Raw genomic sequence first — 72089 nt, forward strand, 5'->3', positions numbered from 1 at the left:
GAGACACATACAGGATGATCCATGCAGGAGGCCCATACAGGATGACTCATGCAGGATGACCCATGCAGGAGACCCATACAGGATGACTCATGCAGGAGGCCCATACAGGATGACTCATGCAGGAGACCCATACAGGATGACTCATACAGGATGACCCATACAGGAGACACATACAGGATGACCCATACAGGAGACCCATACAGGATGACCCATACAGGAGACACATACAGGATGACCCATACAGGAGACACATACAGGATGACACATACAGGATGACCCATACAGGAGACACATACAGGATGACCCATACAGGAGACCCATACAGGATGACCCATACAGGAGACACATACAGGATGACACATACAAGATGACCCATACAGGAGACACATACAGGATGACCCATACAGGAGACCCATACAGGATGACCCATACAGGAGACACATACAGGATGACCCATACAGGAGACACATACAGGATGACTCATACAGGAGACCCATACAGGATGACTCATACAGAAGACCCATACAGGATGACCCATACAGAAGACCCATACAGGATGACCCATACAGAAGACCCATACAGGATGACCCATACAGAAGACCCATACAGGATGACTCATACAGGAGACACATACAGGATGATCCATGCAGGAGACCCATACAGGATGACTCATACAGGAGACACATGCAGGATGATCCATGCAGGAGACACATACAGGATGATCCATGCAGGAGACCCATACAGGATGACTCATACAGGAGACACATGCAGGATGATCCATACAGGAGACCCATACAGGATGACTCATGCAGGAGACACATACAGGATGACCCATACAGAAGACACATACAGGATGACTCATACAGAAGACACATACAGGATGACTCATGCAGGAGACCCATACAGGATGACCCATACAGGAGACACATACAGGATGACACATACAGGATGACTCATACAGAAGACACATACAGGATGACTCATACAGGAGACCCATACAGGATGACTCATGCAGGAGACACATACAGGATGACTCATACAGGAGGCACATGCAGGATGACTCATACAGGAGGCCCATGCAGGATGACCCATACAGGATGACCCATGCAGGATGACCCATGCAGGATGACTCATACAGGATGACTCATACAGGATGACCCATACAGGAGACCCATACAGGATGACTCATACAGGATGACCCATACAGGAGACCCATACAGGATGACTCATACAGGAGGCACATGCAGGATGACTCATACAGGATGACCCATACAGGAGACCCATACAGGATGACCCATACAGGAGGCCCATGCAGGATGACCCATACAGGAGACCCATACAGGATGACTCATACAGGAGACCCATGCAGGATGACTCATACAGGAGACCCATGCAGGATGACTCATACTGGAGAGGGCTGCAGGAGATTCACTCCACACCCATCAGACAGTGTTGTGAGTGAGAAATGGGATCTTTACCCATCGCAAGGCTGGGACTCCAGATTTATTTGCTGCTGCAGTGCAGCTTATTCTGTTCTAACTAGGGGGCATTGGCTAGCCTGAAGTGCGGTCCACATAGAGAGGTGAGTGAGGAGGGCACTGCACCTGGAACAAGTCGCAGGTGCCGGGGGCTATGCATGAGTAGGAAACAGCAAGCCGTGGAACACATCTAAGTCTCTCCTAGTCTCTCCTAGTCTCTCCTAGTCTCTCCCGTGGCATTTGGGAGTGTGCCCTCCCAGAATAGTCCTGCCAACATTCAGTCTTTAAAGCATTCATACAAGCTGTAAAGCATTTTTGCACAAACTTAGTCCTAATGACTTTTCAGTCCAATGTGACATATCTCTAGCATCTCCATCAAATGTCAGGCAATGAAATGTCAGATTCCGGGTCACTCTGCACACTTGATAGCAATGAAAGGACATCCTCAGCGAAGTCTACCAGCCCGGAAGGAGCACTGAGCTGGGAGTCAGGCTTTAGATTCCAATCCAGGGTCTGGCCCAAGCTCACTAACGCATTGCAATTGGGCCATTACTGTGAACAATCAAGTTGGAAAGATGACCTGAATGGTGTTCTCCAGTCTTGATATTGTGGATTACCTGGATTCTAACAAGGTTTCGTATCTTATCAGAATGTAAGCTGTGTAGCCTCGCTGGTGTGACTCAGTGGTTGAGCATCAACCCATGAACCAAGAGGTCCCAGGTTCAATTCTTGGTCACGGCACATGCATGGGTTGTGGGTCGATCCCCAGTCAGGTATGTGTAGGAGGCAGCTGATCAATGTTTCTCTCTCATCGTTGCTTCTATCTCTCTATTCCTCTATTCCTCTCCCTTCCTCTCTCTCTAAAATCAATAGAGACATTTTTTTTAAAAAAAGGAATGTAAGCTGTGTAGGTACAAATATTTGAACTTGATTCACTGACATATTCCCAGTGATTAGAACAGTATATGGCATAAAACTATTATAAATATATGTTGAATGAATGAATGAGACCCTTTAGCCACAATGTTTAGGAAGATAAAGACATAATTTCAAACCCTCCCCACCCGTCCCCACTTCCCCTCCCCACCCCCCGACACACACACACACACACACACACACACACACACTGGTCTGCTGTGTTCTATTCTTGAGACTGTAGATAGCGAGAATGCTGTTATCTACCAGGGGGAGAAAAACACAGTCACCTAGAGACCTCCCATCGCTTGAAAAAACAATGCAAACCACACTGGCGCCTGCCATGTAGCACCCGCTTTGCCTGCAAATCTGGCATCCAAGCCCTTCCTTCAGTAAGAACCCTAATAATTCGTAGCACTAAGAAATGTAATCCCCACAGGTTTGTTTTGGTTTTGATTTTTCTCCACAAATCCCACCTTTTGGAAATACTGCCTCCTCTACCCAAAACATAGAAGAAACGGGGGCTCCCCACACCGCCGAAGCTGTCCGGTGCCCGGGACCTGCACGCACTCCCTCTCCTGCTCATGGCTTCTATTTTTTATCACCGCCGTGCTGTGCACAGAATGAAGAGCAGCGCTGGGAGGAGTGCTTCGCAGAGCAGCTGGCCAGCTGGCTGCGTCCCTGGCTCCTCTGTGTGATGGAGCAACAGACACCCCGAAGCTGGGAAGGCAGGAAAACAACTGCATTCGGGTCACCCAGCAGCAACTTAAAACCAAAGCTAATGACCCTCCTCATCCTGGCGCCCTGGAGAAGCCTCCGCAGGAAGGTGGAGGAGGAAGCAGTCTTATAGCATTGCTACCGAGTGACAGCAAGGCTTTGGTGGGCAAACATTCAGTGAGCCAGTGACTCAGAGACCACACTGCCCTTGCCGCGTGGGTGCCCGGCTCTCCCTCCGCAGCTGAGATGAGCCCTTGTCCTGCTGGGGCAGGAGAATCTAATTGCCACGTTGATCCCCCAGCCCTCTCCAATTGCTCACCCACAGGCTCTGCTTTAATTACATGGCACTTGGAGGGAGAAACACAAAGAAGGCCCCAAGCTCGCCTTCAGCCTTGAGTGAAACGGAAATTGGCCGAAGTTCGGTCACATGCCTAGGGGCCTGGGGACCCTCTGTCCTAGCACCTGGGAAACTTATTACGATGCATATTCTCAGGGCTCACCCCACTCTCAATCACACTGAGTGGGCGCTCCGAGAGTCTGGTATTGGAATGAGCTCAGTGGTGCCAACGCATGCTGATGTCTGAACCCTGCCATCTGGAATCGGTCAGCGAGGTGGAATTGTGTGAAAGTGAACGTGAACCACAGGGGTGGGTGACTAAAAGGTCATGTTCCTTCCCTGTCCACTGCAAAGGGCTCTCTCCTCCGGAACCAGGCAGTTTCTGAGCCCCAGCCTGGCCCTGGCCACCATCCGACAGATCTGTCAACATGGCCCCGGCGGGCAACCAGCCTGAAACCCCCATTCCCAGACGCCCGATCCGACCAGCGCTCTCACCCTTCCCTCACGTGCTGGAAGCTGGAACACCTGCGAGGCCTCCTGTTCTCTCTCCTCGCATTTCTCGCCACGTCAGCGCTCACCACGCTGTTCTGCACATTCTACCTGCCGAGTGTACGCGGTACTGGTGCGTGTTCTAACTGAGGAACGTCCTTTCTTCTTTCAGACTCAGGAACTGCTGTTGGGAGGTTCCCTCTGAGGCTGTATGACGCCGGAATTCTGCATTCCGAATTCCGGGACGCTGCAGGCTCGCATCTATGCAGACAACATCTGTCAGAAACTCCTGGAGGGTGTTATTTGAGGAACACATCACAGCACTGAAGGAAATTCCCTCCAGGCTTTCCTGGAGATTAAAACTGCCTTTGAAAAAACAAACAAGGCCCAGAATTTTGTTTCCTAAGACCTTTGGGGGTGTAAGAGCTTGCATACGTTATCAGTTAGAGTTCTCCTTCTCAATAGCGCCCACATATTTCCACCTTGGTCTAACATGTTCACCTTTCAAAATACAATCCCCAGATGATTGCATCTCAGGCTTTGTGTATACTTAGTATATACAATTCCTTGAGCTTGAATTCACACCAGGTAAGGTGACTCACCTGGGCCTCTTGTCTCCGTCGTCTCATCCAAAGCCTAGGAGTCACCTTAGTCTTCTCACCACCCCTCACCTTCACACCCATGACCACCAGGGCTTGTCCTGTCCACACGCATGGATCTGGATCTACCTGCTGATCTCCATCCTCACCACTGGCTCCTGGGCAAGTCGCCATGCCCTCTCACCTGAAGAAAAACAAGAGGTCCTAAATGGCATTCCTTTGGATTCCATTTGGCAGGTAGCCCTCAGAGTGCTCCCCTTAAAGTGTTACTTGCATGTCACTTCCTGTTCAAAACTTACCATAGCTCATGTCACAAGTAGGATCGTCTACAGAGCCCTCCTGGACGTCCAGGCACCAGTATGATCCGGCTCCAGCTACCCCTTCCCCTGGCTCCTGGGCTCCTCTAGTCACACCAATGTGTGTGTGTGTGTGTGTGTGTGTGTGTGTATCATTTACATCTAGCCCACTTCTTCTCGCTCTGAAATCAATTTAAAATATATTAATTTTAAAAAGGAAAGGCTCCAATCAACACCGTTCAGGAATGGCCCAACCCAGGGACCTGCCTCTTGCTGCCACTGCGGATCCATCTCCAGCTTCTGGCAGGATCTGCTGACTTTCTCTGAAAGGTGGGGCGGCCTCACTTAAATGTGCTTGTTGGTGAGACGTGTTTTGAGTGTCAGGGTCCTGTGCAAGCCTCTGGGTGTCCATGCAGGACTCAGTGAGAAAAAGGGGGAGTGGGCCTCTCAGGCAGTAACAATGTATGGTCCCTTCTTAGACTTTCTACGTTTGAAACGAGAGGAACGTGCTTACTCTGGGGCCATCAAATGGAAAATGTTACCCCATCATGGACCCAAAGGAAGGCCTGGGTTGGAAGGAATGAGGTAGAGCAAGAACGCTGTAGGCTGCCCCTCGTCAAATAAAATGACGGCACTGTGCTGAGGCCCCAGCGGTCCAAGTGCAGGAGGGGCCATCGCCCAGCCCCCGGTTCCTGCAGGTGAAGCCCTGGGTCGGGTCGAGGCCTCTGTCACACCAGGGATGCCTGGAGGAAGCAGGATGGAGCCTTCCCTTTCCTGGAAGGCAGGAGGCAGAGACCTCAGTGGACAGGTTGACAAATGAGCCCGCACCTTGTGCAGGGCTGTCTGGACTTAGACCCTCAGTGCACACCTGTCCTTTCTTCCTGTCCATGTGTGTGTGTCCATGTGTGTGTGTGTGTGTGTCCGTGTGTGTGTCCATGTGTGTGTGTTGTCTATGTGTGTGTGTGTGTGCATGTGTGTGTGTGTTAATCCTCACCTGAGATAGTTTTTCCATTGGTATTTAGAGAGTGGAAGGGAGGGAGAGAGAAACTTCCATGTGAAAGAGACACATCGACTGCTTGCCTCCCCCATCCTCCCCTGACGACCAGGGCTGGGGATCCAACGTGCAACCAGGTGCCTGCCTTTGACTGGGAATCGAACCCAAAACGCTTAGGTGCAAGGATCGACCCTCTAACCACTGAGCACACCAGCCAGGGATACCTTTCATTTATTAACTCCCTAAACAGACCTATTTCTCTACTTCAAAATGAGCTGCACAGCATGCTGATTGGATGCATTCATATATGATGATACATTGTCTTTGCAGCACTAGCGAACAACTCTAACATCACAGAGTTATCATTTCTTTGTGTGGTGAGCATAGTCCAGATCTGGTCTCTTAGCCAGTTTAATGATTATAACACAACTAGAGGCCCACCCAGTGCACGAATTCGTGCATGAGTGGGGTCCAGCTGGCCCAGCACCAACTGGAGGATCAGGGTCGGGCCTGTCAGGAGGAGACGGCAGGAGGTTGCCCAGCAGGCCTGGTCCAATTGGGGCCCGAGGGCGATTGGCCAGCGGGCCCGGCCCCTGAATGGGGTTGGGGGGCCGATCGGGGGTGGGACAGCCAGGGAGAGGGGCCATAGGCAGTTGGGCAGCCACCCAGTCCCTGACCTCGGGGTGGGGCCAGGCAGGAGGTTGGCTAGCTGGCCCACCCCTTACTGGGGTAGGGGGGCGATCAGGGGTGGGGCGTGCCAGGGGAAGGGGCTGTAACTTTAAACAACATTTCTCCTCCTACTCCCTGCCCCATCCCCTCAGCCCTGGGGAACCAGCATTTTACTCCCTGTTTACGATTCCATGGAAAAATGAGATTGCGCGGTCTCTCTGAGGGCCAGCACTCGCCTCTGTTGGTTGCCTCTGCCTTTTCCCTCCACCTCACTGCCTCTTTTTCATTTATCTTTGCCACTTGCACCCCATTTCTCACTCCTTCGGTTCTTGATGGCTGCCGCTTTGGAGTTCCCTCCCACAGGGCCAGCCACGGGGCCAGCCACAGGGCCATTGTGATCTCGGAGGAGCTGGTCCAGCTAATTTCCTTCTCATGCTGGGCACAAGTGCCACACTTCCACCCTTGTTCCCCTTCCGACGAATCCATGCAAAACTGTTCTTGAGCTTCCTGTGGGGCAGGGGATCACATTCCCCCAGGTACCAGGGAGCTGGCACCACCTCCCAAGAACATGGACCCCCCAGCAGAGGGTCCTGGCTGGCTGGAGGGGGTCTATGTCCTTGGGTTGGTGTCGGCGTGGGTGAGCCTGGAAATATCACTCACTGGCTCTGTGTCTTTATTCAACATGCCTACCTTCCGCAAGCCTAGGTTTCCTCATCCAGAAAGCAGGGGTCTGTGAGAGGATCAGAACTGGAATGCACTGGAGGAGATAGTTTCTACAGAATATGATGGAGTGAGCTGCCTGCCACGAACCACCAACATGAGCCGAGACCTTGTCACCTCCCAATGCTGAACCAGCCCGGTGACGATGCTAACCACCTGCCCACTGTGGGACGAGGTTTCTGAACCTCCCTGCATTTAAAGGCCGCCAGTCCCCAAGGCTGCAACCACCCACTGCTCCAGCCTCCCTCCCGGCGAAGGAGGGCACCGTGGCTCATCCCGGCCACCAGCAAGGTGGTCTAGGACCCAGCCCCTAGTAGGTCTGCCTCTTAGAGCCTCAGGCCGGGGTACCCGTTCCCAGCTCTGGTTTGGGACTCGAAGCCTGAATGCAGTGGGGCAGGTCGCCTCGCTGGCTGGCTGTGATTTTTCCTGGTGTTTACGTTCACGGTGGCGTGGACACGCCCTCCCCAGCAGGCAGATGGGGATAATGTTCATGGACACATGTGGTTAGGTCTGAATTACAATTTTCATGAAAATCGTGTGTTTGGGCAGCAAGCACTTGGGGAGAGCTTGCTCTTTTTTTATTGTTTGCCTGTAAATGGGGAATTCTGCTCCTGGGGGATGCAAAGCAGTCTGGCTCTTCCCGCAGAGGCCCCATCTGCTCGGGGCCCAAGCCACTCCCAGGCCTCTCTGGGCGCGACTTGCAAAATGGATGAGTCACGAGGATTCCGGTTGTACCGAGACAGAGGTGATCATTTGAGCTATACTTCTAACTTTGCAAAACCTTTTCTTCCCAATTCTTATTTTGTTCCCAAATAAACTGGAGACGGGAGCCCTGGCCTCGGAGCTGTGTTCCTCCTCTGTCGGTAGCTGGTGGCCACAGATGCCATTGGCTGGCCTGAGGTTGGGAAAACGTTGAACCGGACCGGGACCCCGGTTTCCAGTCATGTGTGTCTGCCCTCCCCACCGCCTTCCCCCACAATGCTTCCCACTCGCTGCTCTCTCCCTGTTCTGTGAGTTACAGGTGAATCCAAGCTTCCACTAGAACAGTTCTCTCTTTTTTCTTTCCATTTTATTACTAGTCACCAGTTAAATCTGGGATTTAGACAAACAGCCAGGACTTTGCATTGTGGACCCCAAATACCCACGGCACAGACAGCTAAGAAGGTGCTGTTGTGAATGTAAATAATTTCGTCTCCAGGACACTGAGTTTCTTACAGACATAGGTAAAGGGCCAGGGAGGCTGAGAAGCTGGAGGAGGGACACAGCCCCTCCCCCCTGAAGCCCCTCCCAGGGACGCCTTTCAAAGGCATGCAGTGTGGCTCCCGATTTGTGCAGAGCTGTGCTTCAGAAGCGAGTCAGGAGTCTCTATGTCTAAAACCACTTTTAACGGAATGTTCTTTCCGGGAGCTGGTTGCTCTCCTGGGCCTGGCTGTGCTGACACACCCAGGGAGCTCCGTCAAAACCCAACAAAAGCAGCAGCAACCAAGGGAGCTCTCGGGACAGGCCTGGGTTCCTGCCTTGGGAACGAAGGTGGCGTGTCCTCCTCAGGGCATCACACGGGGGCCACCGTGTGTCTGTGCTTCACAGGTGCTCTTGACCTTGACCCCTTGGCTGGAGAGCCCCTCACCCTGGCCATCCTCTCCCGGTCGCGTTCTCCTCTCGTGCTGGACCCGGCGCCCTGTGCACAGACCCGGAGCGCCTGCTGCCACATCTGCCGTGGGCGTGTCTCCCCGGAGATGGTGGAGCAAAGCTCATCTCCATTATCCCTGAACCGCGTTTCCCCAAGACCCAGGCTTGCGGAAAGTTTCCTAAGCAAGACCCCTGGTCAAAGCCATGTCCGGCATCACCTCCCGGTCAGTGTGGTTCCCTGCACATCCCCTGGCACCTCTGACTGACAACCTGAAGAGGAAGGCAGCTCAGTTCCACCTTCGACTAGACCCCAACCATCCTAGAGCCTTCCCGAGCAGAGGGTCCCGGCTGGCCGGAGGGGTCTGGAGATTGCTGACTAAATCCTAAGCATTAAGAGCCAACATTTGCAGGCTCCTCCCTGATGCCCAGTGTTATATTAGCACCGTCTCGCCGAGCCCCGGCTGCAGCCTGCGAGTCAGTTATGATTCCCCTTTAGACGAAGACCCATGTCATCTCTCCTCCCAGATGTGCTGGTCAGCACCCACACTCAGCACTGGGGGCCACCCACCCTCTCCAGAGGTTTCTGCCCCGCCCTAAAGACCGTGTAGAAAGCATCACCCACAGAGGGAGGGCCTGGAGTTTGGGGGTCTTTTCTGTCCAGGATGCAGCGGGCCATGGGGTCCAAAGCCTGGCTCAGAGGTTAATCTTCAAGATCATCTCAAGAGGCACTGAGGCGTGGACAGTCGCCAAGGGAGCCCTCATGGTTAGGACAGTTACACCCTGAACGTCCAGCTTCTTTTAGCTCCGGACACAGCTGCATGGGGAATTCACAGTCACACAGACATCACCCTGCTTCCCAGAATCTTAGAACAGATCCGTAAGCAAAGCTCACAGACGACGGTTTCCAAAGGCTTACACGGAAGTGACTGCCAACCTCGATTCACGGGGTCCTTGGGGGAGGGTTCGCACTGGGGAGAGGACTTGAGAGACAGCAAGGACAGGGTTCAGATCAGAGGGAACAGGAGATGGTGAAGTCTCCCCCAGATGAAGAGCAGGAGGAGGTGCATGAGGCATCGGTTATTGTCCTGGACGGTTCCACGGGAGGGGCAAGGAGGGCCTCGCTCATTTGGAGGTGACATGAGGGAAGCCAGGAGGTGACATGTCCCACCCCGGCAGCCTGCTGGCCACCAGGGGGCGCTGAACGTCCATTGCCTTGAAGCCTCCATCCACACGAGGACTGGGTCCCCGCTTCTCATGCTGTTATTCCATGTGACTTACTCTCCGGTGAGATGGTCAGGTGACCAGGTCCAGGCTGCCCGTGATGCCACCATGAGGCACAGCTTTGAAGGGAGCAGGGAGCCCCCCAGTTGTGACCTCCGGGGCTCTCCTCCCCTGATCCCTCCCATTTCATCTGGCCCCTCTCCTGAGTCCCTGCTCCTGAATGTTTCCTCTGTTGTGAGGATAGAGCCTCAGGCCCTCTCAGGTTCTATCCACACCCCTCCCTGACCCCCAGCTCACCTGGCTCTGCCAGACACGCGACACACAGGACCTTCCCCCAGCCCCAGTCCCCACCCACACTGACCGCGGGTGGCCGAGGACACCCGTGAGGAAGCGTGAGGGAGCCCCCTGAAGGGGCCATCACCGTCGTCTGGGCCTCGTCACCCGGGCCTCGCTGAGACCTGGCCTGAGCTGACTCTGGGGTTCATGCAGAAGAGAACAAGAACTAATGAAGCCAGACCGTCCTCTGTGTGACTTCTCACAACAGCAGGCCTGTCCCTCCCTACTGCCCACTCAGCACAGGGCAGCCCCCCAACCTTACCTTCCCTCCTCCCACCCACCACCCCCACCCCAGGAAGTACGGCGTAGCCGGGGGAGGGAGCAGCCACTGCCAAGGAGCCGTTTCTTCCCAGGTGTTTAAAAGGGGCCCCCGCAGAGGAATTGAGCACAGCTAAGCAGGCCCTCAGGGGCTCCCCCAAGCCCTGCACACCCCAGAGTGCCCTCCTGGGTCCCTATTTCACAAGTCTCTTCCACCTGGTGACCTGCTCTCCGTGTCCAGAACTTGAGACCGGGCACCAGCATCGGAGCTGAGGCTGAGTCAGAGTGGGGAGGGTCTGAGTCGCTGCTGGCCTGCCGCACGTGAACTTGGAGCAGCTAACACAGGCCCCTGCCCTCAGCAGCTGCGTGCTCTCAGGGCACTCGGGTCCCTGGGTTCTGGACAGGTGAGCCTGTGTGGTGACCCCAGGCCCTTTAGGACCCTGAGATTTCTGGGGCTGACCTGTCCCTCGCTGCAGGGCCGTCTCTCCCTAGGAGTTGCTGAGTGGCGTGTGTACCCAGCAGAAAGCAGATGCTGTCCCTCAGAGGGAAGAGGACCTGAGCCACCACCCCAGAGAGCGCCAGTCCCAGCAGCTCAGCCCTCCCCACCGTGGAGGGAGGGTGGGCTTGTGGCGGATGCTGGAGTGTCTCTGATTTGCCCGCCTTCTCTCAGTACTAACCCTGAGTGGCAGGACAGCTGGGGCGGGGAGGCGGGGGAGAGGGGCAGGCATTAACATTCTCTAGCAGAGGCGTTTGCTCGTCATATAAACACTGAGGATGCAAACACAGCTGGGAAAATCATCTCCCAGATCATCATTAGGCTGAACAGCTCCTCCCCAGAGACAGAGCGGCACCTCCAGGAATGTGACAAACTGGTCATGTTCATCGAGAGTGGACAACACGGCCTTAGGAGAGTGTGGCCCACGTGAGTGCTGAGATGTGGGAGCAGGGACTTGCAGAGTGCCCCGGGGGCAGAGACCACAGTCCACGTGGATCTCCCACGGGCCAGCACGGGCAGGTCCGACGCAGAATGGGGGGACCTCGGGATTTTTCCATTTCAACTTTCAATTAAAAAATTGAGCGCAACGCTGGCTCATAGTGGTTATTTTCCAAATATTGACCAGTCATGAATTCGGAGGTTCCCCATGGATCCCTAGCGGTGTTTCTGTTCATCCTGCCTCATACGGGGGCTGCGTGCTACGCGCGCATCTGAGGAGTGAGTGGCTGTGCATGTGCATGCGTGGACTCCTCAGAATAATGCACACTATGACATTCAGGAAGGGTTTATCTCTGTAATTTTTCATTAATGTTTTCAGACTGCCATTGGCCATGGGTAACAAACGTGGAAGGCAAGCCTGCAGTCAGGGGCTCGACCGTATTACATGGTCTGGTGAGACGGCCTGAGAGGAACTTGTCCCCTCATGGTGTCCTTAGTAACAAGCTGCAGTCTCTATCTGCTCATGTAAAGCATCAGAAAACCTCGGCTTAGGCGTGTTCTGTAAAACCCCTCACCAGCATTCCTCAGAAGTGTCCTGGGCTCAGAGTCGGGAGACTGGCCTGTCCCAGGGGGAGGAGCCAGCCCTGCCTACTCAGATTCTGGCCCAGGAGGCCGGCGTGGGCCTCTGGGTGACAGAGCTAGGAGGTAACCATCTGTGTTGTTTTAGGACACAAGCCTCTGCTGACTTGTTGCAGTGATAACAGAAGATGATTACAGTATCTCTTCCCAAAAAGTTACTGAGAAGTGGCAGAGTGTGGAAGTCCCTGGGGAGCAGGTTGGAGACACATTTGATCACCCACAAGGTGATGTAAAATCGGGGCCCACTGGCCTTGACGTTCAGCTGTAAATCTCACCTGTGGTGCTTCCCCACCTCTTCTGACACTAAGGAGTCATGGTTCTCCTTTAGCAAATACAGCAGCCGTCCTATATCTGTGGGGTAACCCTCAAACATTTGTGTTCATTATTTACTGCTGTATGACCAATCACCCCAAAACTCAGACAAAATGTGTACTAGCTCACATGTGACAGCGGCCTGCACACAAGGACCATCTGTGTGGCTGTCCGAGGTCAGCTGGGCTGAATCCTGAAGGCGGGGCTGAGGTCAGCTGACAGATGACCCTCTCCAGGACGGTCCTCACACCGCTGGCCGGGGGTGCTGGCCGCTGGTGGAGGCCTCAGCTCCTCACCTGGTGGATTCTCCATGGGACTGTGTCAGTGTCCTCACAATATCGTGGCTGGTTTCCCCAAAAGGAACGATCCGTGAGAAAGCAAAGGAGAAGCCATGACGCTTGGAAACCCCATGTCATTCATCATTCCCACAACGTTCTCTGGGGTTCGCAGGCCATTCCTGCCAGGTGGGGAGGAGGATGGAAGCCAGGAGATGGGAACCACTGGGATCCGTGAGAAGCCAGGTGCCCTGACTTTAGAAAGAGAAAATCAGGAGAAAGCTAGACTTTAGTGGGTTATAAGATGCCCCACTTTCCCATCTTCATGTTGACTTGTCCGAAGGGTTTCATTATCAGCCCACAGTAAGCCAGTCCCACCAGGACTCCACTCTCCCACCTACACATCCACCAACCCCAACCCTCCTCTTTCACATGGGGCTCAGAGACTACAATCCATTGATTGACAGCTGAGCTTGATTGACAGGTGGGGAGGGGTGATGGATGACAGTGTTAGTGAAGAATCTGAGTTGTTGCTAAGTAAATTTCTCGGCCCTCCAAACTTCTTCAAATACTCAGAGTGACAGGACACCCATCAGACTTTCTGAGAGACAAAAGAATTGTATGTGATTCACACCAGGCCTACCGCAGTTTTGCGACAAGCGGAAGGCCTCATGCAAATCTGATTTGGTAAATTACTTCAACTCTACTGCTGAGTGCACACCTCTGTTGAACAAGAGTGGACTAGCTCAGTGGTTCTGTTTTTTCTTTTTCTCAATTTTTAAAAATACTTTTTTATTGATTTCAGAGAGGAAGGGAGAGGAAGAGAGAGATAGAAACATCAATGATGAGAGAAAATCAATTGGCTGCCTCATGCACGCCCTTACCAAGAATCAAGCCTGCAACCTAGGCATGGTCCCAGACCAGGAATCGAACTCGGACCTCCTTGTTCATAAGTTAACGCTCAACCACTGAGCCACGCCGGCCAGGCAATGGTTCTTGAATTTGAGTTACTATCTTGTTCTTCTGTGTTGAAATCAGACCCCCAAGCCCTCCCCATTCCCATTAGTGAGTATATGGTGAGGTCCCAGAATCTATATGTATATACATCATGGGATCACATGACTTAGGGATCATTAAACTAGTTCAGATTTTTTTCAACTGGAGATGGTAGACCCCTGACTCTGGGGAGGAGAAAATAGTGATATTTTCTTTTCTTTGAAAAGAGTCTCTGCATTATTGAGAATGGACTAAATGACCTGAAAGATGCTCTTCCAACAATACATATCTAAAGTGTTATGCTTCCAGGTAGGAAAAAGTTTGTCTACGGTGCTCAAAATCTTACAATAGATCTGGCCTAGTAGTGACTTGTCTAAAGTTTATAGTTGCTATTACTTGAACTCCAATGTCTAAAAGAACCACCTAGAACACGTGTTTACAATGTGTGATCCTGGCTCCTTGTCCAAGTATCATGGCGCCTTAGGTGGGACACATCAGCACTGTGCTCCCCAAGGTGACCACTGAAAGGAACAATACCCCCTTAAAGACAATACACCTCGCCCTGGCTGTGGGGCTCAGTGCACCAAAAGGTCAGTTCCATTCCCCTCAGGGCACAGGCCAGGTTTCAGGCTCACTTGCCAGTAGGGGGAGCCTGTCAATGTTTCTCTCTCTCTGCCCTTTCTCTCTTTCAAAAATCAATAAAAACATCCAAATATATAAAAACCCTGGGTCAAAACGACCAGTAAGGACAGAGGCTCCACCAACCGGAATTCAGTCCTGTAGTCAGCCTGGGTTGCCATGGCAACCCCGGCTGGCTGCTTCTGCTGCAGGCTGGTGACCAGCACTGACTGCTGAGGGGGCTGCAAATAAGAGCCAGAGAGAGGCCCGAAGAAAGAAGCAGGGACTGATCTATTGCCTCTGAGGCAGCTTTTGATCAGCACTTGCCTCTCTCTTTCTCTCCCAGTCTGGCCAGCAGCTGTGCCTCCATTTCTCTCTAGGACTCCACTGGGGCTGCTGATCAGCCAGGCCTTTCTGATCAGGCCTCGTTGATAGGCCCAGAGATGCTGACTGGCATAGGAACCGACCAATCAGAACCAAATGTGGGTGCTGTGGGGAGCCAATGGCTGCCTAGGAGGCGGGGATTTTGATGATAACTGACATAGAAACCGACCAATCAGAACCAAATTGACCAGCAGAGGCGAGCAGTTGGCAGAGAGATCAGGCCTGCAAGGGAGGGCTGTTGGGGGCAACCAGGCCGGGAGGGAAGGTCAGTTAGGGGCGATCAGGCAGGCAGGCAGAGGCAGTTAGGGGCGACCAGGCAGGCAGGCAGGTGAGCAGTTAGGAGCCAGCAGTCCCAGATTGCAAGAAGGATGTCTGACTGCCATAGGGATCGGGCCTAAACTGGCAGTCGGACATCCCCCAAGGGGTCCCCAGTTGAAGAGGGTGCAGGCTGGGCTGAGGGAACCCCCTCTCCATTCATGAATTTCGTGCACCAGGCCTCTAGTATTTTTATAAAAAATATACCTCAAACCAGAAGTCATGGTAACTCACCATCCCACCTGGGAGCTCCATGGCCTGGAGTCCTCTCTTAACCAGGGCTTCCTGATCCCCTGAGTGGGAGTCGCCTGAAGGCGCCTGTGAAGTGGGATGCAGAGAAGCTGGATCTCTTTGAGTTCCACTTCGTTCTGTAAACAGATATTCCAGCCACTTTGGGAAGACTCTGCTCTTAGACGCTGCAGGTGGAGGGAATCTAGAGGTAACTTCCCACCTGTCCTTGCGCACCTGGGCTGACAGAAGCCACACCTAGGGAGCTCCGCAGCTGGGTACCTCCATCCCACCCCACAGTCTTTAACGTTGTTTGAATACTGGGTCTTTAGAAGCAGCATGGGCTCCGGAATCATTGGGGACAGATCAGAGCGACAAGAGAATGGGAGTCAGGAAGAGAAAACTAATTAGCAAATTCATCTTACGTCCTGTCAACATTTTTTAAAAAGGATAAAGGAAAGCCAGCGAAGACTCTTAAACGCTGTCACTTAACTAATCCTGGGGTCCAGGCGCCACATCCAGGATGATTAGGGGAAGACAAATACTCTGCTCACATTGTAAACAGGAAGCAGGCTGCTAGCTCCGGCCACTTTCTCCAGGCGATTTCAAGGATGACCGGTCCCAGCAGTAATTGCAGCTATCCAATCCCAAACATATGGAAATGACGGTTTATTATGACAATAGAAACAGACACTCACTAGATGGCTCCTCCCAGACCATAACTACAGAATGAGAAGACATTGAAGAGTGTTTGTGATGAGCCACTGAGAAGTTAATCCTTTGATTTCAGAACCTGGTGGGGACCCATCTCTGGGGTTTGGTGTTGCTGCGGACACCCAACAGCCTTGTGTAAGGTTCCCGACAGGTATTTCCAATCTGGAATCTTCCTCTGCAGGCAAGGAGGGCCCCTCCCCGAAAGTCTGGACAACAGTCCACGCTGGGAGGAGAAAGTAGACGAACAGGCTGCCTGTAGTCTCGTCCTTGGTTTCGGCTGGAGACCAGGAGCTCCAGTCTGCTGCCATGTGAGCCTCTCAGAAGGAGGGATTCGGCTCCTCTCCCACGTTCCCACCTTCTCTCCATCCCCTTACTCTCACCTGCCCAGGGAGCAGGGAGCAAGGAGCAGCTGCTGTGATTGGCCAGCACTTAAGGTAGGTCAATGCCTGGGCCCAGAACACCGCCTCATGCCCAACCCCTCCTGTTCCGCTGTCTGCCTTCAGCACCAGGCACCCTCCGCTCTCTCCAGGGGCTGAGGAAGGAGGAATCTCTGCTTCCACAACCCCCGCCCTGTTCTATCTCCCTCTCTCCCTCTCTCTCTCTCTCTTCCTTTCTCTCTCTCTCTCCCTTTAATCCTCACCAGAGGATATTTTTCCCATTGATTTTTAGGGAAAATGGAAGGGAGGGAGGGAAGGGGGAGAGAGAGAGTGAGATCAATTGGTTGCCTCCAGAACAAGCTCTAACCAGGGCCAGGTATCAAACCTGCAACCCAGGTGCGTGCCTTTGACTGGGATTGGAACCAGCGACCCTTAGCTGCCCAGATGACGCTCTAACTACTGAGCACACCTTCCAGGGCCCGTTTTCCCTCTCCTCTCTCCTCTGCCCATCTTCAAATGAGCCAGAGTCCAACATCCTGTCCTTGGAGCTGGTTAGAAAAGGGACTTAAAGTCTGCTAACCTCGGTTCTCCATGACCAACTATTGGGGGCCTCCATTTGGGTAGTTACAAGGTTCTCAGTAGTTCCATTCTTGTGTAATCATAAAGTTTATGTCTGTCTTCCATCTCACAGAGCCCAGAAGGGCAGAAAGAGCAACACACACCTCGAGTCCTTAATAAACACCCCACGGGCTGTGGGCTCTGTAGACAAACTCCCTCAGGTTGGACCTTGACATTGTCTTTACTGGTTGGTTGACCTTGAACACACATTTGCCTCAGTTTCCTCATCTGTATATTAGGGGACAGAATGGTAACTAACTCAAAAGATGATTGTGAATATTAAATGAGTTCATGGGTATAAATAAAGCATATGTTTAATGTACCTGGAACACAGCAAAGAATAATTGTTGGGTTTTTATACTATTACTAGAGGCCCAGTGCGCAATTGAAATCGCGTGCAAGGAGGCACCCTGCGGGCCGCTGCAGGAGTCAGGCTGGACCGGCGCTGCAGACAGCTGGAACCCGTGCCCCCTTCCGGCCCCTCTGCCTGTGTCTGCTCCAGGCTGCCGGGGCTGCCACGCTGGCTTGGGCAGGCCCCCATCTCTGTCTCCTTCTCCACTCCAGGCCTCACCTGCACGCAACCTCCTCCTGTCTGGTCGTCCCATTATGGCATCCTGACCTAATTTGCATATTACCTCTTTATATATTAGGATTACCATTAACATCAAGATAAGAAGTTAGCACTTCAAGAATCAGTGTTGTAGTTGATGACGCACCACTGGGATTTTAAAGCATAAAGTGGACACGTGGGATTGGGTAGACGTTACACTCAATGTTGAGCATCAAGGGCAAAAGCTAATCGGTCTGTAGCTGTATCAGCAGAGGTACAGCATCCAGGTCAAAGGAGTACCTGTGTGCCCTCTCCTCAGGGAGCAGAGCAGCTAGCCACTGCCTCTCTGCGACGCCACAAATCAGGGAGAATTAGCAGGAGAGCCTACGGCCACAGGCAGTGACCAGGATGCTGACCATGGGAAACAAAGCCAATGCAATGGCTCTCGATCCCCCCAGTTTCACACTGGGATGCTGAAGGGGTCGCCGGATCCCAACCCTCCCAGGTGCCGGCCTCTCCTTCCTCCCTCAAGAGAGTTCTCACTGCTGAAAGGTAAGCATCCTCCACGGAGCCAAATGGGGAATGTGGTCAGTGCTCTGCTGACGGCAACGTCGTCTGGAGAACAGAGCTTGGCACCAACATGCAGTGGGCGTGCAGGGCAGTCTTTGGCCCCCCAAGTTGAAGCCGCGGTGACAGCTGGTGTGACCCACTGACCTGGTCGCAGGCTGACAACTCTGAACTGAGAGTGTCCACGTGTCGAACAAGGGCCCACAAGACAGCGTGGGAGACTTTGTAACCACGCCCCTGCTCCCTCCCCACCATGAACAGACCCTGCATTCTCGCAGGACAGAAAACCATCTTTTGTTCTGCGAGCATGAGGCTCTCATTCCTCGGAGTCCTTTTGCTGGGAAAGTGGGATGACGTGAGGGTATTTTGACTCATTTCTGAGACGCAGCACCGCACTTGCCACAGTCTCTGTCACAGCGTTATTAACGTCTTGGGTATTTCACGCACACAGCGGCATCTGTGAGAGCAGAGCCAGTTCGCGAATGACTCCAGTGCCATTCAGGGGTGCAAAGTCGTTTGGAGAGCCATCAGGGAGTGGTGGCTAGCCTGCCTTCTTCTCCAGGCGGAAAGAATCCAAGAACAGCCAGGTTATCAAGCCTTTCCATGGACTCTTTCCTCCTTCCCTTCTTTGCAGACCCCCAGCGCAGGCCCACGGTCACCACGCAGTGAGCGAGCAGATGCCTGGTGTGCGAAGTGGAGATTCGTCACTGCTCATGCTCTGTATTTCCACACACGTTCTCTCTCACCCCTGCCAGCCTCGGTGCAAACAGAAGCTGCCACTTTTACAAACGAGAGTGCCACCAAGTGAAACAGCTGCTTTGCAATATGGGTCTCTCTGAAACTGACACTCACATTCTCTTGCCCATAGTTTTCCTGATGCCTCAATATACATCTCACACTTGGCATAGACATCCATGAAAAGCTGCAACTCAGGATGAAAGTACCTGCGAGGCACCCCATCATCTCCAGACACACGTAAATAAGGCTGCTTTGAAAGAGCTCCTGGCCTGGCCGGTGTGGCTCAATTGGTTGGGCATCGGCCCAGGCACCAAGAGGTCAATTCCTGGTCAGGCCATCTGGCTGAGTTTCAGGCTCGATCCCCAGTAGGGGGCATGCAGGAGGCAGCCAATCAATGTTTCTCACATTGATGTTTCTGTTTCTCTCTTCCTTCCTCTCTAAAAAGAAAAAAGAAATCAATAATAAATTAAAAACAAACATAAAACCTCGCCTTCCCTCTGGGAGGCACGCCCCCAGGGCAGCCCAGTGGGAAGGAGAAAGCAGAAAGCATCTTGGCGTCCTGATGGCATGTCCACCATCCTGCAAGGGCATCTTAATGCTCTGGGCACCGGGCCCTCACTCATCTGTCTCTGGTGCATTCTGTCCCTTGACTTGTGCTAAGCACACACTCTATTGCTTTGCAGCTACAGGGCTTAATGGACCCTGCCCAGCCCACACATCATCCTTCACCCCTCCCACCCGAGGCGCTGGAACACCATCCAAATTTCCAAAGGACACCACACAGGCTAGTTCTGTCCACTCCTAGTAACAAAACACGCACAAACACACACACACACACACACACACGTGCAAGAATCCTAAAGCCATCGCATCTGCAAGCTACACACACACACACACACACACACACACACACACACACGTGCAAGAATCCTAAAGCCATCTCATCTGTAAGCTGCCCCCAGGGCAGAGTGTTTCCTTCAGGAGAGCCCTTCTTTCCCCTGAACATGCTGGCGTTGCAGGTCTCAAACCCCCACTCAGGCAGCTCGCAGGATGCCTGGGTGGAAACCAGCAGAGGGTGTTTTTAAAACTACAGAATTGCAGCCTGGCCAGGCCTCTGCTTCTCTCTATCATCCCCTTATCATCTAGCAGAAGAGTCATCCATAGTTGTTAATTTTACATCATAGCACGTGTGCTGCAGGATATCAAGGGAGAGGCGTGGACCTCACATCCTCTCGGGGGCGTTGGCGCCTTTGGGTTGCACACCGCACAGCTGTTGACTTTCTCGTCCTCAGTTAGAGGTACAAAGATGTGTGTTGGTGCCAAGTTCACAGGGGCGGACGGACCGTGATGGTCGCTGATGTCAGCGTAGCTACACTCCTCAGTTATTCAACCAGACACACGCCCGGGAGCTCCTGCCCGGCATTCTGACTGCCTGGTTTTAGCTGGAATCACAACCACCTTCTGCCACTGTAAGAACTTCCTAAAAATATTGTCCAAATTACTTTCACATTCACGATCACCATAATCCACAGCCTAGAGTTCTCCCCTCAAAGAAGAGGTGAGTGCCCAGGGAGGGGAAATGGAGCCCTCAGAAATGTACGAATCCAGACCTAACACAACACACACACCACGACTGTTCTGTTCCTTCTGCCCACCGGCAACAGCAGCGACACGCCGCTCATCCTCCCAAGTTCCCTCCTCCAGCTCTCGGTCCTGCCACAGTCGCCCTGACATTCGTTACCCTCGGGGCACATTTTTCATGTAATTAGTAACCTTCACTGCCTTCTGTTTGTACAAAACCAAACAAATGCCATTTGTGACATTTACCCTCGTCATGTCTGACATAGTGTGAGGATGTGATTTACACTGAGTGGCCAGATTATTATGATCTCTGAATGCATAATAATCTGGCCACTCAGTATATATGAAATTCGTGCATGGGGGGGGGGGGTGGGCAGGGGTTGTCCCTCAGCCCAGTCTGTACCCTCTCCAATCTGGGACCCCTCAAAGGATGTCCTACTGCCAGTTTACAGGGATCGGGCCTAAACTGACAGTCGGCCATCCCTCTCGCAATCCGGGACTGCTGGCTCCTAACCACTCACCTGCCTGCCTGCCTGATTGCCCCTAACCACTCTGCCTGCCGTCCTGCTCGCCCCCAACTGGCCCCCCTGCGGGTCTGCTCACCCCCAACTTCCCCTCCCCGCCTGCTGGAAACCAATCTTTGTCCCACTAATAGAAAGATGTGGACAGGAAACCAGGAAGGCTGGTCAACAACCTTAACTGTTTTAATCACTCACTATTTTGTAAAAACATTGTTAGCTGAAGCAGCCTCCACCTCTGTTTCTCCTATGTAAATTTCTGTTATTGGAATTTCCTGCCTGAAGGTTATGGGCGTATCCCATAGTCTCAATAAAAGGGATTGCAAGGCCAGAGCAAGGGCTAGTCCTCCCACTAGAGGTGGGCTCCCGCCTGGCCCCCAATATTCCCAAATTAATACTTTTCCAAGTCTCTTTTCACTTGTGTGCGGCCTTCTCCAGAACCCGAACCCTGAACCGGAACCCTGAACCATACGGGACGTGAAAGGGGTTCCCACATCTGGCGCCTGAACGCGGGACTTCTGGAGGAGATGATATTTTTCGCCTAAGAGTGAAGGAAAGGAAAAAATAGACCAAGAAAAGGTGTGGAAAAAATTCACCGAGAAAAAGGTGAGGGAGGTTCACCGCACGCAAAGCCCACGGACTAACTGCAGAGTCGCGAACTGTAAGTAGAGTGGGAACGTCTTTTTCAGCCAGGCTAATGGGGAAGAATTAGATTATAAAATAATGTGGTTTCTTATTCAAATTAAAATCTTAATTGGTATTTGGAATTTAAAATCTGTAATAAAAAATGAAACTTCACTGCTGAAACCGCCTCTGGTGTGGAGAAATTCAAAGGTGGCAGGAGAGGGCAGGGCTATCCGCTCTCCCGCAATGAGATTACTTAAGGTTTCGTTTAAAAAGTATAAAAGAACTCGCAGGGAAATGCAAATCTTGGCCAAATTGGGTGCTAGTTATTATTTCAGAAAGCGAAAAAGAAAGAAAAAATTTAAGATCTGTCTATCTTTTAAGCATGAAAAGAAATTCGCCAGATCTGTTGCTGAAACTTCCCCCGAAGTAAGCAGGATGTTGTTATTAATCTAGGAACTGTTAAATGTTTGACTTGCCAGCTTTAAAAGTACGAAGTGGAAATTAAATTGGGAGAAATTATATAGTTGTGGTAATTAAATCATATATGGATATATATATATTTGATCATTTTTTCCATGTTAAAATTTCAAGGCTTTAACAGAGATGATTCTTGAAAAGCTCCAAGGGCCCGGAGTAATACAGGAAATTTATTCTCTCTTCTTAAAGGAAATATTTTTGAAATTTAAACGATTGATACTTGAAATCGCATGGAAAGCTTTATCAAATATAAATTAATAAATATATTTTACTTTTAGATGTTATAAAGGTTTTGGCCTTTAAAGTAGGGGACTATTCACTACTTGCTCCTGGGAGAGATGCAAAAAATGTAACTAAGACCTTGTCTATACAAAAAGAAATTGACAGCCAGTTTGAAATTGAATTGCCATGGCCTAGAGCAAAGAATATCCTTACATGATATTATTCTACAATGTCATTATAATTTTTGATATTTTACAACAGCATATTGTACAATTATCCCAAACAAACTTACAAACTAATTCTTTGCATGTTTGGCAGCAATTTAAAAAAAAAAAAAACACACACACAAAAAAAGGACATGAATTCCAGAAAGGAATTAAGGCCTCCCTGGGAAGGCACTTGAGCATTCTATACTGACCTTTTTGCCAAGAGGGACCCTCCCACAGCTGTTGCCTGAACTTTCTGTTTATGCTGAGGTTGAAGCCTCATGATGGCTGGTACCATGGATCTGTCTCAGGCCCAATGGCATGAGCTGGGCTCTCTCTGGAGAAGAAACCTGGGTTCCCCAAGATATGTGATCAGTGCCGGGGCCCCGCCAGCAGGCGAGGGGATCCCAAGGCAGGTGCTGGGCGTGGAGGCCACGGGGGCATAGGCTACCAAGGAGACAGAACTGAACCTCACATCACCCTGCTTGGCCCCGGAGGATAGCTGGTTAGCCAGAGACAGGTAAGATTCCTTAAGGAAGGAACAACCTAAGACAGGCACAGTCGCAGAGGGGCCATCAGGAGAGAACTTGGGGATCAACAGAGGTGGGGCACAGTTCCTCAGACCCCCAACATTGCAGGGGCTTGAACCCTCGCCCCGTCTGAGGGAGGTCTCCTGCCCCCATGGCTGCTTCGCGCTTCCCACGCCCAGCTCAGATCGGGACCCAGGTAACAGAGCCCAGCTCAGATCAGGACCCAGACAGAGACTTGGCCAACAGCAGCTGCCCTATATCTAAATCCAGCCTAGCACCAGGAATGCTCAAAGCCTACCCAAGAATGCAAATAATCCTTTCCACTAATATTTACAGGGTAAAGTAAGATTGTTATTAGAGTATTAAATTTGACAGTAAAATAGTAGTCAAGTTTTCAGATTAATTTAAATTGGCTAATTGAAATAAGTGAATATTCAAGAAAATTTAATTGTACTGGACAAAAAGCTGTTCCTAAACTATTAACTAAAATTTCTATTGGTAGTTTCTCTCATGGTAAATTTGCTTAACATGCAAAGAACCTAAAGCAGTCATATTTTTGTGCAAAAAATTAAAATTTAAAGTTACCAGGACTGCATTATAAAATTTCCAAAAGCCTCCATTAATCAAAAAACGGGGGGATAGTGGAAAAATAGCATGTAAGGAAAATATTCTGTAAGTAAATTACATCTAGAAAACTTTTACTTTAAAAAATTTTAATTTTCATTTGTAATGCTAACAGCAAGACACCAATGAAAAACATACATGGTATCAAAATAGGCCAAAGGAAAATCGTCTGGGCAAAAATAAAAAGGATCCCAAGTAAAATTTATAGAAAAGATTCCTTTATTAACTTTTGGTCGAGAATATGTTTGTATATTTTCAGAAAACAACTCCAAGACCATGTGGATTCCTGCAACAGAGAGGAATTGACAGGTCTGCTCCAACCACGAAGACAAGAGGAGAAACAGTCTAGAGATGGAAGACGCTGACGACACCTTGCCATGCTAGCAGTCAGCAGCTGTGTGTCGCTGCAGGTTACCTAGGACCAAACCAGAGAGGGTCGGACCTGCATTGCCACCATCCAGATATCATTGCTGACGTATACACATAAGGAACTGTTTGACACTGAAACTGGGACTCACAACTGTTTGGACATTGAAATTGGGACTCAAACATTTTTTGTCCTTATGTGTTTATTTCTGGTCTGCAGATGCAAGATTTTTTTTAAGGAAAGAAACCAATCATTGTCCCACTAATAGAAAGATGTGGACAGGAAACCAGGAAGGCTGGTCAACAGCCTTAATTGCTCTAATCACTCACTATTTTGTAAAAACATTGTTAGCTGAAGCAGCCTCCACCTCTGTTTCTCCTATGTAAATTTCTGTTATTGGAATTTCCTGCCTAAAGGTTATGGGCGTATCCCATAGTCTCAATAAAAGGGGTAGCAAGGCCAGAGCAGTGTGTTGTCCTCCCACTAGAGGTGGGCTCCCGCCTGGCCCCCAATATTCCCAACTTAATACTTTTCCAAGTCTCTTTTCATTTGTGTACGGCCTTCTCCAGAACCCGAACCCTGAACCAGAACCCTGAACCATGCGGGACGTGAAAGGGGTTCACACACCCGCCGGCCTGATCACCCCCAATGGCCCCCCCCGCACCGGCCTAATCAACCACAGCTGCCCTCCCCTCTTAGCCTCTAACCGCCTCTACCTCTGGCTTTATCCAAAAGAACGTCCAGAAGGTCTCCTGGAAGGTCTCCCAGTCTAATTAGCATATTACCCTTTTATTAGTATAGATAGAGGCCTGGTGCACAGTTGAGGGCCGGCTGGTTTGCCCTGAAGGGTGTCCCGGATCAGGGTGGGGGTTCCCTTGGGGCATGGGGTGGCCTGGGCAAAGGGCCTGTGGTGGTTTGCAGGCCAGCCATGCCCGCATGGGGTGAGGTTCCCTGCTGCGGGGACGTGGCCAGCCTGGGTGAGAGGCTGAAGGCTGTTTTTAAGTTGGCCACACACCCTTCAGGGTGGGGGTTCCTGCTGGGGTGCCTGGCCAGCCTGGGTGAGGGGCTGATGGCTGTTTACAAGCTAGCCAAGCCCCCCAGCAGGGACTCTTACTCCATGGGGGTGTGGCCAGCCTGGGTAAGGGGCTGAGGGCTGTTTTCAGGATGGCCACACCCCCTGGCAACCCAGGCTCCCAACCTCTCCTTTTTTTTTCCATCCAGCCCCTCCATGAGCAGAGGCCAGGGCGGGCTGGAAGCTTGGCTTCCTCCATCACTGGGGGCAACCCACGCCTCCTGCTTGCTCCAGCTCTGTGGCTGCCGCCATCTTTGTTGGGTTAATTGGCATACTCGCTCCTGATTGACTGGTGGGTGTAGCAGAGGGACAGTCAATTTGCATGTTTCTCATTTATTAGTGTAGATTAGAGGCCCAGTGCATGAATTCGTGCATGGGTGGGGTCCGGCCAGCCTGGCCAGGCGGAGGGGACATGGGCAGTTGGCCAGCCTGCCTGCTGATCAAACTCCTGGTCCAGGGGACAATTTGCATAGTAGCCTTTTATTATATAGGATATACACTGAGTGGCCAGATTATTATGCATTCAGAGATCATAATAATCTGGCCACTCAGTGTATGTAAATGCCTGGTGACCTGGGGGATTGGGTGAGAACGCACAGCTGTGGAGCTGGAGTGTGTAGGAAGAGCCTACGGGTCAGAAAGTGGAGTTCAAAGGGAGCCAGCGCCCCACAGGATAATGGACTCGAAGACGGGAGAGAGCCCTCGAGGGCCACCAGGCGGTTCTGCGTGAAGGGAGATTGGGAGGTGACCGCAGGCCACGTAGGAAGGTAATGTTCACATACATACGGGCTCCTGTGAGGGGAGGAAACACAAAGTTTATGCCAGTGCTCTGCCCCTGAAGAGACAGAGCGGGGACCGCCGCCCCCTGTATGTGTGCCTGAGTTAGACCAGCGATGACCGCTGTCCGCATGCACACTGATGCCCCACTGGGGAGGCGGCAGCCCCGCGCCCAGCACACGTTGAAATGCACCTAACACTATGCTGTGCGGAGTCGGCCGTGGCGGGGGGCCGACAGGAGCGTTGCCAGAGTATCTTCAAAACCCAGACTTCGAAGTGCTGTTTCTCCTTAACGCATGTTGTTTTCACACGGTCGTAAAGTCAAAAAAATCTTCAGCTGAGTCATCCAAAGCCAGGACTGCCTGTCCTTGCACTTGCGGCCATGATGCGTGATGGTGCCTCATTCATCTCCCCAAGAAATGAACGAGGGAACTGGGCAGGACACAGAAATAATGATTTTCAGACACTGGACGCCGACAGCCCGCAAGAGGGATTCCTGAAGGAGAAAATCACACGCTGAGCCGGGGCTGTCCTGCAAGCCAGCTGGAGCACCAGGCCATGCCTCGGGAGGGGCGGCCAGAGCCCTTCATTTCACCACAGCGGGAGGGGACCTGGTGCTGGCGGCCAGGGAGGCACTGCGTGCGGGAGGTTCCGTAAGAGGACGGAGAATGTCTCAGATCCGTCTGACGGGGATCCCCCAAAAAAGACAACACAATCCAGATGGAGGTCACCTAGAAAACGGAGGGGATGAACAGGAATGTTGCTTCAGAGGTTGTGTTAGATTTCCAGAATTTGTGATGGATTCAAGCAGCATTGAATGGAAGGCTGTGTCTCCGTGGGATCTGGTCAGAGACGAAGGTGCATGCCCGTCTTTCAGTGGCTCCAAACACATCACCTCCGCTCAGAGCCCAGAATCGCTCCCAGAAAAACTCTGAACAAAAAACCTCAAAGTGGGGGCAGAGGGGTCAGCATCCAGCCCCCCCACCGGGCTCCCAAGTCCTCCTCCCTCCTCCCGCCGCCTCCTCCCACAGCTGCGGGGATGACTACGCTAACATCGAGCTCTGGCCTGCTCATTTGAGCATGAGAACTTTCAAGACAGAATCAGGCCCCTGCAAGGCTGGGGGAGGCACCTCTGAGAACATGTATTCGCCTGGCATCCCAGGAGTGGCTACACCTGCCAGATCTGAATTTGAAGTGATAGTGCCCCAAAAGCGGCTGTGGCCTGCCCCCTCCTGCCCTCCTTGCCACTCTCTCCCCTTCCTCCCCTCACCCCCATTCAATGTTCTCCCTCAGGCTGGGCAGCTCTGGGGGCAGCCCGATGGGTGCCCCGAGTGGGATAAAGTGAAGAGGAGTGAGGGCTCACACGGGAAACACTGACTGCAGGGGACAGGTGACCAGGAGATAGGACTGGCGCGGCCAGAGGAGGGGACGAGCTCGCGGACATGGCTTTCAAGCGGCCTCATAAACTCCCTTCTCGCCTCTTGAGCCCAGGCAGCCATCAGACTTACCTCCGAGATTCAGGCAGAGTCCTGCGGGAGGGCCTCGCTCTGCACTGGTGGGATAGGCATTCACATCCGAACTCGGGGAGCCGAACTCGACCTTGTGAAGGGCAAAGCACTGAGACAGGAAAGGCCCAGGCCTCTCTTTGTAAGCTGTAGGTTTAGAAGGGTAGCCACCTAATGGTGCCTGGAACGCCCCCCCCCTCACCCCCTCACCCCCGCTGCCCGAGTCAGGAAAGTGACAAGAGTTCCCGCAGGTTAGTCTTAGTACTGGCTCCTGGGCAGTGGACACCCGCTCCTGGCCCGCCCAGAGAGACAGGAGAGCTCCTGACACTCTCCAGGAGTAGCAGGACCTGGGGAAGTGCAGGCTGAGTTCAGGTGACCTATGGGTGACCTTGGCTTTCCTGGTGACCCCTCACCTCTACCCCTGCTCGGATTTCACCAAGAAGCGCTCTGCCAGCATGCGGGCTCTTCTCCAGTCCCAGAGGGTGTAGGCCATCCCAAGCAGAAAGACGTTCAGACTCGCCCCCCAAGTCTCATCACACATGCCAGCTTCTCTGTGAGGCCCCTCCTTTCCCATCCCCACCCCCACCCCCACCCCCTGGCACTTCCTACTTCCTCTCATCAGCTCCCGCGGGTTTGGGCGACTGGGAGAGATTGTCTTAGCTATCAGCAAAGTAGGGAAAGACTCTAAGGTTTAAGATTTCTCTGAAGTTGAGATGCTCCAATGTCAGATATATCCTGGGGTTTGTGGGGGTGGGGGGTTCTGATCTGAAATGGACAGATTGAGTGACTTTAAAGTGATGCCTTAAAGCTGGGGAAACAGGGCAGCGACTTACAATAACTAAGGAACAATAGGGTCCTAACTAACACCTTCAGGCCCTTTCCCTTTAAATCAGATTTTTCCCCAAAATAGTGACGTTGTATGGCCGACGCTCAGTTACTCAGATAGGTCCCTGCATCAGTGAGGCCGGCCTGGAACCGGACAGGTGCAGGGGTCCCAGGGAGAACTGGCTGTGGGCGTGGCAGAGCAGTGGGCAGGGGAGCGGGCCGCCTGGGGTCGGGCACCAGCACTCACAGCTCTGCCCGGAGGTTTGCCGTCCCCAAGGCCAAGGCCAAGAGACAGTGCGGGCTGGGGAGAGCCAGGGCTGTAGAAGGGGGCGCCCAGCAGAGCTGAATTGTACTGGACAAGCCACCCCTGAACCAGGAACTGAAGCAGGGGGAGCAGGAGAAAAAATCACCCCCGCTTCCCCAGCCATGCTGTGTCTGAACCAATTGGTATAGACTCAGGCAGCAAGAAGAGAGATATACACACATGCACACACATGCATGCATGCATGCACACACGCATACATGCACACACGCATATACATGCAGGCACACACACGCACGCATGCACACACAGAGAACACCAAAAAGGCAAAAAACTGTGGATGAGGCTGGCAGGGATGAAGAATAATCAGCACCAATATTCATTAGTTTTTAAGAAAGTATAATTGACAGGCAAGCTGAGTCTGCCTCCTGTTCTGTCTCCATCTGCCTCACTTATCAGAAACCTGAACCCAGATTAAAAGCCAAGTGCACCAGTTGTTCATTGGAGGTAACACTTGTACCAAGGACAGCCAGCACCAAAACATGGGAGCGGGGGAGGGAAGGAGGGGGAAGAGAGGGAGGAGTAAGGGAGGGAGGGGGGAGGCAGGAAGGGAGGGGAAGGGAGGGAGAGAGGGAAGGGGGAGGCAGGAAGGGAGGGGAAGGGAGGGAGGGGAGAGAGAGAGGGGGAGGCAGGAAGGGAGGGGAAGGGAGGGAGGGGAGAGAGAGAGGGGGAGGCAGGAAGGGAGGGGGGAGGGAGGGAAGGGAAAGTACGTAATGGCCAAGTAGAGTCTGACCAACAGTATTCTCACATCTCATTCTCTTTTTTTTTCTTTATTGATTAAGGTATTACATATGTGTCCTTATCCCCCCATTGCCCCTCCACCTCCCCACTCATCCTCTTGCCGCCTCTGCTTGTCAAACCCCTGAGCAACACTGGGTCTGTGGTGTAGCCCCCTCCTATGAAGAAAAGCTAAGTTGCATTTGGTTAAAGCTCTTTAAATGAGGCAGATGAACTTTTTCTAATCAATGCTTACTGGTAAATAAATGAAGCCGCTCTGCCGGTGCCCCTCCAAGATCGAAGTCCGGGAAGGCTTATGCTCAACCCTGCCCTGGAAAGGTAACGCACAACCCATTTCACACATCCGCGGTCAGCTTCCAGACAGTCTCCGAGTTCTTGCCCGTCCTCCCCCACTAGACTGTAAGCCCCACTGAGGCAGAAAGGCTTGTCTCTTTCATTCCCACTGTTCTACCTAAAAGAGCAGGACTTTGAAACCATTCCCTCAGTGAGGGAAGAAATGAACACAAGGTCCGTGCGGGCTCCAGGTCTGAGTAAGACGTGTTTATGACGTGTTACAGCAGATGTGTTGCATCCCGACCCTGCTGCTGACCTCCCAGGATCTGGTGGTTTAGTGGATGTCCCCGGGCAGCCACTGTCTGCACACAAGTTCCACCTTAGCTCTTCCTCAGCCCAGGAAAGCACCTGATGCACCAGCAGAGCCAGGCGGCACCAGTCCCTCTGAACAGACTTCCTGCGCCAGACCACGGACAGCGCGTGCCACCTCCCTATGTGCCCCTAGCTCAGCTTTAACAAGGATGGCGCTGCGGACGTTGTGGGACAGGTAGCATTTACTCAACAGGTAAGCCTCTGTGCCCCCTGCTGCACGGGCTATTGTCCCCCCACCCCCCGCCCCACCCCCCGCTTGGAGACAAGCAGGGTGAGTGTGAACATAACTGGAACACAGCCGCACTGCGAGACCATCAGAAGGATCGTCATAGATGAGCAAACGGGTCCGGGGGGCTCGCGTTTGTCTGATGTGTTCACTTCGATACATCAACAGGGAAATAACAAGACACACCAATATGTTCCTTTGCAAATGTGATTATTAAATCTTCTACCAAACTAACAAACTCCTGGAGAATGCAATACTTGTTTTCAACATGTTTTCTCCTTTTCTGCCTAGAGCAGGCTCACAAATAAATACTGAGTGTGCAGGGAGCTGCTCAATTACTCATGCGCTAAGCTTCGGAAGCACAGCTGGGAAGACAATCTCCTTGAATTTACCTACTTTCCCGAAAGCCACGTGTTACTCATCGGTAGCAAGTTCTCACATTCACTGTATCCACTGGTTGGTAGCCTGGCTCCAGGGGAGGCATCTCAACATGCACCTTCAACCACTTAATCCACCCCAGTTAGTGTCTGTCTTTGCTAAGCCCAAATTCAAAGGGTTCTGCCCCATCACTTGTTGGAAAGGGGGGTCAGAGACACACTGTATAAGCACCCGTGAGCCGACACCCATCCATCACTCGCTGCGCAAGTCACGGGAGGAGGCACAAGGAAAAATCGGCGTGGCAGCCAACACGGGAAACCCTATTTCTCGCCAAGCGCAGTCATGCATGCTTTAGCTATGTGACCTTGGCAACCACTCAACCCCTCAGAGGCTCAGTGTCCTCATTGTACAACTAAACCCTTGGAAAAGTAGCATTTGTCCCGCCTGCCTCACAAGGCGGAGGCTGCATCCATTAAAATGTGATGTGCATTGGAGAGATCATTTATGGAAACATGCTTATGGAAATACCTACTTTCCCCAAAGTGGGCATTTCCATGCATTTCCCAGCAAGCAGCTCAGGAAGCAGCCTGGCTAAGGGGGATTGGGTCTTCCTGAGTCTGGCAAGGAGGCCACAGGTCCAGTCTGCGCCTCAGCTGCAGAGCTGTGGGCCTCCTTTTACCTAATTCCTTCACCAGTGTTTCCGTGAATGCTCTCTGTGCTCAGCACCGTGGAAGACAAAGGTATTCCTGCCTTCCATGAGCGCCCAGAGCACTGGAGGCGCTAGGGACACATGAGGAGAGGAAGTTAGGAAGGAAGTTCCAGCATTCCAGACCACAAAGGGCAAATGAAGAGCGACACCATCACAGTGTGGAATGGACAATGAGCAGTGTGCGTGGCGCCGAGAGTGCCAGTGCGTTTGACCGTGTCTCTGGCATTGGGGGGACGACGAGATGGATGGTGGCTGACATAAGAAGTTGCCAAACGAGGAGAAAGAAAAATCCAGACCTAAGATTGCTGTTTGCAGCGCAAAGCCATGGGCCTTACTGAGTCTGGCAAGGAGGCCATGGACACACTCTGCAGAATCAAAGATGCAGGTGGACAGGCGATTGCAGAGGAAATGAGCAAGACCTATATCTCCTGGAGGAAACACAGTTCCTGCCCCGAGAACCCTGCGATCCAGCATCCGTGACCCCAGGGCTCGCGGGGCAATCGGGGAGGTTCAACTGGAAACCGGCCACACATATCCATGTCCTCAGGGCCACGAAGGCAGCTGTTCACAGCATGAACCAGGTGGACAGGCATCCTCAGTCAGGCAACAGCTGACTGGGTTTTGTTTGTTTTTAAATATGTTTTTTAATTGATTTCAGAGAGAGGAAAGGAGAGGGAGAGAGAGATAGAAACATCAATGATGAAAGAGAATCATTGATCGGCTACCTTCTGCACGCCCCACACTGGGGATCGAGCCCACGACCTGGGCATGTGCCCTGACCAGGAATGGAACTGTGACCTCCTAGTTCATGGGTCAAGGCTCAACCAGTGAGCCACGCTGGCCGGGCAATGACACCTGTTTTAACCCAGCCATGATCTAGGCAAACCCTGGAGGCTTCACCTATGAGACTTACTTTACCCTGTAAGGTCTAAAATAATGAGAGAAGAAACTTCATTTCTCACTCAGAACCACCTGCTTCCTTTAAAAAATGCACCTCCGTACCTATGGCTGGCATGCGGTAGAATTGGCGTTTACATAGGTGAGTGATGTGACTCACGGGAGCTGAGGCCCAGAGCGGAGTTCTATTTCTCAAGGACACACAGCCGAGGTTGCAGGGAGAGAGGAGAACCAGGGCCCAGGCCTCCGACGGGGGCGTCTCAGCAGGATCAGAGGCTTTGTTGCGTCATTCCTCGGATGCCCTGGCTGCTGTGGCTCAATTGCTTGGGCATCGTCCTGTACACCGAAAGGTTGCCTATATTCCTGGTCAGGGCACATGCCCGGTTGCAGGCTTGATCCCCAGTAGGGGGCGTGCAGGAGGCAGCCATTCAATGTTACCCTTTCACATCGATGTTTCTCTCTTCTCCCTTCCCCTCTCTCTAAAAATCAACAAACTATTCTTTTAAAAAATCATTCCTTGGACATGTTGAAAGTCAGATACCCTATGGAGGCCAAGAGGAAGTCAAAGGGCAGGACCCCCTTCTTCACGGGGCTCATTTGACGGAACCGTTGGCCATCAGGTGTCCTCTAGTGAACAGCCAACTCCCAGCGTCTGCAGGAGACCCCACCTGCCTGACTGCCTGACTGCCTGACTGACAGTGTGATCCCTGCTCACACGGGAGAGAGAGCCTGTTTCCACCCGTCAGGAGGCTTCAGGAAAGCCCTTTTGCCTCGTCTTTCTCTGTCCTCGCCTCCCACACTTCACCTACCTCTGACCTCAGATTCTGGCTCCCGGGCCTCATTCTTCCTCTATTTCAACAACAATCTCTAATCCCTGGCTGGTCCCCTGGACCATCTAACCTTGTCTGAGAAGAGGCAACACTGCCTCCTGGTGGTCAATTCTGGGACCTACAGAGGGGCACGGGTCAGAGCCACCCCCTCCCAAGGCAGCAGGAAAAGGAGGCATTTCCCTGGTTCTTTGGTAAATAAAGCGGTGGGGGAGGGGGGGCACTGAACACACCTCAGTTTACACCAGAACAACTCTGTCGCAGGTGTTTTTAAAACATTGTACAAACAGGAGGAAAATTAATTAAGGAAGAATTTATTTCTATCTACAGTGGCAACTCTCAAAGTTGTTAAAGGTAATCCAACTTCCAATGCCTAGCAATACTTAAGTCCCTTTATCACCTCCAACATTCTCCCCCATCCCTCCCCTTTCATACTATTCTCTGTCTTCCCACTCACTCCCCTGACCAAAGCAAAGGGACATGCCCTTGCCCTGCGGTTCCCTGATCCTCTGAGTCCTACCTGCCCACCCTTCCTCCCGCTCAGGTCTTCAGTGTGAACGCAGCCCACCCCTGGGTCCTGTCTGTCTTCTCCCAGCTCCTGTCTTGGCCATCTCTCTCTTCCTTCACCTGGGACTTCGAGGACTGGATGCACCTTCCTGGCCCAGTGGACGCTCTGCTGTGTGGGGAGGGGTGAGTCACCTGGAGCTCAGGCCCTTCCACGGCCAGTGAGAGGCAAAACTGGGCTAGTCCTCCCTGAGGCGTCAGACGGGAGCCACCCCACTGCAGGGTGACGTCTGCTCTCTCCGCGGCCTCTCCTGCCTCCTACGAGTGTCACAAGTTACACGGGGAAGAGCTCTGAGCCTCGCACGTGGGCCCTGAAATCCTTATGCAAACACGGCTACTGACTGGTCAAAAGGCAAGATCAGGACCCTCTGAAGGTTACAGGTTTGACTCTGGGCTGAAGCCAATGACAGATACACTGAAAAGGGAGTCAGTCAGGCAATCGGTGTTCTGGGCTCGACTGTATCGCGGAGAGCCCAGGGGGACAGTAGACAAGCTGTGTTCATTGCCAGCCCGGGGATGTGAGCGGGGGGTGCCTCCCAACCGGCAGGACCCCAGTGTTACCCCGCACTCATTCCCAATAGCTCTGGTCAGTGGGCACTGCCGGCAACCCCACAAAGACAGAAAGCCGGGGGTTCGGGAAATAAAGAAGTGAGGCCTGAAACAACCCCCAGGATTAAAGGGCCCCCATGCAGCAAAGGCCCCGGAAGAGCAAACACAGAGCATGAAATTTACATGGAAGCTGACAGCTATCCTGGCCATCTGGGGCAGCTGATGGCCTCCAGGCCCGGACGCAGGACGCACCGCTGTGTTTATGCTAATCACTCCCTTTCCCCATCCTCCGCCTCTGACTTCCTCGAGCAGCTGGTGGGGACTCCTATTCTAGTTTCCAAGTATCCTGATGTCAGGCTTTGATGACAGGGCAGCTCACGGGCTCTGTGGTCCTGTGTAGAGGACACATTTATTTTTCCTGGAAGACAGATAATAGAAGGCTCTGAGGGACCAACCAGTGAGCTGCCCTGGACACTGCAGTTAGACCATCCAATCCCCGCGCTGGGGGCCGAGCTCAGTGGCGGCACCTTCGGTTCCCCCTCCGCTGGCTTCTGCAGGTTTCCATGAGCGGGAAGTGGCAGGAGATGCCTTGGGGAGAGAGTGAAATCAGGGTGCTGAGCCCGGCTCCTCCAGGCAGCTGTAGGTGGAAGAAGTTTCTCCCAGACCACAGCCCCTGTCGGGGTCCTCAGCTACGCAGCCGGGGTCTCTGCACTCCGGGCCACTGGTCCTCTCCTGGCCCCCCTTGCCACAGGCTCAGGGCTCCAACTGCCCCCTTCATGGTCCTGAAACCCTGCCAACAGGTATCAATAGCCTCTTCATTAAACTCGCCTCAGTTTACCCACTTGAGTGTGGCTCTGCTGCCTGCTAGGGATATACGTGATACACACTCTGATCAGATTCTCAAAGCAACACTTCAAATAATTTAAAAATTATCAACAAAGGTAAACTTAAAATAATACAGACCCTCTAAAATAACTAATGAGCTAATCAGTTATTCACATAGGAAACCATGAAATATTCGGAATGAATGGCAAGAAGCGTACCATATCGCAGTCATCTGAAGGAGGACCGACTCAAAGGGCGCCTGGGGTGAGGGGTTGTGCACTAATGAAGAAACTAGAAATAAATCTCTAGAGAAGTTAAAAACTTGAGCTTTTAAAAATAAGGCAGACATAATTGATAATTATTAATAAAATGGGGAGGGGACAAAAGCTTCAACAAAACAAAAACTTGTTTTCTTAAAACCTCTAGGAATAAAGATCAAGAGGAGAGAAGAAATGGGCGAAAACATTCCTCACCCGGCATCAGACTTGTTATGAACTGCAGCAGCGAGCACTCTGCTGTCAGTGCCAAGTAGATAATGGAAAAGAATAAAGATTACAGACAGTTGCCTATTAATACATAGGACATTGATAAATTACATCACAAACCAGAGAAGAAGTGCTAAGCTAGCCAATGAATTGTGCTGGGAAAACCGGTTGTGGGATGTGAAAAGGCTGACACCTGTGTCGAACCGTAAATAAAAACAACTTCAATGAGTTAAGTATTAACAAGTGAAAATCAAAGCCCCCCAAAAAGGAATTATTAAGCAAGACACAAAAAATCACAACCAGTAGTAAAAAGATGGATACATTTATATATATATATATATATATATATATATATATATATATATATAGAGAGAGAGAGAGAGAGAGAGAGAGAGAGAGAGAGAATTTGCCCAACTGTACATATATTACATAAGCAACATAAAAATGTACTCTTTCATCAACAAATGGAACAATTATAATTATTGTCCAAACCATTGTGGATCGTACAACAAACAAAACTGACACAGTCTCTCCCCTGAACTGTGTATCTGCAGATAAGCAAACAAGTTGAACGATACTGCACTTAACAGCACAAGGAAAACATTGCTTATCATATCACCAACCCCAGCCAGTGTGGCTCAGTGGTTGGGTGTCATCCCATGCACCAGGGAGTCACCAGTTCAATTCCTGGTCAGCGCACATGCCCAGGTTGCAGGCTCAGTCCCCAGTATGAGGCGTGCAGGAGGCAACCAATCTGTGTTTTCTCTCTCATCGATGTTTCTATCTCTCCCTCCCTCTTCCGCTCTCTAAAATCAGTAAAACTATTTAAAAAATAATACCATCAACTCCGTCAAAAAGGACCTTTATTTCCAGGCAGGCCCTTAATCAATGTGTCTATGTAGTTGTGGTGAGATATGGCAGACCAGGGGGCAGGACTATTTCTCCGGAGGCATTTGCCCTCTAGGCTCCATCATTCAGGAAATATTGATTGACTGACCCTTGAGTGCCAGACCCTGGGATGCAAGATGAATAGGAAATCGTTTCTCCTCACAAGCAGGAGCGCTCTGGGACTAATGACAGAGGCGGACACAGGCAGGAAAGCCTGGTGCCGTGCAGGGGTTTTGACGGTGGGACGTCATGCTACTGGGGGCCTATTGAAGCACCTGCTCTAGTCGCTGGGGGTGGGGCAGGGTGGGGCGGGGTGGGGTGGGGTGGGTGCCAAAGCCCAAAAGCCCAGGAGAAGAAAATACTGTGTCAGATCGCCGGGCGAATCGGGCGTCAGGGTTCAGAACTGGCGTTGCTGCGGAGTTTCCTGACGTCATGGTAGTGCAGCAGCAACTGCTGTTTCTGGGAAAAGCAAACACTCGGAGGCAAAGCTCTGCGTTTTAGGCCTGAGTTTGCCGGGCACTAACTGTCTGAAGCCTGCGTGAGCCATTCATCCCGGGGAGTTCGTGAGAATTAAGTCAGAGCGTGGCTGTGGGCGTGCTCAGGATGGCAGAACCCCTGTTCCAGGGCGCCATGCTTTCAGACACCCACTAGCATTTCTTACCATTGAAACCGCCATCCTGTCACCGCCACTGCATTCCGTGCTTACTGCAGGGTGACTTTCACAGTGAGACGCACCTGTCCTGGGTGCCTCGCTCACTGGGTTTGGCAGCTGTATACATCCATGTAGCTACCAAGAAAATGAGAACATGGAGCCTCCCCATACCTAGAAAAGACCCTCTTTCCCAGCAAACCTCCCACTGTGTTTGTATCCGTGTTTATGAAGGATGGTCACCTGCTGTTTCCTTTCCCCGTCACGTCCTGTCAGATTTCTGCTCTGCTGGTTATGCCGGCCTCATGAAACTACCAAAGTGTTCCCTCCCTCCCTTTCCTGGGAGAAGTGTGCAATGCTGGTAATATTTCTCTTCCCACCTTTGGTGGAATTCACCGGGGAAGTCAACTAGACCTCAACCCATCTTTGTTAATCGGTCTCTTTAAAATTTGAATGTGTGTGTGTGTTTAGATTCTCTATTTCTCCTCATGTTGATTTTAGTTGAAGAAATTTATCCATTTCACTTATATTGTTGACTTTATGGACCTGTGTTGTTCGTTTTATTTCATTTTCATCTTTATATTGTCTATAAGATTTTTATTGGCATTTATTTATTATTAAAGGTCCTGAGGAAGAAGCAAATGTGTTGTGTTCAAGAAATAGAACCAAACTCAGAGACACAGACAACAGTGTGGTGGTTATCGGAGGGAAAGGGGGGAGCAGAAGAGGGTAAAGGGGGGTAAATGATGATGGAGGAGATGTGATTTGGGGTGGTGAACACACAACACAATATACAGGTGATGTGCTGTAGAATTCTGCACAATTTATTAACCAATGTCACCCCAATACATTCAATTAAAGAAAAGAAATAGAACCCATGGACTGCCGTCCAGTAAGAGGAACATGAGGGAGGCAGGCGACAGCAAGGCCACACAACGGGCCATGTTCTCCAAGTGGAACGGTGCCTGGGGGATCTAATGAGAGAGGAAACTTCTCACTGAGTCACAGGGCAATATTCACCAACCTTGTGCGCTGATGTTCTTGCATCCATCCAATCCTAGTCATAGACTAACCTGCCATTTCAAGAAATCTCAAGATCAAGATTTTTGCCCCTAAAGTGAATTCTTTTAGAATGTGCATAAGGCCTTACCTTTTGCCAGTGTTTTCATAAGTACGTTCTTGTTTCTTTTCTGAGCAGAAAGCATGTGCTGGACAAGTCTGAAGCTTTGGGAAGACTGTGTGAGTCTGTGTGGTTTCCAGGGCCAGTCCAAGTTCCAGAGACCGTGGTGTGAGTGACCAGAAGGGGGATGTGATTTCAAGTAAATGGAATCAAGATCAGCCAAGTTTCACAGGTCAGGAAGCTTGTTGCTTATTAATAGAAAGGCCTGCCTTAAGTTCATAAAGCAATTTGCAGGACACACTAGGTCAGTGGCTTGACAAGAGCTGGAGTCCATGAGCACCTCCCACTGCGTGGCAGTGAGTCCAGTGTGGGTGAGGCTGCCTGAGTGCGGGAGCCGTCCTCCGATGCGGCCCCACCTGTCGTTCCCACAGCGAGGAGGGCCACGACCCTCCCATGCTCGGACCACCTCTGGAGTAAAGACTCACTGGAAAACAGAGGCTGGGAATCGTGCCACGGGGGGAAATGGCTCTGTTTTGAACTTGGAAAGAGAAGGTGATCAGAAATTGGATTTCTGGCCTCATGTTCACCAAGGGCAGCCGCGGCAATTACATTTCTGTGAGTTGCACTAAGCCACTCTTGGCACGCTTCCCCCGAAGTGCCCTGGGGTCCTCGGCCTTATCATATGTCCTGCAATCTTATTTCAGGATAAACGACCAGAAATGTGATTCACAATACTGCTTCTCAAAAAGGAGTATCCAATGGGTGTTTGTACATTGATTTTGTATCCTGCAACTGGACTGTATTTTTTTACTGTTTCTAGTAGCATTTTGATGGAGTCTTTAGGTTTTTCTAATAAAGAATCATGTCATCTGCGAAAAGTGACACTTTTACTTCTTCATTCCCAGTTTGTATGTCTTTTATTTCTTTCTCTCGCCTAATTGCTCTGGTGAGGACTTCCAGGACCATGCTGAATAAAAGTGGGGAGAGAGGGCATCCTTGATCCTAATCTCAGGGGAAAAGTTTTCAGTTTTTCTCCATAGAGTATGATATTAGTTGAAGGTTTATCATAAATGGCCTTTATTATGTTGAGGTATTTTCCTTCTATACCCATTTTATTGAGTGTTTTAATTCTAAATGGATGTTGTCATGTGTCTGATTTTTTTCTGCATCTATTGATTTTATTGTATGATTTTCATCCTTATTTTCTTAATGTGGTGTATCACATTGATCAATTTGCATATGTTAAACTATCCTTGCACCCCTGGAATGAGCCCCACTTGATGGTGATGTATTATCTTTTTGATGCATTGTTATGTTCGATTTGCTAGTATTTGTTTGGGGGTTTCGCATCTGAATTCATCAAAGATATTGGTCTGTCATTTTCTTGTTTTGTGCCTCTCCCCCGAAACCATTTCAAGAATAAACCACTTCCTTGGGGTTGAGGAGACACTCACCTCAAGGACTTTCCCTGGGGTTTCCTTGGATCCGTTTCCCACTACGCAATCCCACCCAGCCTCTCTCCCTCCTGCCCGGCCTCTCTCCCGCTTCGTTGCTCCATCTCTCCCAACGCTTCAGCTCTTCTCCCCTCTCCCTCTCATTCCGCCTTTCTATCTGTGGCTGAGACTTCTAGTTGGGTTATGATGGGACATTTTAAACTTCCACCAAATCCCCCTAAAAACGGTTAAGGATGTTTTCCGTATGCTGTGCACCTTGAGCCTGTTCCCTTGGATCCGTGAATATTGTTCACTGACCTTGTTCACTGTTTGTGGTTACCATGCTCACGGCCAAGTCCAGGGGCATAACCGACTTGCACTCCAACTGCCCAGAGATTGTTGCTGGGCCGCAATGACAGCCCTTTCTGCTCCGGGCTGAGTGGTCGCCCAGGGCCGGCCTCCCCACCCAGCCTGTCCCAGCTGTCATGCATTTGATTCCCATATCCACTCTGTGACATCATTGTGTTCATCCAGAATGAGTCAGCTTTCTAGCATCTAGAATCTGACTGCCCAGGTTCACACAACCATAAGGGGCAGAATCTGGAACCAATTCCACATTCAAAAGGCTCACATGTTCTGCTGGAGTATTGCCTCACCTTTTCATGAATGGTGCCGACCAATCCCTGAGGAGCTGCGGGGCGTCTCACTGATGGGACAGAGTCACGACCAGCAGTAAATGGTGACCCTCGTCTCGGCATCTCCCTCCTTCTCTCACACACAGCTGAGGAGGCTGGACACAGCCCGAGCAGTGACGTCACCCCTGCCTGTCACCTAGGACTCTCAGCAATGAGATCAAGGTCATCTCTAAGAGAATCTTCCTCCTTCACTTTCTCTATCAAAGAGGAAAGAACTCTCCTGGCATGTGCGTGGAATGCCGCCTCAGTCCGTCCTTCGACAACCCTTTGAATAATTAACACTCCTTCAGGCCACAAGGAGTACAGAGAAAACTGTGTACTGCACACTGATATGCAGTTCAACCTTGACTCGATGTTGATGGCTGAGTGAAGATCCGTCTTTCCAATGGAGATAGTGGATCTCCTTTGGGATTTGTGATAAGGGCAACACCAAGGCTCCCTCTTACAGCGTGAAGCAAGGAGGCACGCCCACCACCCACCTGCCAGGGGAAGGAGTGCAGTGTGTGCACAGCCAGGAAACGGCGCTCAAAACTCCACAGCAGGCGGGAGGCTTCCACTCTCTCCTCCAGCACCATGATGAGGCGGAGCTGCCACGTTGCTCCAGAGGCAGTGTGGAAGCGGGGAGGCACCTGGAGGAGTTGGGACCAGCCTGAGGCAACTCGAGGGACTGAGGGTGGGCCTTGAAGCAGCCAGAGAAGGCTGGAGGGGTTGGGGTTGGGGCCAGGTGCGCTTGAGCTCTGGGTGGAGAGGTTAGGGTGTCAAGGTGGGGCGGCGGGCGGGTGGGCAGGGTGCGTGCGGGTGGGCGGGGCTGTGCGATTTCATGCACCGGGTCACTAGTAGGTAAATAATGGGGAAAACCCTCCTTCTACAAGCATCTAAAAAAACTGGCTAGCCTGGCTGGCATAGCTCAGTGGTTGAGCATCGACCTATGAACCAGGAGGTCACGGTACGATTCCTGGTCCTGACCAGGTTGTGGGCTCGATCCCAGTGTGTGGTGTGCAGGAGGCAGTGGATCCATTATTCTCTCTCATCATTGGTGTTTCTTTCTCCCTCTCCCTTCCTCTCTGAAATCAATAAAAATGTATATTTTTAAAAGCTGGCTAACCTTTAACAAATAGGCCACAATGTAGGGCTGAAAGAACAATTTTTAAAAAGGAAAAGCTGAATGCCTAGGGACCTAAACCAGAGATGGCAGCAGCAGAGGCCCTGAGCTGTGGCTCTAAGGCAGAGGAAGTGTCACCCCCATGGCAGGAATGGGGGGGGAGGGCCCACCCAGGGGGGTCAGCAAGGATGTCAGAGCATCAGATCGAGCAGGGTGGTCCCTCGGGCTGAAGGGAGCCGGTGGAGCTGATCCAGGAGATGAAACACTGAGAGTGGGAGGGATTAGCGTTCTCACTGGAAAGAGGGGAAGAAATCTAGGAAAGGAAAATACTAAAATGAACCCCACGAAAATGTCAGAATCAGAGACATTGACATGAACCATGGTTTAATATATCTACAGAAGGTGTGAGTAGAAGTATGGATGTGTGTGTCTGGGTGTGTGGTCTGTGTGATGTGTATGATCTGTGTGGTGTGTGTGTGGTCTGTGTATGGTGTGTGGTATGTGGTGTGTGGTGTGTATGTATGTGTGTGGAGTGTGTGTGGCCTGTGTGTGTGTGTGTGTGGTGTGTACCTATAGTTTGAGTGTGTGGTATGCATGTGGTGTGTGTGGTTTACATGTGTATGGTGTGTGTGTAGTTTGCATGTGTATGGTGTGTGATGTGTGCTGTGTGTGTGGTATATGGTGTGTGTGTAGTGTGCGTGTGTGTGTGTGGTGTGGGTGGTGTGTGGTATGTGCTGTGTGTGTGGTATGTTTGTGTGTGTGCATGTGTGTGGTGTGTACGGTGTGTGATATGTGCTATTTGTGTGTTGTGTGTGTGTGGTATATGTGATATGAGTTTACATACACCTTCTTGCTGTGCCCACTGAGTGGCTTGGACAATGTCATCTCCTATGAGCAGTGAGCCCAGCTCCTGCCCAGACGGTGGCCTCCAGATATCATTGTGTGAGAAGTCAGGGTTCCTGCGGATATGACACATTCCTGATCTGGGCAGAAAGGACAGAATGACAACTTATTGGGCCAGACACCGGAAATGAGCAGAGGTGACAGGACATGTTCCAGGAGCAGAATGGGCATAAAGAGGCACCTGCTGACCAGGTTGGGGACCATGGGAATCTAAGAACCATGATGCCCGGGGACTAGGACCCCCTGAGCAGCACAGTCCTGGGGTCTGTCCCAACATGACTCACAAGTTGGAAATTTGATGAGAAGGGAATATATTTCCGTAGTTTCAAAGTCCCTCATACAAAGCATGCATTAATTTTGAAGGGAAAGGAGTGAAGAGACCTGGCATGTAAAGGCCCAGGATTCAGGGATCGGAGTAAGCATGTATCATAAGGACACATGGGAGTTACGTGTCACCTGCTGGGACGCGATGAAAAGAACACGTGGAGTTCTACGATCAGACGAGACTTGGGAGCTCTCTGAGCAATTAGGAAACATGCCAGGGGTTGGCATAACTCAATGGCATAACTGGCCACAGCTGCCAAAGCGCCAAGGCCTTCAAGTCCAGGAGAAAATGAAGAATCCCCAGATTACAGTAACATCACCTTCAGTAACACAGGGCTCTGAAGTGGGTCCTTTGGACCTCCGGAAGTTGTTGGAACATTCAGGGAAATGAGAGCAAGGTCTTCGCTGGAATGGCAGGAACACAGAACACTACTTTTCAGATGTCCATGGTTTCTGGCGGTTATGTGGGAGAATGTCCTTGTTAGTAGGAACCCACATTAAGTAGTAGCGATGTTGTATCAACGTTCTTTGTACTGTATTGCACCTTATCTCTAAGTGTGAGATTTCCAATTTTTTAATTAAAAATTAAGGGGGGAACACTTTGTAAAGTATATGATTGTCTAACCACTATGCTATACACCTGAAACCAATACAAAATCATATTGAAAATAAACTGTAATTGAAAAATAAAATAATAAAATAAAAATTAAGCTTGGCCACTGCAAAGAACAGGAATAAAATATGTAACTTCCAAACCAGCAGAGGGAAAATAGAGGCTATAAAACACTCGGGTGATATTCAAGAAGATAGCAAGGAGGGAGCGGGAACAACAGGGGTCAGGTCGCCATAAGGCACGAGGACACAGGGCTGTGGGCTCAGACCTCTACTCAGAAACATACCAGGAAAGTTGCTGGATTAGACCCCCGGAGAAGAACACATTGCATTTGGTGTGAAACAAATACCATGTGAAATTGCCAAGAAGGGACATTGCTGAAATTTGAGACTGAAAATAATGTAAGAGAAAAAAATGGGGCAAGTGGTAACCCAGAGAAAGTCGCTGTGGGTTTAGCATTAGGCAGAGTGTACCTGACACAGTACTCAGAACTGCTGAGTCAGAAAAGGGACAGAGAGAGACTGGAACCATCTGGAACTGGCATGAGCCGACTATCATGTCCAACAGAAACGATTAGAAATTGAAGGAATAAGGTGGGAATCTAAAATAATAAGGACCTTATACCTCTTTCAGTGCCTGGTCAGCCAAGAACAGTTCAGGTGCTGAGGACACAGGAGGCCTGAACGGCACCCTCGCAGCTGGTTCTACAGGCGCAAAGGAAATGCGGCATTGAAAACGCCTTTCCAGGCATCTAACGGCTTTAAAATGGATCGTGTACCGGGATGCCAAGAAGCAAATCTTAGTGAATACCGAAAATCAATACACAGAACCATGAATTTTGTTTTTGCTTTTAAATACATTTTTATTGATTTCAGAGGGAAAGGGAGAGGGAGGGAGAGAGATAGAAACGTCAATGATGAGAGAATCATTGATTGGCTGCCTCCTGCATGTGCCCTGACTGGGAATAGAACCGTGATCTCCTGATTCATGGGTTGACACTCAACCACTGAGCCACGCCTGCCGGGCCAGAACCATGAAGTTTGAACCCAGTGGTAAACAGACCTTCCCTCCGATCCAGGACTAAGAGCAGCAGGGAAGGAGCCTTGAAGCTCAATGAGACCGTCCTCCGTGCTCCACGTAAATCACATGGAAGGATCCGGGCAGCCGCTCTAGCATCACTTTCCCTGTCTCGCTGGTGGGATGGCTCCCAAATCATTCCACCAAGTTGTGCCTCGACCTGAAGTCAGTGGCTTGTTATCCCAGATCAGTCCAAAACCTCCAGACCCTGAGAACCCGTGCCGCCCCGCACCGTGTCCCCTGAGTCCCGCAGGCCCTGGCTTCTCAGGCCACCTGGGTCTCAGCTGGTGCCTCTCCAGCGGGTTCATCGGCCACCGAAGCAGGTAGCTATCCCCTGGAATAGAGGTGCAACTTCACGTGAAGATGCTGGTGGGTCGCTTTCTCCTCCCCCGAGCTGTGTTTTGAGAGAGAAGGAAGTAATTATTGAGTTTGGAACAGAACAAGAGAGAGCAGGGTGTGCAAGTGTGAGTGTGTGTGTGAGGGCGGGAAGAAGATGTGTGCATGGGGGTGCAGTGTGAAGCCCACACAATTGTAGCAGCGGGCCCAAGAGGGAAGTGGTTCTCCAGCGAGTGTGAGAGGCGGAAAGCTGGCCTCGGAGGCCTGGTGCAGACTTTGCTTCCTTCCCATCTCCTTGAACACACAGAAAGTGCTCCTGTAGAGGGCTGCCTGGGAAGGCACATGGGCATTCTTTAAATTGTTGTCAGCTGAGCCCGAGGCGACTGGCAGAGCCGCGTCTTGGTTACGCCCTCCCCAAAGAGGTGGGGGGTGTTATCAGTACTGACTTTTTACCTTTGTCCAGGTGCCAGGGAGTGGGCTTTGATATGTAAATCCAGGCAAGCACCAGGAATACTAGGGCCTACTCAAGAATGCAAATAGCTCCTTTGATCCTAAGTTTTGGTGATACTTCCTGGTATCTGGGGGTATAAAATAAATGCGCTGCGTGGGCTCCGGGGTCGCTGCCTCTCCATCAGAGAGGATGGCGTCCCACCTGGCTCCCAGCTTTGTTTCTATCTTTCTATCTGGTCTCTTTCTTTCTTTTATTTCTTAATCCCCAGCTCCTCCACTCAGGAACCGGACCTGTTCCTTTTCCGTGCTGGACGCGGAAAAGAGAGAACACCTCTACATGCTCCTCTTGTTTTTATTTTTAATTCCAAAGCAACCATCTCCTTCCCAAGTCTCCACGAGGCAGCGGCACAAAGGACCGCCTGCTGTGCTCAGGTGTCCGCGGTGCCTGTGGGCAGAGCAGGTGCTCCGGGCGCACTTGTGCCAGTGTGGTGAGAGCCCGGCCAGGCCCGGGACATGGTGGAAGCAGTCACTTGCCGGCTGATGTGAAAGTGAGCCACTCGCTTCCCTGCATCTTGTCTTCACCCGGACATTGGGGTTGGACAGACAACCTGAAGATGTCCCCGCTCTACCTTCTCTGACACAAAACTCTCCTCTGGCCCACAGTTCACACGACAGCAAGTTCCCCAAGACCTTGAAGAGATGGCAGATTGAGAGCAAAAGGGAAAGTCCAGGAACATGGGTTTGTACGTTTCTGTGAGACCCTTACTGAGAGCCCCGCCGGTTCTGATTGGCCCTGTTCCACAAGCACAAGAGCCATTGTTAACATGTACACCATAAATCCCTGACAGCACAGAAACAGCGGCAAAACTGGGGCCTAAGCAGATGTGTAGGAGGTGGTGCCAGTTTGTTGACACTATTTTTGGAAGAAAAATGCCAGCAGAATTGCTAATTCGGTGCCTGTGCGTACCAGAGAGACAGACACCTGCTGGCAAACACTGGGCCTGTCCAAGGCCGAGGCTCCCCGAGTAGCTGCTGGGCACAGGAGAGCGACGCCACTGAGGCAGAGGTCCAGTCACTCTCCCAGCACAGGCGACAGTGCAATTGCATCTATGCTTCATTCTCACGGTAACACAAGCTGCACTCGTGTACTTGGCTCTCTGCTCCGGAGGGTAGATCAGCATGATAAATAAATCGCAGTGAACAGGACTTTATCGGTATCTGACTGAATATTAACAGGCTTCTTTGTCCGCCTGGGCCTGACCGTAGGTGACAGCAGGCGGCTGCGGTGATGGTGAGCTGTCTGGCCACGGCTCGGGTCACGCTCAGAGGGACGTGGAGCCCCACAGAGCCCACGTGCCTGTTCCCGTGACTGACAGGCCTGAGCGAGCTGGATCAGCGTGGTGCAGTGTCCCGTGCGGGACTGGAGCTAAGCGCAGCCTCTTCCATGGAAACAGCCGGATCGGGTCCTTTCTGTGCACCCAGCAGGCCTCGGCGCTTTCACTGGCTGCGCACAGTCACCAGGCAGCGAGGGTCGGGCTGGCCGTCTCGGGAGAGAAATTGTCCTGAACTCTGACCCATCTGCTTTCACAGTCCCTGCCTTCCTCAGTAATTCTACACATCAGAGGAGACGGGCTAGTGATGGCGATAACAATGATCACACAAACATTTATCATCCTATATAATAAAGAGGTAATATGCAAATTGACCCTCACACTCTCATAAGATGGCTTCCTATGACCAGGCCAGCAGGGGTGTTAGTGAGGGATGACCAGGCCAGCAGAGGGGGGGTTAGTGAGGAACAACCAAACAACTGAATTGCAGGCTGTGTGGGGCAAGCAGGCTGTTGGGGGTCCGTAAGGGGCTACCAGGCTGGCAGAGGGGGCAGTTGGGGGCAACCAGGCCAGCAGGGGGGCAGTTAGGGGCAACCAAGCCGGCAAGGGGGTCAGTAAGAGGCAACCAGGCCAGGGGGTGCAGTGGGGGTGACCAGGCAGGCAGGCAGGTGAGCGATTAGGAGCCAGCAGTCCAGGATTGTGAGAGGGATATCCAACCGGTAGTCAGACATCCCCCAAGGGGTCCTGGATTGGAGAGGGTGCAGACTGGGCTGAGGGGACCCCCCCACCATGCACGAATTTCATGCACTGGGCCTCTAGTTTTTAAATAATATGCTAACTCCAGACATTGCCAGGTGGGTACTAGACTATCAGGGGGACTAGTTTGTATTGTATAAAAATATCTAATCATTCTGCTGTATACCTGAAACTAATGTAATATTGAATTGCAACTGTCATTGAAAAATAAAATTTTTAAAATGGGCAGAGGACCTAAATAGACACTTCTCTAAAGAGGACATAATAAAGGCCAAGAGACATATGAAAAAGGGCTCAACATCATTAACCATCAGAGACATACAAATTAAAATGACAAGGAGGCATCACCTCACACCTGTCAGAATGGCTACCGTCAACAAATCAACAAACAGCAAGTGTTGGCGAGGATGTGGAGAAAAGGGAATCCTCGTGCACTGCTGGTGGGAATGCAGACTGGTGCAGCCATTATGGAAAACAATATGGAGTTTCCTCAAAAAATTAAATAGGGAACTGCCATTGACGCAGTGATTCCAATTCTAGGAATATATCCTAAGAAGCCTGGAACGCTAATTATAGCAGCACAATTTACAATAGCTAAGATCTGGAAACAGCCCAAGTGGCTTAAAAAACTGTGGTAAGCCTCGTTGGTGTGGCTCAGTGGTTGAGCATTGACCTATGAACCAGAAGATCATGGTTCAATTCCCGGTCAGTGCACATGCCTGGATTGCGGACTCAGTCCAGGGTTTGGAGTGTGCAGGAGGCAGCCAATTAATGATTTGATCTCATCATTGATGTTTCTATCTCTCTCTCCCTCTCTTTTCCTCTCTGATATCAATAAAAATATATTTTTTTAAAACTGTGATACTATTACACCATGGAATACAATGTAGCTGTAAAAAAGGAAGGATCTCTCACCCTTTGAGACAGCATGGAGGGACCTGGAGAATGTTATGCTAAATGACATAAACCAGTCAGAGAAAGACAAGTATCACATGGTCGCACGCATATGTGAAATCTAATGAGTAAAATAAACTGAAGAACAAAACAGATCCAGAGGCACGGAAGCGTGGAACAGACTGAGGTATTTCAGAAGGAGGGAGGAGAACGGGAAGAGGCTAAACAAAGGACTTAGATGCATATAGGCATGACCCATGGACAGACATTAGTGTGGGGAAGGCTTGGGGAGCAAGTGGGAACGGGATGGAAGGGGGGAAAGGGGGACATTTGTAATACTTTGAACAATAAACTCTAAAATTAATTAATTTAATTAAAATTTTTAATTTTACTTAAAATTATATATTCTTCTTTAAATCATGTTCCCCTCAACCTTCAGCAGAATCCTGTAAGTAGAGGTAAGACAGGTGTTATCCATCCATCTTATAAATGAGAAAAGCAACGTCAGAGAAGGGGAAAATAGCTCCTGGCTCCAGAGCAGGGCCTGGCACCTCGGGCGCTCGGCACCGGCTTCCATTCAAGTCTGCGCCCTTGAGCGGGGCATTGCCAGGACCCTGTTTGAAAAGAGGAGGAAGCTGAGGCCGAGGTTGCGCAAAGGAGCAGCGCGATGGAGCAGGGAGCAGCCCCTGGGGATTCGCTCACCGAGGCTTCCTCCTCCCCGTGAGGTGATCCACCAGGCTCTTGCCGACCTCAGGACTGGGACCAGCCCCCAGGCCCTTGACATGCAGCCCAGAACTTTCTCACCAACTCCGTCTCATTGCCCCACAGACGAGACATTCAGAGACAAAATCAAAGTCAGCACCCAAGAGATCTTGCAGTAGGCTGCGGAGAGACAATGAGGAAATGCGGATTTTTTTCTTCTGTTCATTGTCTCCTCCATGAATCCCTGGAGAGTGGGCCCCAGTGGGCCCTACTGTCTCATGGCTGCGGCTGGGGTTCCTCGTGGGTGTCCTGACTCCACACCGTACGGCAGGGTGTGGACTGGTCACCCGTGTCCATCAGCACAGTTCTGTCCCAGAAAACTCTCAGCAAGTTCGCTGACTGAAGTGGTGAGGATGGAGGCAAAATGTTAACGTTCCTGAAAATTCTAAATATCTATGCTGAGGTCCTTCGCAAATATTGTCACTGTGCTCTCCTCTGTTGCCTGGGAATGCCCGTGCCCACCCTTCTGGTGTGGACCCCCAAATAACTCAACCTATTTGCCACAGTTTCCAAACCATCACCTAGGCTACATCTGGAGATCGTGTGTGGTAGCAACACCCAACCCCCAAACATGTGTGCAATTGGTCTTTTCCTACAATGAGGTTAAGTTCTCAGAGAAGGAGCCATTACATGCATGAACTCATTATAATTTGCATTTAATTTTTCCCTCATCATCCAAGGGAGAGAGGCCTCATTCTGTGGCACAAACACAAGTGGGTCAGAAAGGCTGGCCCGCGGCCGAGGAGCCAGTCTAGGTGGCGGGCACCTGTTAACCTAAGGGTCTTCCTTTGTAAAATGTAAATTAGTAAACGAATATGGGAGCACGTTTCATCGGACTGTGACTCTCACTGATAACTACACAGAAAAGAAACAAATAGTTGACCTTTTCCGTGAGCAATGCTGGACGAGCTGCCAGAATTTATCTGTCCACACGGCCAGGCACCCTCCGTCCTGGGTTCAGGGCTTAATGCCCAAACACCCGGGAAAACCAGCGAATGGGACACAATTGGATGGTATCTCTGCAAAGCAGCAGGAGGCCTGGTCTTGACTGGCTCTGTTACTAGGGATCTTGAGCCGGTCACCCCTCCATTGGCGTCACCCCCGGCTGCCAACTGAGAAAACACCTCCCTTTCCTGTTTGGGAGGATCACATGCAAAGTACTCAGGAAGCAAAGTGCTTTCAAAAGTGTGATTAAGGGAAAGTTTATGCAGACCCAGCCGGCCTGGAGGGGAGACAGAGAACCTTCTAGAAGGGCTCACACCCATCTTGGAAGCATCTGGTCCTGGTGAGGAGTGCCCGCATGCTTGGATTTGAAGGTTCCCACAGAACTCCTCCTCCCTGCCTACAGATGGTCAAGGCACCTGGTTTGGTGACTTCTAGTTGGAGGAAGGCACTATATTCTCAGGAATCGGTAACTTAATTGCTTTTTATTTTATACTAGTGGCCTGGTGCACAGATTCATGCACATTGAAAGGAAATTAATTAGGAGAAATATTTTAATACTAGAGGCCGGACTGCTGGCTCCCAACTGCTTGCCTGCCTGCCTGCCTGATTGCCCCTAACTGCTTCTGCCTGCCAGCCTGATCATCCCCTAAACACTCCCCTGCCAGCCTGATTGATGCCTAACTGCTCCCCTGCCAGCCAAATTGCCCCTAACTGCCCTCCCCTGCAGGCCTGGTCACCCCCAACTGTCTTTCCCTGCAGGCCTGGTCACCCCCAACTGCCCTTCTCTGCCAGCCCGGTCACCCCTAACTGCCCTCCCTTGCAGGCCTGGCCCCTTCCAACTGCCCTCCCCTGCTGGCCATCTTGTGGTGGCCATCTTGTTTCCACATGGGGGAGGCCATCTTGTGTGTTGGAGTGATGGTCAATTTGCATATTACCCTTTTATTAGATAGGATTGCTATTCACCCTTTATAATAGAAGTGTCAACCAAATTCACGATCGACAATGGCAGATCGAAACACACAAGTGCAATGGGCACCAGCAAGAGCTTTCTATGTATCACAGCGAGAGCTTTATATGTATCACACATGTGCAAGTCAACATTTATTTTTAAATTGCCAGTGCACATCTAATGTACCGGCCGGTCAGTCGGATGGTTGGATGGACATATGGTCAGTCGCTTAGCCCTTTATATATATAGATGTATTAGTTTTATCTCATTATCATTTAATGGACAGGGACCCTGGAAATGGAATAAAATTGGTGTTTTCAGGAAAGAGGTGGAAAAGGAAGAGTTCTGAGGTGGGGTGTGACATGGAGGGGTCACCTGGTGAAGAGCCTGGGGCAGGAGGGGTTGAAGGTCTCAGAGCCCTGAGAGGGAGGATGTTGGCTGGGAGAAGAGCCCTGAGTTTTGTTAGGAACTGTCCCCATCAAACAGGACAGACTGAGGTAGGAGCTCTACCTGGGCCAGCCCGTCAAGGTCTAACTCAAGTTTGACATGTTTCAGAAGGTCTCTCAGACACCTCCCAACCTCCCTTACCTCTGGCCCATCACCTTGGATGTTACTTGCAAGTTCAAGTGCATCAGTCTTGTCCCCCAATCTCTACTACACACGTGGGGAAACGGAGTCAGTCATGCTTGTTTTCTGGACAGAGCACTGCTCCCAGCGCCTGGATATGTAGCCAGCCTGGCATGGCCAGGCGCCCTGTGGCCACCACCCCACAGAGCCCACCACGCCGTCCTCTCCCCAACAGCAACAGCATTAGAGGGTCATGGCCACTTGGTTAAAGAGCAAGTCACTTTGTTCTGGCATCTAAAGTCCATTGACATGCCCTGGCCAGGTATAGAGCATTGTTCTGATACGCCAAGTCAGGGTTCAATCCTCAGTCAGGGTACACACAGAATCAACCAATGAATGCTTCAGTAAGTGGAACAACAAATCAAGGTCTCTCTCTCTTTCTCTCTCTTCCTGTCCCTTCCTCTCTCGCAAATCAATCAATAAATAAAATTAAAGTTCATTGACATATTTCTTATCTTTTCATTTGTTTCCCACAATTGGCCTGAGAGAGAGAGGGGGGTGAGAGAATACACACAGCAACTTCCCATTTTTACAGAGCTCTGCCCGGACAGGTCAGGGGGAGAGCTGATCACTGCTGTATGAAACACGAAACACAGATTGATTTATGCTGATGGCGCTCCTGTCCTATCACTCGCCCAGTGTGTCTGCCTTGCCAAGCTGGCATGCGCCTCGGGAGCAAGAAACCCACGGGTGCATAGCCAAGCACCGGGCACCCAATGTCCATGAACTGAGCATTACTTACCAGTTGCAAGAAAGTCACTTTTGTTCCCGTGTGAGCACGTGCCCCTGGCAGGCTCCTGATCTCTCTGTGGCCATCTACAAAGCAGAGGCCTGACAATTTACTCAATGGCCATGCGTGATTCCTTCAAAAATCTGTTCCATTTGCTGGACACAAATTAGTTTTAGACAAGAATGCTCTGGGCTTCAACGAGTCAGTTTGCAACAAGGAATAAATAAGCCAGATGAATGACTAATGACATAAATGAAGGGGTCCTCACCAAAGTATTACTCCACCCTGACTGCCCCAAATTGGCTCCTCTGTGTTACTCCTCAGTTCAAGAGTTTAAAGAGGATGTCCTGTACCAGCCAGGGTCCCCATCAAACCAGCTGGACTCTGGGACATCCCAGGAGTTTATGTGCGATAGACTGAGAACAAAAGTGTAGACAGGAAGTCAGACTGATGAACTGGGGCGCCCAGGATAAGCAGCAGGGGGCAGTCTCCACCCAACGCCAGCCAGACACTCTGAAGGCGAGGTGAGCAAGGCTGGAAGGCAAGGAGCCCTGTAGGCAACCTTGTAGAGAGGCGTTGATCCCACTGAGAGGAAGCCAGGGGAAGAGACCCTGCCCCTTCCTCCCACCTCTGGTCTCTTTCAAGGGCCTTTCATTCTTAGATGGATCCGCAGGTCACAGGTACGACAGGGAACTGGAAACAGGAGGCCTGTGCCAGGAACCAAGACTGGCCTGTGCATTCAAAGTCAGATGCCAACTGTTTGTTTTCCAAACCCATAACACCCTTTTATTTTTTAATATTAAGACAAGTCTATCAAAAGCCTTTGTTTGTCTTTGTCCTCGTCTTAGGAGAGCGTGCTGTGTGGGTGAACACTGCTGAATAAGCCAGCGAGACCCAGTAATACTGCCAATGTATGTGGAACTATTTGGTCCAATAATGGCCTTCCAACCCCGAGATTCCACCACCTCCATCAGGAAGACACTGAGCATCCGTAAAGCAGGTGCCTGGGCCCCTCACCAGCTGCCTCGTCTCTCCCTCATGGAAAAGAAAATGGATCCAGTCAGAAAGAGAATATCTATATCCACTATTTTTCTGAAGGGCTTTTTATACCCAAATAACACACTGGGCTTATATTAGCAGCCTCGAGTCTTGTCCCCCGGGGCACTGTTTGCATTTGCTGATTAGCACAGATTAGGCAGTTGCTTTGGACTGGCATGCGGGTAGAGAGGAAGCTGCCACCGCGGCTGCTGGAAGGTGTCCCTTATGGGCTCTCCTGCAATCACATGATCAGATTGTCCTCTGAAGGGAAGCCCAGCGACCTGCCTGGGTGCGTGATGTCTGGGTCCTAAACACAATTCAACACAATCAGGCGTACCACACACTTTTCATTTTGGTTTTCCCCCAATGCAAGTTATTAATTTATTCTGGAATCCTGGAGAGCTATTTAAAAAGTAAGAGGAGGAGTGGGAGGAGTGAAAGAAAGAGAACTTAGACACAACTTGAGCAATACATGAGACAAAAATAGGCAGGTCAGCCTCACCGAGTTGTGAAGCCCTTGAACATGGCCATTGGGTCGCCGTCCAAGGCCCTTCTCCTTCGGTTGACATGGCTCTCCAACTCGATCTCTTTTTCTCTATGTTGGCCCCAAAAAAGTGTCCAACTATTGGTCTGAAAAGATGAGAGGTCAGAGACGTTCATTGTAATGCCAAACACACACACACAACACACACATAGTAGGCAAGGTGGAGGGTCTTCTCACCTGGTGGAGGAGCAGGTAAGGAAAACAGATCCTGGTTCCAAGCACTTGGAACAGAGAGAGGTTTGCTGTGGGAACTAAGGTTACATGTGATCTCGACCTCTGACTCTATAACCACCTGTGCCTGGATCCTGTCCCTCCACCATGCGTGATGCGCTCTAGCTCATAAGGAGTTTGGTCACCATTTACAACTATCTTTTTGCCAACAGCCTTCCCTAGTCCAGCCTTGAACTTGAACTTGACCTGTGTCCCAAGCCATGCCATCTACAGTACCTGATGGAGAGCACGTCCCATACTCCAGGGTCCCGATTCTTGGATGGGGAAGCCAGGCACCCTGCCACCTTGACCTCTGTCTTTGTCTTATCATTTCTCTAGTCCAAAAAAATACTGTGTCTTCATTGCAGGCCCTATACCAAGCTCCACTTCAGTCTTATGAGAGGAAGAGAGTGGGTGCTCTCTGCTCCCAAATGCCCCGTATCAGAGGACGCATCTCTGTAAGACCCACAGTGTTGTTATAATAATACTAGAGGCCCGGTGCATGAAATTCATGCATGGGGGGGGTCCCCTCAGCCCAGCCTGCACCCTCTCCAATCCGGGACCCTCAGGGGATGTCCGACTGCCGGTTTAGGCCCAATCCCGGGATAGGGCCTAAACCAGCAGTCAGACATCCCTCTCACAATCCGGGACTGCTGGCTCCTAACTGCTTACCTGCCTGCCTGCCTGATCGTCCCCTAACTGCCCCCCCTGCCAGCCTGTCGCCTCCAACTGCCGCCCCGCTGTCCTGGTCACCCCTTACTGCCCCCCTACTGGCCTAGTTGCCCCTAACTGTCCCCCCACCAGCCTGGTAGCCCCCAAATGTCCCCTTATGCTGGCCTGGTCACCCCTTACTGTCCCCCCTTGCTGGCCTGGTCACCCCAACTGACCCCCTCTGCTGGCCTTGTCACCCCTAACTGCCCCCCCCACACTGGCCTGGTCACCCCCAACTGCACCCCTGCTGGCCTGGTCACCCCACACTAACCCCTCTGCCAGCCTGGTCACACGCAGCCTGCTGTTCAGTCATTTTGTCGTCCCTCACTAACCCCCCTGCCTGCCTGGTCACCCCATGCAGCCTGCTGTTCAGTTGTTTGGCCGTTCCTCACTAACCCCCCTGCCAGCCTTGTCGCTCCACACAGCCTGTGTGTGGTAGTCTGTCTGGTTGTTTCAGTCATGACAGCCCTGGCTTTTTATATATTAGGATTGCATTTATATGATGACAGCTCCAACCGTAGAGGAAGGGCCCAGGAAAGAACCACATCTGCCTTAGGTCCCCAATTCCTGACTCACAGCTGCCTGACTTCCACGTCCCAGAGGTAATGGCTCTCATCCTGCCTGTCTGGTGTGATAAAGGTGGCCCCAGAGCCCAGTGAGCTCTGTGCTTCATATCTGAGGTATGTCATCTGAACGCCACTTCAGGGCACCAGGCAAGGAGGATAACCTTCCATTCAAAGGTAAGGTTAGGAGACTTCACCCTGAGATACCATCCCGAACCCCAGGAAGCCCAGAAGGGTCAGTGAGTTTAGAAACTACATGACTGGCTTGTCCTGTGGCTAAATGCTCACTCCCAGGTCTCTGCACAACTGCTCTGCAGGGGGAAGTTCAATGTGAACATGTCCCCCACTCACCTGTGCACAACTGTTGGTGCTATGCTTGGAACTTTCCCAGATCCCCCGCCCCAGTGGCATGGGCACCCCTCCCCTGCCATTTCTCCTCAGCTCATTCCCACTGATGCTTCCTGTGCTTCGTTCACCTGCTGGCATCATCCCAACCTCTTCCCACCACTCAGAAAGCCCCAAATCTCCGTCTACCCCTTCAGCTCTCACGGGACTTTCTCTTGCTATTTCTTTTTTTCTATTTCTTTAGAACTGCAATGTGGTTTGTACAGGGAAGGGAGATGAACATCAGAAGTCAGGTGGCTCTCCTGAATGAGAATCACCAGAGAATCCTAATATCTTCAAGAATTTCTGACAAAGTCTGGCTGGGTTTGATTCCCAGTCAGGGCACATGCTCAGGTTTCAGGCTCAATCCCCAGGAGGAGCCGTGCATGAGGCAGCCGATCAATGATTCTCTCTCATCATTGATGGTTCTATCTCTCTCTCCTCCCTTCCTCTGAAATCAATAAAAATACAATTTTAAAAAGAATTTCTGACAAAAAAAAAGGAAATATATCTTGGAGTCACAACCACTGACGCCATCTTAGTCGACACCTGAGCAACCCCTTCTAGCAGGTGGGCATTGCGAGGAGCAAGGCGACAGAGGTGTCTGGAGAGAGAAGAAGCCAAGGGAGCCTCAGGCCACATTCTCTCCAGAAGGAGAGCCAGGGCACTGGTTCGGAGCAAGGTTGTTTATTTAAACTGAGATCAAATTCCGTAGAGGCCTGTGTCCCAGCGTCTGGATGAAGAACTCATTCCGTGTATTTGCATAAAGTGATTGCCTCAGGCTTAATGCATGCCATGAAACAACATTCCCCATGGATTTAAGCTTGCCCACAGACTCCATCATCATACGGAGAAAGGTATAGAGGCATGAAGACAATGAGAATGAATAAGCAGCAGCAACACCGAGCCAGCAGCTCAGGCAGTGAGAGGAAGGCCCTGGATTCCGGAAGCACAAGCACCCGTACGAAAGCAGGTTGCTTTACATTCACGCAGGGGCCGCTAACACAGAGTCTCATACGACATTATCTGCTCCTCTCTTCCCAATGCCTGAGTGGATTTTCTATTTGAACAAAACAAATTCTGCAGTCAGAACATCATGACAACCTGCAGAGCTCAAGACACAATGTTCCACAGACGCTTTTTTAAATAATACCACAGAATGTACTCAAAGCCAAATACGAAACGATCAAAAGGGACTCGGGTCCCTTAATACAAAGCAGGGAAGCCAGCCGTCTCACCGCACTTCATCTGGAGAGAATGGCTCCGATAGGATTTGAAGAACCTAAGCACGTAATAAGCTGTGGCTCCAGAAAAATAAACAAGAAAAGTGTCTCAGGACAGCTAGTGTCTTACATCATCTATTGTTTTTAAAAAGTTCCCAGCTTATAGATGTACAGTTGACATAAAATACTGCCTGAGCTTAAGGTTACACAACATGTTGATGCAATACATTTACATATTGCAAACTGATGGCCACTGTAGATGGCTAACAACTCCATCACGTCACATAACAACCATTTCTTTTTTGTGATGAGAACATTTAAGATTTACTCCTTTTTTTTCGTTTTTTAACATTTTTTATTTATTTTAGAGAGAGAGAGAAAGGAAGAGGGAGAGAAACAACAATATAAGAGAGTAACATCAATTGGTTGCCTCCTGCACGCCCCCTACTGGGGATCGAGCCCACAACCCGGGCATGTGCCCTGACCAAGAATTGACCCAGTGACCTTGTGGTGCAATGGGACAACGTTCAACCGGGCCACACTGGACAGGGTAAGATTTACTGCCTTAGCAACTTTCAAGTATGTGATACAGTATGATTAGCTCTAATCACCATGCTGTACATCAGATCCCCAGAAGCTGTTAATCTTACAAGTTGGAGTTTGTACCCTGTGACCAACATCTCTCCATTATCCGCACCCCCAAGCCCTGGTGACCACCATTCCACTCTGTTTCTCTGAGTTCAGCTTCTCCTGCATCTAAGTGAGATCATACAATATTTGTCTTTCTCTGTCTGACTTCTCTCATTTAGCATAATGCCCTCTGAGTTAGGGTGATGAAAATATCTTATAACATTGGTGATTAAAAACTGTGTACATTTGTCAAAATTCATAGGATTGTACACCTAAAAAAGATGAATTTTACTGTATATAAATTATACCTCAGTACATCTGGATTGTAAAAATACGTACTGGTGTTATTGGGATCCACCCCATTCCAGAAACACATGTGTCCACACGTGGAGAATGTGATGTTTGCTGTGAGAATAGCATTTCAAGTGTGTGTTTCCGGAGTCACCCAGGTAAATATTTCATAGAATCTGCCTTAAAAAGGAAGGCAGAGAGAAAATAGAAAAGACGATGATTGGGGGAAAAGAGATCGCAGGCGTGGCTTGATTAGCTTTCCGATGGAGGGCGTAAGAGTATGTTCGTACTTCTGAAGTGACTGTCACTTCCTATGTTACTGATTGACCTAGAGACAGTCACTTAACAACCTTGGGCCATGGTTTCCTCACCTCCAAATGCTGGCAACCTGTCCACTCTTTCTTCCCCAGGAAGCTGTTGTGAGGATCAAATTAACTGATTCGTGCAAAGACACCCAAAAAGAGCAAGGAGCCATGAAAATGTGGGCTGGTAGTGATGGGGGGGGGGGGGGGGAACCTATAACCTGATAGATAGAGCACCTGAGTTAAACTGAAAAGTAATCATATTATTTTAAATCTTAGAACACATATACTTATGTGCCTAGGGGGTTAAGTTTCTTACCCTATGTAATAAAAGCCTAATAAGCAAATCCACCGAACAGTGGAATGACAGTGAACGACCAGTCACTATGATGTGCACTGACCACCAGGGGGCAGATGCTCAATGCAGGAGCTGCCCCCAGCCCACAGGCCCCAGGCCAGTCAAGGCGGGTGCCAGCGGGGGTCCCCGATCACCCTGCTGGTCACCCCACAGATTGGTCCTGATCTCCAGCCATGCCTAGGGACCCTAGCCATGCATGAATTTCATGCATCAGGTCTCTAGTATGTGAATAAGGGATTAAGTTTTTCTTAAAGTTTCCTTTTCAAGACCTGTGTGAAGCAATTGAGGAGGTGACACAGCTGTGAATCCAGCAAGCAGAACCGATAAGCATGGTCAGGCCGACCCACCAGGAGTCAAAACATCATCTCATCAACATCATCTCATCGCCCGATGACTACAATAGCTGATGTCTACAGATCCCAGGCCTGCACATAGCTGCATTCCTCACCCCAGCCCCTTCCCCTTTATAATTCTATACCCTGAATCTTGCTGGGAGGCAGGATTTGATGCTTGTAAGTGCCCTGTCTTCTTGGTTGGCTGGCCTTCTCAATAAATGCCCAATATGATTCAACCCTGCCTTCGTTATTGGACACAGCAACAGACAGTCCAAGCCCAACCAGGGGTTTCCCAGTAACAGTAATGGTTTTTGTGTTGTGATCTTATTATCATCATTATTAGTTAATTGTTGTTTTCTATCATTTAAAAAATTCTGAAATCTAAAGAGTTTCAACAATAAAGAGAAATCTATGCAAATGCAGCAAATTGATAAAACAAAGTCTGTAAAATATTTTCTTTTCCCCCTAACCTGAGTATTGTAGAACGATTATTCTGAAAAATAAGCCTGCAGTGACTTAGCCAAGAGTCTCTGCCCTCTGTGACCCACGTGGTACCATTGCGGGGGGAGAGTGTTCCCACAAAGGCCTGACCGCTGCTGCAGAGGGGCCGCCCGCCACAGGGAGCCAGGGAGACAGCGATGAGGCTCCAGCTCACCGGGGAATAGGGCTCCCTCATCTGCACCAAATGGATGAAACATAGAGGAACGGCAGCCACATACAAGCAGACAGGTGAGTCACACAGCAATCGGAGCTGCCCCTGCTCACAGTCCTGACAAGTAACATGCCTGCTCACAGGAAACACGGCTTAGAGACCCTCACTCCCAAGGAGAGCGGAGTGGGTCCTGGTGAAGGCCAGCAAGTCAGGCAAGGACTGGCTGGAGACTCAGCAAGACCACCGGGGTAGACACAGCCTAGGTGTGCGTGAGCAATGGGGAGGCTCACGGGTCAGGAATGTGTCTGCAAACACACAGAAGGCTCACTGGGAGCCGGGCCTCATGGAACCCGGGGAGGGCAAACACCAAAACCATGCAGGAGAGAAAGAGACCAGACTAGAAGCAAGAAAGTCATCCCCTGTACATCACACCACATGTTCAGTATCACCATCCCGGGGGGCTCGGGTGACTCATCATGTAGAGATATGATTGGGGATATTTTTATAAGTTCTGGGCCAGGCATGTGGGTAGCACTCTATTGAACCCAGACTTGTATGAGCAAATTCTCACAAAGCATAGCCACTTTTGAAGAATTATTTCATTTCTTTATGAGAGAGTTTGAGACAAATAATCTGAACATAAATAGAAAATCTGGGTCTGTTCCTTCCATTTCTTTTTTTTTTTAATATATTTTATTGCTTTTTTACAGAGAGGAAGGAAGAGGGATAGAGAGTTAGAAACATCGATGGGAGAGAAACATCGATCAGCTGCCTCCTGCACACCCCCCACTGGGGATGTGCCCGCAACCAAGGCACATGCCCTTGACTGGAATCGAACCCGGGACCCTTCAGTCCGCAGGCAGACGCTCTATCCACTGAGCCAAACCAGTTAGGGCTGTTCCTTCCATTTCTAAAGGGGCAGTCTGGACAGAAACATCCAGAGACCTGCAGCATGGAGGAGGGGCTGACCGTGGGCTAAGTTACAGGGACCACGCCACAGAGCAGACATGGGACCACCTCATGGAGTCTGTGGTGAAGGAGGCTGGTGTCGGGGGAAATCGTCACCTGACTTGCTGGCTTGTCAGGAAACCCCTACAGCCCTGGCTGGGTAGCTGAATTGTTAGAGCATCGTCCCGATTTGCCAAGGTTGTGGGTTCAATCCCAGGTCAGGGCACACACAAGAATCAACCAATAAATAAGTGGAACAACAACAAATCAATGTGTCTCTCTCTAAATGTGTCTTTCTTCCCCCACACCCCTCTAAAATCAATCAATCAATAAAATAAAATCTAAAAAAGAAAGAAAACACCTGTCAAGGTTGCTAACTACACCTGGCTTTTCCTCTGTTGCAGACTTCCATCTGCACCTCCAACGAGATTTTGACAACAATCTCTTTACTTGCAGATGGTGTAACTAGAACTTGGAAGTCTGGTAAGAGAGGTCTGAGAAAGCGGCCCTCCCACCTGATGGACTCAATTTCATCGGATGCTGAAGTAGCACCGAGGGAAAACCCCAAGGGCTTGATTCCTGGGAACACACTTGCCTCCCTCCCACCCACCCCCATCTCCACTTCAAAACAGAGGCATGGGGCATTTCTAATCACTGAGCCCTGGAGGGAGCCCTGGAGCTGCACAGGCAGGGCTTGGACTCCCCTGAAAGCAGGTGCTATGCTCATTGGAAGAAAACAGCGTCCATCAAAGACTTTCAGATCAAGCGGATGTCCGCATGAAGCCCAGTGCCATGGGACCCTAGAACGAGATGCAGGTCATTGGGGCCACAGAGTCTCATGCTGTAATTTGCAACCTTTTTGTGTTTCTTGTTTTCCTTCATCTTTGCTTACTGTAAGGTTCTGAATTAAGAGACGCCTTCTGTCTGTTAACTGTGGTGCTTGTAAGATCCTTACCATTAATATATAATTTTGCTCCCTAGCCACTCCTTGGGGTGCATCTAATTAGGAAATATAATGTGTTAATGATTTAGCTCAAATAGATAAGCAAATTCCAGTAAACCATTTGGTTTGTATTCTCTTTTTTCTGGTCTCTAGCTTCCTTTGATTCTGCTTTCTTTTAATAAGTCAGTTGGAGCCCTTGGTAATTGGGCTCAAATACGAGGCACTTTTAGATTACAAGCAACACAACAGGACGGCCAGCTGGAAATGCAAGCCCTCTCTCCCATCCCACACAGAAAGAGGGTGTCTGTCTCCACAGAAACGGGCACCGTGAGCCTTTCACAGTAGATGCCCTTGTGATCAAACTTCTACCAGAACACAGGTCCATAACGGCGCTGGGCAAGTGGCTGTATGTCTGGGAGCTCCCCCACTTTTAGGGGCCACAGAAGGGGCACTGTTCAGGCTCGGCCCTGAGCTCTTTGCCTTCGATCCATCTGGCGGTGTCTGTCCTAGAAAGTCCACTTCCTGAAAGAACCACACTTGAGTGGTTTCAAAACGTTACCATCCTGGACCACAGTAACACGTCATCGGGCGAGTGTGCTGATTGTCACAATAGCACACAGCGTCACCTTGCCCCTGATGATTGGTTTCGGATTCGTAGCACAAAGCCTGCGGGTCTGACCTGTAAATTACATGGGAATCTGTTTGCTCTGTCCACTGCTCCCCTCCTTGAGGACAGTGTTTTCTTGAGAGAAGCTCTACGAAAATGGACAGGAGCTCGTTGGAAATAGAGCTGACCAGCAATGGGCCGGCCCCTCTGGGTGGACGAAGATGGCACTCACACAGCTGCAGTTCTGCTTTGCATTTTTAATACGGCAGACATCTGGGAGAGAAAGAGATCCTGAAATTAGGTATCTTGGGGACCCTCGCGTCACTCTTCAGATTAGGGATGCGATCTCTTTTTTAGTTTTTTATTTGGGTATTTTGTTTATTTTGGCTTAGATGCAGATGACACGCTCTGACCATAACCTTCCACAGTGTCGGCGTCACAATGCTGCAATGGGAGGGCTCCAGTCTTCAGCCCTGCTGTGTGGCCACCCAGTGACACAATCCAAAAGGTGACCTTCTAACCAAAGCACAAGAAACTGACACTCACTGAGGTTGGAACGAGTCCCATTGGAAACTCTAAGTGACCACGGCGTGACTACCAGTGGCGCAGCTCAGGGCTGATTCTCTAGCTCCGCTGAAGAATTATCAGGGGGACGGGGAGAGGATTGAACCAACATTCCCTATTGTTGTGCCAAGTTCTAGGACCCAATATGTTTTACTGTCACTGGACTAAAAATTCTGGGAGAAACTTACTTTCCTGTTCCTTGCTAAACAACCAAGCAAAAATATCCTGGGTATTTGCTCTAAGGAATCTTTGCTCCTAAAATATATCTCTATAAACCAACTAAAAAACTTACTTCTCAAGACAGACAGCTTGCTCCCTAATACTCTCTTCAGGACCTTCACCTCTCTGCCTGCCCATTTGAAGCTGTTGTAACATAATCTTTTCCTATTATCCATCAGTATCCTGCACAGCAGATGATACTAACCAGGGTTCTCTGGGAAAATGACCAGTAGGATATACCTATAATTGTGAATAAGAATATATGCTATGAATTATATAGTCATAGATACATTCATAATACATATTCACAACAATATAGATTTATTATGAGAAACTGGCTCACAGTTATGGAGACTGGGAAGTGCCATGTGGAAAGTCAGTCGTGTGATTCAGTCTGAGTCCAAAGGTCTGAGAATAAGAGGTCCTAATGGTGTATGTGTTCCATCCAAGGTCTGGAGATGATGAGCTGTCCCTTGTGCATCTGTGAGGTGGGAAAAGGGGGTGAATTCTTCTTTCCTCCCCCTCTTGTTCAATGGATCAGATGAAGTCCACAGACGTTGGGAAGGTCCATCTATAGAGTCCACTGACTCAAACACTAACCTCATCTGAAAACACACCACAGACACCAGAAATCCTGGGGAGCCTGGTGCCTCGCTAACCATCCCATGGATCTGGGTGCTGAGAGCCTGAGGCTTGCTTTCTGGTTCAACACATTCCACGAATGGCGTTTGGGGGAGCTGACAGCTGACGGCTCGTGAATCCTACGGCACATTGCAATAGGAACCCTGACACAGAGGCGTGGCCCTCATTCCTGAGCCGTCCCTTGAGTGTGAATTTTCTCTCTTAAGGTCACTCTGTCGTCTATTCTCGTGTTGATGGGAATTGGGATGGCTTCCAGGTGTTTTTCCCACATTATACATAGCACTGCTGTCAACATGATTGTGCATGTCTCCAGGGGCGCACATCACAGGATTCTGCGTGAGGATGTACATAGGAACAGGATGGCTCTGGTCACAGGGCATGCAGACCTTCAACTTACAAGAACACAGGAATCTTCTTTCTAAAGCAAGTATCCCAGGGAGTGTTCCCACCTGCAATGAGCAGGATGCGTCCTTGGCTCACATCCTTCCGACCACTTAACACGCACAGGCTCCTGAATTTGGCCAATCTGCTCCGTGGTAAAATGGAATGTCTTCTCTATTCATTGGCCATTTGTGTCTTCCCTCACATTAAAATGTCCATGTTGCCCATTTGCCCATTTATCTATTTTATCTTTTTCTTTTTGATATCTCTCTCTCTCTCTCTCTCTCTCTCTCTCTCTCTCTCTCTCTCTCTCTCTCTTCGTTCCTCTCTCTCTAAAATTAAAAACATATCCTTGAGTGAGGATGCTTTTTTTAAGAAAATGGCAAAAATAATGTACAAAATGATCATCTCAATTTTGGTATGTATCCTTTTTTCTAAGCTTTTTCTAAGCATGTGAAAACTTTTCAGTAATTATGCCAGGAAGTAGGGAATTTTACTGTCGCTTTAAAAATTTTTCAAGCGATGTGTCCTTACCAGATTTAAAAAACGGAGTGTGTATAAAGTAAAATTGACTGTGACTTGTTCCCAGGTGCTGGGTGCTGCGTCCTGGCAAATACAGGGCAGGCCTTGACCTTTGTCCAAGGAAACCTTTGGAGGACTTGCCCTCCCAGAATGCTCAGTTCGGGGCCAGAAATCCAAGGCTGGGCCAGCCCTCTCCTCCCAGCCCTGGCGGCCACCTCCCCCTGCCCACACCCACTCCAGCACAGCCCTCCCTGCCAGCCCTCTGGGGTGCCAGCGGGAAAGCTCCACCATGAAGCACACGCATCAGAAAACCTAAGGACCACATGCAGATCTTTGTTTTTTCATAGTTATTGCTGGAAAACACTCCCTACATCATGAAAAGATCCTGGCAGACACTGAGAGTGGACTCACACAGGCCACCTGTGGGCCTCTCGTCCCTGGAGGAGCAGAGGAGCCCAGCCCTGATGGCGAATGACGTCCAGGAACTTGAACTAATGAAACAGGGCTGGGGAGGGGCAGGGCTGGGACAGGAGGAAGGCACCAGTTCAAAGCCAACACTTCCCTTAAACTAGGATTCAGTGGGTCCTCTGGTCTGTGCGGCTCAGGTCTGGGTCCGTGGTGCTGGCGGGAACCCAGGCATCGTCCCTGCTCCCTTCCCAGCAGGTTACGCTGAAGGAACTGAGGGTCAACAACGTGACATTTCTCAGCCAAGGTTCTCCAATTGCTGCCTGGGAGCTCGAATCTGATTCCAATGGGGCCGCTTCTGACTGTCACCAAAGGAATCAGACCGATGCCCATGGTGGGTCCTGGGCGGACGAGATGGGCAGAGAGAAGTTGTGGTCTCGAGAGGGTAGGACAAGCCACATGCTCACAGAGGACTTCAGGCTGGTTCAGACACGGCAGAGTTATGTGCAGAGGAAGAGCAGGAGAGAGGACCGGGAAATGCCTGGGTCAGAACTTGGCAAACAAATGCCAGTTGGAGTTTTGCTTTTTAAATCGAGCCTCAATGCACCTGTTAGCAGTATTTTTCCCCTTACAGTACATCGTGTAGAAAACCCCAGGAGCGTGGCTGGGTTGTTGGTGTGCCTCTCAGTGGATTGCCTGCCAGATGCCTGCGGTTCTCACCTTCTAACAGCCTCCTGGTCCCAGAGGTGCAACTCAGTGCCCTCATACTATAAGGCACAGCACTGTGAGACGGCAACCAAGCCCCCCGGGAGCCTGTCCTGGGTCTGGAGAAGGTCAAGGTCACGGCATTGTCTGGGCTGTTCAAATGAGAGACGCTAAGCCGCACGTAGTCGTCATCACGCAGGCCCAGGCAGGAGGAGGGAAACTACCCACTGAGAGATGCCTGGATGCTCGGGACCCAGGTGCTGTACGCACCTTTCCAGACAGAGTGCTGCTGGATGTTTTCACCGCTTTCCTTGAAGCTGGTCCAGACACAGCTATTTGCATACAGATGTAAAACCACAGTATGTCCTCACAATTAGGGAGAGAAACCAATTCCCCCATACCCTGTGTCCCTGTGACATCCTGTATCCCTGTGGCATCTGTGTCCCTGTGACATCCTATGTCCCTGTGGCATCCTGTGTCCCTGTGGCATCCTGTGTCCCTGTGACATCCTGTGTCCCTGTGGCATCCTGTGTCCCTGTGGCATCTGTGTCCCCATGACATCCTATGTCCCTGTGGCATCTGTGTTCCTGTGACATCCTATGTCCCCGTGGCATCCTGTGTCCCTGTGGCATCCTGTGTCCCTGTGACATCCTGTGTCCCTGTGGCATCCTGTGTCCCTGTGGCATCTGTGTCCCCATGACATCCTATGTCCCTGTGGCATCTGTGTTCCTGTGACATCCTATGTCCCTGTGGCACCCTGTGTTCCCGTGGCATCCTGTGTCCCTGTGACATCCTGTGTCCCTGTGACATCCTGTGTCCCTGTGGCATCCTGTGTCCCCGTGGCATCTGTGTTCCTGTGACATCCTATGTCCCTGTGGCATCCTGTGTCCCTGTGGCATCCTATGTCCCTGTGGCATCCTGTGTCCCTGTGGCATCCTATGTCCCTGTGGCATCCTGTGTCCCTGTGACATCCTGTGTCCCTGTGGCATCCTGTGTCCCTGTGGCATCTGTGTCCCCATGACATCCTGTGTCCCCGTGGCATCTGTGTCCCTGTGACATCCTATGTCCCTGTGGCATCCTGTGTCCCTGTGGCATCCTGTGTCCCTGTGACATCCTGTGTCCCTGTGGCATCCTGTGTCCCTGTGGCATCCTATGTCCCCGTGGCATCCTATGTCCCTGTAACATCTGTGTCCCTGTGACATCCTATGTCCCTGTGGCATCCTGTGTCCCTGTGGCATCCTGTGTCCCTGTGACATCCTGTGTCCCTGTGGCATCCTGTGTCCCTGTGGCATCTGTGTCCCCATGACATCCTATGTCCCTGTGGCATCTGTGTTCCTGTGACATCCTATGTCCCTGTGGCATCCTGTGTCCCTGTGGCATCCTGTGTCCCTGTGGCATCCTATGTCCCTGTGGCATCCTGTGTCCCTGTGGCACCCTGTGTTCCTGTGGCATCTGTGTTCCCGTGGCATCTGTGTCCCTGTGGCATCCTGTGTCCCTTTGGCATCTGTGTTCCCGTGGCACCTGTGTCCCTGTGGCATCCTATGTCCCTGTGGCATCTGTGTCCCCATGACATCCTATGTCCCTGTGGCATCTGTGTCCCTGTGACATCCTATGTCCCCGTGGCATCCTGTGTCCCTGTGGCATCCTGTGTCCCTGTGACATCCTGTGTCCCTGTGGCATCCTGTGTCCCTGTGGCATCTGTGTCCCCATGACATCCTATGTCCCTGTGGCATCTGTGTTCCTATGACATCCTATGTCCCTGTGGCATCTGTGTTCCTGTGACATCCTATGTCCCTGTGGCATCCTGTGTCCCTGTGGCATCCTGTGTCCCTGTGGCACCCTGTGTTCCTGTGGCATCTGTGTTCCCGTGGCATCTGTGTCCCCGTGGCATCCTGTGTCCCCATGGCATCCTGGGTCCCTGTGGCATCTTGTGTCCCTGTGGCATCTGTGTCCCCATAGCATCCTGTGTCCCTGTGGCATCCTCTTCCTGTGGTATCCTATGTCCCCATGGTATCTGTGTCCCTGTGGCATCCTGTCCCTGTGGCATCTGTGTCCCCATGGCATCCTGTGTCCCTGTGGCATCCTGTGTCCCTGTGGCATCCTGTTCCTGTGGTATCCTATGTCCCTGTGGCATCTGTGTCCCTGTGGCATCCTGTGTCCCCGTGGCATCCTGTTCCTGTGGTATCCTATGTCCCCATGGTATCTGTGTCCCTGTGGCATCCTGTGTACCCATGGCATCTGTGTCCCCATGGCATCCTGTATTCCTGTAGCATCCTGTGTCCCTCCCTGTGGCATCCGTGTGCCTGTGGCATCTGTATCCCCGTGGCAACCTGTGTTCCTGTGGCATCCTGTGTCTGCATGTGTGCTCCCTCTAGGCCAGTCACTGCACAAACACACCCTAAGGGGACAGGCATGTGCTTTTGGAGCCACAAATAGGGATAATGAACAAGGAAGTCACAGGAAAGACCGATGGCCCTGCTGCCTGGGGCAGTGCGAAGCTTTGGCCTTCTGCAAGCTCAGGACGAGGCATCCTCAACTGACCATCTGGGAAGGAGACACAACCGACACTCTGTGTCCAAGTCAGGAGCTGGCCCAGAGATGGACCAGGGTGAACAGCCTCGGCCGGCCAGGCTCATGGGGAGGACCAGGGAAAGACAGCGAGGATCTGCTCAGCATTCCCACAGTGAAGAGATCAGCTGAGGAAAAGATGCAAACAGCATAACTTGGAAACATTCCCAACTGTGTACGTGCCAAATAAGCACATTCTGCAAACAGATGTGCTCCCTCTTGCCTGCAAACAGGAAGGGTGGGTTTGGCCACAAGGGAATGACCTTTAAAGGTTCGAGGCTCGAACCCCAGTAGGAGGCATGCGGGAGACAGCTGATTGATATTTCTCTCTCTCTCCCTTCCTCTCTCTAAAAATCAATGAAAACGTATTTCATAAAATTGAAATGTATAAAATTTATGAACAACAGAATCTGTAGCTGGAAGGACCTCGTAGGGTCAGGAGTCTTAGATTATTTCCAAAGCACTCTAGCCAATGAGGTGTGTGGCTATACAAATCATTTAATATCTTATGTATAAAACAAAAAGACTGAATTAGCACTGCTGGGCTTTCTTTCTACTTATATACTCCCAAAATAAATTTGGAAAATGATGCGTGTATGTATCACCTTACATCTTTTGAATTAACATTCAGACTTTAATTCAGATATTTAGGTGTTGGTAAAAGGATTGACTTATTGTTATGCCCAGATTTCGTGATCCCCAAAGACCACCAGGGAGCCGAGTCTGATGCAAAAGCAAAGAGCCTTTATTCGAGCTAGCTTGAGCTCAGTCCCACACACACACACCGGTGCAGCGGCGAGGTGGAGAGAGAGAGAGAGCTTCAACAGGACAAAGGTTTTATAGGGATCTGGGGCAGGGGGAGGATCCCCTGAGTTGGCTGACCCAGATTGGTCAGTTCCAGGTCACCTGAAGGGACTAGCAAGGCTGTCCCCTACCCACACAGTTTTCCCAGGCTTGTTTGGATGGTGGTTATCAGTAGAATGAGAGAACCTTTCATAGCTTACCAAGAAGTCTGTAACTATTTACTGAGATTTGCTGTACTGAGAATTTGTCCTTCTGCTCTGTCTCTCCCTTAGAGATTACGAGGAACAAAGAATACATTCCTCTTGACAGACCTCCTATTCAGTGTTTTGTGTATAAAAGGCATTACGCAGTTAATAAACTTGCTGCAGTCTTCACCGAGCTCAGCGTCTGTCTTGTCTGTGTGTATGTTGTCTGTCATTTTGTCATCCCTCATTTTATTGAAACAGTTGCAACACCACAGGAACATGAGCCTGTGATGGTGTCCATTTCCTATCAGAGAGGCTGATCAGACGGCTCCCGGGGACATATTAATAATTACCCAGAACACACCTGTCCAGGGCAGATCTGAACACAGCACCCTGCTGTTCCATGCTGGCCGGTGCCCTCATCCCAGCTCACAATCACAGTCGGACCGCACACTCCCTGTCCTGGTGGGACCCCCAGGGCCCTCGAGCTGGTCACTTGCCGGTCCACAGCCCAACTCCCCATCCTGCCTAACACACGCATGAGCATGTATGTCTACACGCATGCACATGCACACGCACTCACACAGACGTGTGCTAGACATCTTCTGACCCTGGGCTCTTTGGCCCTTTCTCTGGAGGTTCATGTTCCCCACCTGAGCCGATCGAATACCTGCCCCTTCACAGTCCGTCAGGCCCACCCTCCCTGCACCCCTTCCATGGCCTCACAGCAGAGCTCTGTGAAACTTCGGTCTTCGGCTTCCAGGGGAGAAACAGTGGGAGGAAGGACAGTGCAAGGGGGAGAGCAGGAGGTGGCTGCAGCTATCACACCCTCCCTGGAGTCGTCAAAGCCACTCTCCCCTCTGCATGCCACTGGCCCTCCAGCACACGCTCCCGTAGCTGTGCAAGGCCATGTGATAATGGAGTCCGGCTGCCCATCCTTCCTCACCTGGCAGGTCCCTGGCCCGCACCTGTCCTGCCCTTGTCCTATTGTCACTGAGCCAGGAGTCAGGATCCACCCTCCCTGCTCCTGTCAGCCTGTCTGGTCTCCCCATGTGGACTCAGCAGTCCTTTCTGAGCAGGAAAAGACGGGAGCCAGTGACCTGCACCCTCCGTCCCGTTACCAGGAGTCACTGGGGCTTCCTCACCAATGAGAACTAGCCTCGGCCAGCGTCTGTCTCCCTGGATAAGATTATGAAGCTACCCAATCAGAGAACAACTCCTCGTCCACCACTAACACCCACCTCAGCCATGCCTCCCTTCCCAGACCACCGCGCATCTGGGTGCGTCCTCCACTGCGATGCCCAGCTTCTCCACTCAAGGTGCCTCTCCTCACAGTGCGTGACCGACTCCGGCTCAGACCTGCCTGGTGGCGTGGGGCTGGAGGACTGGCCCGCGGTCAGCTCAGATGGTGAATGCAGAAGGCGGCCAGGGCGTGAGAGCCAGAGCCAGCTCCTGGCGGGGATGGGCAGGTGTGTCCTGAGAACGCAAAACAGCACTTGCTTCGATTCATCCCCATTGGCATCTGGGCTGCTCTCCTTCCCGGAGCCTGTTCTTCCAAAGAACCATGAAGCACTCTAGGCCCCTCCCAACTGACTGCACCTCCAGGGGGAGGAGCCTCAGGCTGTCATGTCCCAGCAACACCCACCTGCTCCTGGCTGCGTGGTCCCTGCGCAGCACTCAGCAGGCTTACGGCTCTCGGTGGGACAAGAGTGTTAGATACCATGGTCCCCTCCGCTCCCCCATTTGCAGCTTAGATCTAAAGGACGAGGCTGAGCACCGTGGCGGGCGAGGGTCCCTCAGCGGAGCTGTTGCCGTTCCAAGGTCCTTGACACGATTAAACAGCTATGCTCAGAGTGGAGCTTGGGGCCCCAGGGTCACGTATGACTCATCGCAGCCGGAGCACCCGTTTGGATGCTGTGTCCCAGGTCACCCTGTGTCTACCCAGCAGGTCAACGTAACTGAATCCTCTGGCCTTTTGTCCCAGTCCTGATCTCTGCGTTTCCCACGACGGCCTGAGTTCAGCCGGGCACTTGCGGTCTGATCATGGTGACGCCGGGTGGGAAGACCTCTCCCAGGGGCCCGGAGGCGGCCGTGGCACCTGGTGCTGGTGTCACAGGGATCTCCCCTCCTCTCTCCCCGCCCCCTGCCCCAGCTCACGAAGCGTGATCTCTGAGGTGCTGTCCGGCTTTGTGCCTTCCCACCACCCAGAGGCCCGTAGAGTCCTCACCTGCTCCTCCACGCCCAGGACGGGGCGGCTCTGCCCACCTGCTCCTCCCTGGTCCCCTCTTAGCATGGACTGCGGTTCACTCTTTGCATTTCCTCGCCCACAAGGGAGACTCGAACGTTAGGATCTCAGGCACCATCGAGGCGCTTGGAGCAGGAGGCCTGGCGCTGGGGGCGGGCCTGGCTTGAGAGGAAAGAACTGAGAGAAAAGAAAAATGAAAGCAGGAAACGAAAACTAAGGTGAAGCCAGAAACAAAGTTAGAAGATGGGGCCTCCCTCTCCCGAGAGCCTATAGCCAACATCCTCAGAGACGCTCACAGGTGGGGAGAGGCAGCCCACAGGGCATCCGTCGGAGCTGTGACCTCCCAGTGAGGCGGGAACGGAACAGGGCCCCTGTGTACCTGCTGTCATCAGAGGCGGGAAGGCCCAGGCAGGTGACGGACACAGGAGGAGAGGGACAGGGCAGACACTCAGATTCTCAGAGCACGGCACTCGGAGCACATCAAAGGCACCTGAAGGCACAAGACGCCCTGCAATCCCCACCCAGAGGCAGGCAGAGAGGAGAAGCAGCGGATGCTTAACACCTTACTCAGCAAGCTTCCCAGGCGAGCAGCCCGCAGCGGCCGCAGCCTGCCTACGTGGAGAGGACGTGTCTATCCCCCGGGCTCAGTGTCGCCAAGGTAAAACTCTGTGAGCTGTGAAGCCAGACCGAGTGTAACCCTGGGAGTGAGGGTGGCTCATGGAGGTAAGTCTCTGAACCGACAGAGTGCAGTAGCAACACTGACCTCAAACCCCTGTGCGACGACTAGGTTGGATGAACACAAAGCACTGAGTGTGGTGCTGGCACATAGTAGGTGCTCAATAAACACAGTGTCTCCCCACTGTGCTCCTCCTGTAGCAATACACACTCGAACTCAGGTTCTGGGTTACTCATTCTTGCTTTACAACAAAGACATGGCTGGGAACACAATGTCAGGAGACCATTGAGTCTCCTTGAAAGCGTTTGCACAGGGCCACGGGGATCAGTCCCGTCAGACAGGCCCGAGCATCTCGAGTCTCTTGTCCTTCAGCAGGGAGACCCTGGGGAACGGATTCAGCATGTTAATGAGAGAAATACCTCCGAACAGGG

The sequence above is a fragment of the Plecotus auritus genome, assembly GCF_963455305.1.
Source record: "Plecotus auritus genome assembly, chromosome: 4".
In the NCBI taxonomy this organism is placed as follows: domain Eukaryota; kingdom Metazoa; phylum Chordata; class Mammalia; order Chiroptera; family Vespertilionidae; genus Plecotus; species Plecotus auritus.